Source organism: Notamacropus eugenii, chromosome 3, assembly GCF_028372415.1.
Source record: "Notamacropus eugenii isolate mMacEug1 chromosome 3, mMacEug1.pri_v2, whole genome shotgun sequence".
NCBI classification, from domain to species: domain Eukaryota; kingdom Metazoa; phylum Chordata; class Mammalia; order Diprotodontia; family Macropodidae; genus Notamacropus; species Notamacropus eugenii.
Window position 1 is genome coordinate 382,842,408 of NC_092874.1, and position 72,089 is coordinate 382,914,496.

The following is a 72,089-nucleotide window of genomic DNA, read 5'->3' on the forward strand; positions in this document are numbered from 1 at the left end:
AGGGTCAAAGGGAAGAATAGAATAAATGGGGCATGTGATAGGAAGGAAGGAAATATACTTAGTCTTCCACAACATGACTATTATTGGAAGTGTTTTGCATGACTACACATGTATAACCTATTTTGAATTGCTTCCCTTCTCAATAAGGGCACATGGGAAGGAAGGAAAGGAGAGAATTTGGAACTTAACATTCTAAAAATGAATGTTAAAAATTGTTTTGTAGGTGGAGCAAAGATGGAGGAGTAAAAGAAGGGACTTACTTGAGTTCTCACCCAAACACCTGCAAAAAATGACTCAACAAGTTCTAGAACTACAGAACCCACAAAATGACAGTGAAACAAATCTCCAGTCCAAGACAACCTGGATGGTCAACAGAAAATGTCTATGACACTGGGCTGGGAGATGGGTGCAGTTCAGCATGCACCACATGGCACAGATAGGGCTAGAACTGGCCCCAACAGACTGGATCACTAGCAGCTGTGGTGGGTTCCAGACTTATCTACCAACAAATGCTAAAGACAACATGGAAGTTCAGTGGGAAATGTCTATTTGGACCTGAGTGAGAAAGGAGCACAGTCTGCCCCCAGTACTGGGGCAATAGAGGTGGTAGAAGCAGTGGCAACAAAGGCTTCCTCTAAAGCTCTCTGCCCACAGACAGGAGGTGATCGAGGGGCTGATCAGAGGAGGATTGCAGGGATCTCTCTGCTGACACTAAGACAGGATTTTCTTACCTTGCCTGCTTGGATCTGGGTCACAGTCTTGGGTGGCAGTTCTGAGATGAGGAGGAGCTTGTGGTTGAAGTGGAGCAGGAATTCTCCTCACAATTCCAAGGCAGAGAATAGTGGTTGTGATCACTCACAGAGCAGAATATAGGCTAGGAAAGGAGCAAACACCAACCCATTGATGATATCACTTTGGAAGAACTGCAAAGTTAAAGGCCCCTAGAAGTATCTCTGAAAACAACTTCCCAAAACCCCTGAAGCACACATTCACACTGGAAGCAGAGTTGTACCTTAGCAAAGAGTTAAAAAGTCAAGTCTTTTGGCTGGGAAAATGAGCAACAGTCCAAAAAAAAACTGAGACTATAGAATCTTACTTTGGAGACAAAGAAGATGAAAAGATACAACCAGAAGACAAAAACCTCAAATCTCTTACACCAAAAGCCCCCAAGAAAAGTATGAATTTGTCACAGACCATGGAAGACCTCAAAAAGGATTTTGAAAACCAAGTGAGAGAAGTAAAGGAAAAATTGGAAAGAGAAATGAGAGTGATGCAAGAAAATCATGAAAATGAGTCAAGAGCTTACTAAGAGGCTCCAAAAAATACTGAATAAAATAAAATCTTAAAAATAGAATAACCCAAATAGCAAAAGAGGTCCAAAAAGTCAGTGAGGAGAAGAATGCTTTAAAAATCATAATTGGTCAAATGGAAAAAGGAACTCCAAAAGCTCACCAAAGAAAATCATTCCTTAAAAGTTAGAATAGAGTAAATGGAAGCTAATGACTCTATGAGAAATTAAGAAACTATAAAACAGAACCAAAAGAATGAAAAAATTAAACAAAATGTGAAATATCTCATTGGAAAAACAACTGACATGAAAAATAGATCCAGAAGAGAAAATTTAAAAAGAAGTACCTGAAAGTTTGGGTAAAAAAAAGACCTTAGATGTCACCTTTGAAGAAGTCATCGAGAAAATCTGCCCTGATATTCTAGAACCAGAGGATAAAAGAGAAATTTAAAGACTCAACCAATCATCTCCTTAAAGAGATCTTGAAAGGAATATTATAGCCAATATAATATTATAGCCAAATTCCAGAGTTCCCAGGTAAAGGAGAAAATATTGCAAGCAGCCAGAAAGAAACAATTCTAGTATTGTGCAAAGATGCTTAAGATAATGCAAGATTTAGCAGCTTCTACAGTAAGGCTATGAAGGACTGGAATAAGAAATTCCAGAAGTCAAAGCAGCTAAAATTAAAAAGGAGTATCATTTACTTAGAAAAACTGAGTATAATCCTTCATCGCAAAACGTGGGCATTAAATGAAATTGAGAACTTTGAAGCATTCTTGATAAAAAGACTAGAGGTAAATGGAACAACTGAGTTTCAAATACAGAAATCAAGAGTAACATGAAAAGCTAAAGCAAAAGAAAAGTCATAAGGGAATTATTAAAGTTGAACTGTTTACATTCGTACATGGAAAGATAATATTTGTAACTCATGAGACTTCCTTTCTCGGTATTAGGGTAGATAGAGGGAATATACATACACACATAGAGATACATACACATATACATATATGCACATATATTTACATATACGTATATATGTATACACACACATATGCACACAGATTCATAGACAGAGGGCCTAGGATGAATTGAACATGAATGGATGATATCTAAACAAACAAAATTAAAGGTTGAGAGAGGAATATACTGGGAGAAGGAGAAATGAAGAGCGAGAATGGGGTAAATTATGTCACATAAAAGAGGGAAGAAAAAAGCTTTTACATTGGAGGGAAATAGGGGAAAGGTGAGAGTAAATAAGTGAACCTTACTCTCATTGGATGTGACTTAAGGAGGGAATAACATAAACTCTCAATTGGGTATGGAGATCTATCTTACCATGCAGAAATGTATGGGGGAAAGGCATACAAAATGGGGGTAATAATAGAAGGGAGGGCAAATTGGGGGAGAGCATAATCAGAAGCAAACACTTTTGAAAAGGTCAAGGGTGACAGGAGAAAACATAATAAATTGGGACAGGATGGAGGGAAATATAGTTCTCTTTCACAACATGAATATTATTAAAATGTTTTGCATTGCTACATCTGTATTACCTATACTGAATTGCTTGTCTTCTCAATGTGAGTTGGTGGGGAGAGAAGAAGGGAGAGAATTTGGAAGACAAATTTTTAAAAATGAATGTTAAAAATTATTTTTGCATGACTGGGAAATAAGAAATACAGGCAATGGGGTATAGAAATCAATCTTGCCCTATGAGAAAGTAGGGGGAAAGGAGGTAAGAGAGGGGTGGGGGCAGACTAGGGGAAAGATTAATCAGAATGCATGCCATCTTGAAGCTGGAAGCAGGGAGAGATGGGGTGAAAATTTGTAACTCACTGTCTTTTGGAAATGAATGTTGAAACTAAAAATAAATCAGTTTTAATAATTGCTTTTACATGCAACCGGGAAATAAAATATACAGAGAGTGGGGTATAGAAAGCTATGCTGCCTAGAGGAAAATAGAAAGCAAGGGTGGAAGAGACAGGGGCATTGACAGAAAGAAGGTCAGATTTGGGGCAGGAGTAATCAGAATGCATGCTGTCTTAGGGGACAGGAGAGTTGGAGAAAAACATTTGGAACTCAAAATCTTGTGGAAATGAATGTTGAATATTACAAATAAATTAATTAATGAAGTTCAATTTAATTTGATAAATATTAATTAAAACATTACTTTGTGTTGAGAATTAAGCCAACTTCAGTAGAAATAAATAAATAAAACATCTTCCTTCAAAAACCTCACAATCTATTTGAGGAATACAATAGACAAAAGGAAGGTGAAAGCAGAAGTCATTGAAAGTGGGAGAGAATGTACCCAGAATAGAATCATAAGAATGGTTGAGTCTGCATCACCAAGGCAACATTCACAGCACCGTTGGTGACTAAATATGTCAGTGTAATTCTCAATCACAAAATATAAAAGATTCTCCTCATAGAAGGTAAAAGAAAACCATGTATTTAAACACCAGAAATCCAAATCCCAGAATGAGAAAACAAGATCCATCATGGTGACCAAGAAGTAAATAAACATGATCACAGCAGAGAGCAAAGCCATTCTCAAACCTCCTCTCCCTCAGCCAGGGCCTTCTCACTATCAGCTGTCACAATGTGTCAGTTGGCTTGTGTCAGTTGCCCTGTGTTCTTTCTCCTCTGAGCTGACCTCCCTCACTCCCTCCTGGTTCTGCTCCACCCTTCCTGTTCTACCTCTTCAGCAAGCTCCTCCCACCACATGTGACCCAGGCTTCCAGGCCATTTAAGTAGATCATATGGGCCTATTAATTAATGAGAAAGATCTTTCTATTTTAAATAACTATTATAGAGGCAAATTGATGGCATAAAGAAGAAGTCAATAATATTAAACAATCAATGAAAAAAAGTGGAAAGAAAAGGAGCTTATCCTGATTTTAAACCATACTACTACAAAATCATACTTGTAAAAATAAACAAAAAAATTAAGACAAAAAAATCTTAGTATTGGGGAACAAAAAGACAATTTGAGTGGTGAAAAAATTAGGGACACAATATAGAGAAACAACTAAGCATAGTAACCAGTTATTGATAAAAATGAAGATACTAGATTTGGGGGAAATAATTCAGTATTCACCAAAACTGTTGGAAAAAATACTCTAGCAGAAACCAGATATATGCAAATACCTCACGTTATATACTCGGATAAACTCAAAATAAATATGCAATTAAGATAAAAAACAAATTACAGCAGCATGGAAAAATCACTCTTCAGAACTGTAAACAGGGGAGGAGTTCATGACCAAATAAAGGATAGAAGTTCTAAGAGGGCAGAGTGAGAGCAACTAGTCACTTAAGCTCTTAGAAAAACTACTTCAGATACCTCTAAAAAGGGAATCTGGCCAAATTTTGGAGGTGGTGTATCCAATAGGGGACAGACTGTGGCAGATTCACAGACTGGGACAGACTGGAAGGATCGACAGGAAGGATAAGAATTTTTGACTAAAGAAGAGGTGGAAAGGATTATGAAGGGCAAGATGAATAATTTTGGTTACATTACACTGAAAAGCTTTTGCACAATCAAACCCAATGTAACCAAGTTTTGGAGGGATGTAGAAAACTGGGAAAAAATTTTACAACTAATGTCAGGGATTTTTTGTGGAATATATAGAGAACTGAGTCAAATGTACAAATATACAAGTCATTTCCCAATTGATAAATGGTGAAAGGATATGAATGGGCAATTTTCAGGAGAAGAAATTAAAGATATCTATATTCATATGAAAAAACTGCTCTAAATCACTTTTGATTAGAGGGATGCAAATCAAAACAACTCTGATGTACAATATCACACCTATCAGTTTGGCAAACATGACAGAACAGGAAGATGATAAATGTTGGAGAGGATGTGGGAGAATTGGAACACTAATACATTGTTGGTGGAGCTGTGAGCTGATTCACCCATTCCGGAGAGCAGTTTGGAACTATGCCCAAAGGGCTGCAAAAATATGTATACTCTTTGACCCAGCAATATTGCTTCTATGACTGTATCCCGAAGAGATCATAAAAATGGGAAAGGGTCCCACATGTACAAAAATATTTACAGCAGAACTCTTTGTGGTGGCCAAAAACTAGAAATCAAGGAGATGCCTATCAATTGGGAAATGGCTGAATAAATTATGGTATATGAATGTAATGGAATACTATTGCTCTATAAGAAATGATGAACAGGAAGACTTCAGGAAGACCTGCAAATACTTATATGATCTGATGCTGAGCAAAAGGAGGAGAACCAGGAGAACTTTGTGCACAGCAATGACCATAGTGTGTGAGAGTTTTTTTCTGGTAGACGGAACTTCCTAGCAATGTAAGGATTTAAAAAAAGTTCCCAATGGTCTTCTAAAGCAAAATGCCTTCCACATCCAGAGAAAGGACTGTGGAATTCAATCTCAGAATGTAGCAGATCATTTGTGTTTGTATGTGTGTGTGTGTGTGTGTGTGTGTGTATGTGTGTGTGTGTATGTGTATGTGTGTGTGTGTGTATTGTTTTGGTTTGCTATGTGATTTCTGCATTCAGTTTAATCCTTCTACACAGCATGACTATAGTGAAAATGTATTTAATAAAAATGTTTGAGTAGAACCTATATAAAATTGCATGCTGTCTCAAGGAGGGAGGGCAGAAAGAGGGAAGAGGGAGGAGGGAGGGAGGGAATAATAATAATCTAAGTTATTTGGTAGTGTCAGTCCTTGAGGCTGAAGGGCTACCCGAGTCTTTCCTTACCTGTCGCAGGTCTTCGGCTGCTCAAACCAGATAAACATGTTGAGAGAAGAGACTTTCCAGAGTCGAACAAGGGTTAGGCTTTATTCAGGGTCTTGGTTACATGTGCAGGGTGAATTCTTCCTCAGGAGAGAGGAATCCTCCTCCCAAGGAGGCAAAGATCGTACAGTAAGAGAATGGGAGTGGGAGAGGGGAGGGACCCTCTGCCCTCTAAGGGCCCTTCAGCGCTGAAAGCGCCTTCAGGCTTTCCTGACCCTACTTAAGCTCTTCCGCCACATAGTTTGCACCTGAATACCGTGCCTGCTCTCAGACCTTAGCTAGACAACAACAGGTGTGCTCAGATCCCAGGCCAATCTCAAGTGTGGGATGCTCTCCCCAGCACGTATCCCATGGAGAAGAGGTGGAAATGCACGAGATAGCCTGGGTCTCACACCTCAGTTCCCAGCTGTTCCCTGGGGGGCCTCATGAGAACTCTAAGGTTTAGAAGTCCTCACTTTTACCTGCCCAAGACTGTCCACGTGAGAACTGAGCTTATACCCCCAATCTCCCTTTTTGTGTTTTGCACAGAGCACACGTGGCCCTAGGGAGAATAGCAGCTGGAAGCTAAGTGGGTTAGGGAGGCCTTTAACATACGGGTACCCCACAACAAGAACTTCATTTTTACAGAAATCTGCAGCTAGTACAACACCTGACAAAGAGAGGCATCCAACAAAACAAAGATGAAACTAAATGGCTGAATTACACCTATTACAACAAGAGGAAGTGCAATCACTAATTCCAAAGCATATTCTAAGAGAGGTAGCGCAGTGCTGGCGCCTTACACTTCACCACCCCCTCAGTCATGCAAATGGACCTCACGGCCAAGCCTGTGGTGTTCAGGCAAAAAGCTGGTCACCCCCGTGTGTCCTGGATTCGTGATGCCAAAGTCCTCCTTCAGCTGCTGAAAGGAGATGCCTTGATGGAGCGGGCGGCAATGTAGAAGCGCCCAGTGTTATGTCAGCGTGGCAGTGGTTGGGATGAGTGCTGCTTCTTCTCTGGGCAGCAAGGTCAAAGGTGTCAGCAGCAGACTCAGGTGGTGCATGGTCCTTCTCTGGGGTCTCCAGGCTCGTCGCTTCCGGTGTCTCCATCGTCTCCGACACTGGTTTCCACCTACGGATCCTTCTGATGGGAATCCACGTGTCCCCTTTTCCTGTGGAGACACAAACATACCCTGGACCCCATATTAGTATCTTATACGGACCTTGCCATTTCCCTGAGGCCATATCCTTTACCATGGCCCATGTGTCCTTATTTCCAGCCTGGGTATTACTTTCCTTCCGGGGTTGTCGTGGAATAGTCACAAAATGTCTCATAGCTGGAGTAGTATGTGAATTTTTTGAGACAGCTGTATCGAGCTCTGATTGTGTTAGGCGACCTCTTCTCCTTTTTTGTTTAGCAAGGATCGCCTTTATGGTGAAGTTGATAAGGATGCATACTGGCTGTTTACTTTGGTATTGCTCCCTGGGGCTCTCTAATGCTTGATTAACATCTGTAAGGAACCTGAATTTTCCGGATTTTTTCTTTATAAGAAACACAGGAGCATTCCAGGGTGACTGTGATGGTTCTGTATGTCCCTTTTCTAATTGCTCCTTAAGCAGTATTTGTAGTGCCTGGAGTTTTTCTGGAGTCAGGGGCCATTGCTCCACCCAAATCAGGGTGTCTGACTTCCAATTCAAGGGTGGGAACTCCAGGGCAACTGCAATGGCCCTTACTAAAAATTTGATAGCCTCATCCCCAGGAGGCTCATGATGTCTCTGCCCCAGATGTTAAAACTAAGTCCTGGAATCACCAACGGCCATACGGTCCCTTGGGGATCTTCTGCCTCCCACTTTACTGGGTGCATTGTCTCTAAGGTATTTTGGCACCCTCCTGTTCCCCAGACTGGTCTCTGGCTTTCTTTGAGCTTCCAGTGCTGGGGTACTGAGCAACCGCTAAGGCAGGTCCTATCAGCTCCAGTATCAAGGAGGCCAGTCATGGGAATTCCAGTGAGCCAGATTGTACACTCAGGTCTATTCTGTCCTATTTCCTTTAGTAAATGGATTTGAACTGAGTGCTTTAAGGGAAGGGCAATAGCTATGGGAAGCTGATTGTCTATATGAGCTGGCTCGGCTACCACATTGGAGCATGGAAGTGCTGTGGTGCCAGTGGGACAAACTCCTGTATATATAACTACAGGTGCGTGGGAGGGGTTCTGCAATATCAGGGATTCCTCCTGTATGGGGTCTCTCAGGGGAATCATAGTAAACTGATGAGCTGCAAGCTGGCATTTGTCTAAGCTGTAAAGGTGTTGCATTCCTTCCTCTGGCCCCATAATCTCCTGTATTCTCCCTCCAAGGGGCCGGCCCGATTCTCTGCCAAAGAGTACATTTTCGGGGCCCTCGAGGGGCCCCTCACCCTGTTTCCCGACTTCCTACATTGTCTAGCTAGGTGACCTGGCTTTCCACATGAAAAGCAGGGGTCCTGGCCCCTTCCCGTACTTCCTTCTTTCCTACCCTCTTTCTTAAGATGTCCCGGTTTTCCGCAGCGAAAACATTTCCTCTCCAGGGAGATGATATTTAAGGCTGCTGCCAGAAACTTCCCTTGGACCTGTGCCAAGTACACCTGACTCCCTACCCTCTCATATCTCTGTATCATTTCTTCAACGGATGCATTCTTTGGCAGTCCCAGCATTGCCTTTTTGCAGTCATGATTGCAATTCTGCCACAGCAACGTCTTTAACACTATCTCTGTCCCTTGATTCTCCTCTCCCTTGTCTCGACCCACTGCCTCCTGCAGCCTGGCCACAAAGTTAGTAAATGGCTCAGCAGTTCCCTGCATAATCCTAGTCATGGGAAGCTCCCTCTCTTTCTTAGAGGCTATAACCTTCCAGGCGACAATAGCCACTCCCGCTATCAAGACGTAATCAGCGGCAGAGTACTGTAATTGATCTCCTGTAGCCTCAAACTGCCCTGTTCCTGTTAATTGCTGATAAGCCTGGGGGGGCCTGAGCCCCCAGCCCACTGGTAGTGCTCTTCACCTTCTGAGAAAATTCTGACACCCAAATCACATTCTGCCCAGGGGTAAGGCAGGCTCTGGCTAAGCTCTTCCAGTCATTAGGAGTCAGAATGAACTGACCACTGAGAGTCTCAAGCATGGCTATAACAAAGGGTGAATTGGGGCCGTGCTTGGTACAAGCCTCTTTGAGAGTCGCTACTCTCTTCTACTCTATGGGTATGTGGCTCCTCTGAACCCCACCGGGGACACTGGGGTCCGATATTTCTACTACAGGGAATGTCCCTACGTCTTCTCCATTCTCTATGGCCTTTCTTATTCCCTTTTCCAAACTGGACTGTGGCCCTGGACTGTCTGACCAATGGAGCGTGTTATAAGGAGGCACAGAGGGAAGACATGGTATATGCTCTCCTGCATCACCTTTCCCATCCGCTAGATGGAGCTCCGAACCTATTTTTTCTCTATATTCCTTAACTTTCTGTTTGCCAGGGCTCTCCCCTCCCCTCTCTCCACTTCTACTCTCATTCCAATCCCTCCCTGGTCTCTCCGGGCCTTCCAGCAGGCTCTTACCCACACCGAATATCAGGAAATCTAAATCCTCCAGCTCCCCGGGGCATTGTTGTTGGTAAGCGGTCATTTGTTATCCGACCGCTCCCCATCTTTCTCTTGGTATTCCGGTGTGCTAGAGCCAGGGAGAGACCTTCCAAATACTTTTACAAAATTCTCGGAGGTCGTCTAACTCTATAGTGACCCCCGCCTCCCTGCATTCCCTGTAAAGTATCTTAGCCCAGACTTTGTGTTCCTCTGGCTTTATTACTGGCAATTGATTCCCCATCCCTGCCCTTTTCCCATGGGCGTGGGAAGCTACTCACTCTTTCTCTCCTTCCGAATCTAGGATGCGGGACTCGCAGTCTTTCACAGCCCTGTCTGGGTGTCCCACCAACCAGGATCTCCGCGCTTGTCCCTGTTTGGATGCACCAACTGCCGGTCCTTAAGGCCGAAGGGCTACCCAAATCTTTCCTTGCCTGTCGCAGGTCTTGGGCTGGCCAAACCAGATAAACGTGTTGAGAGAAGAGACTTTCCAGAGTCGAACAAGGGTTAGGCTTTATTCAGGGTCTTGGTTACATGTGCAGGGTGAATTCTTCCTCAGGAGAGAGGAATCCTCCTCCCAAGGAGGCAAAGATCGTACAGTAAGAGAATGGGAGTGGGAGAGGGGAGGGACCCTCTGCCCTCTAAGGGCCCTTCAGCTCTAAGAGTGCCTTCAGGCTTTCCTGACCCTACTTAAGCTCTTCCGCCACATAGTTTGCACCTGAATACCGTGCCTGCTCTCAGACCTTAGCTAGACAACAACAGGTGTGCTCAGATCCCAGGCCAATCTCAAGTGTGGGATGCTCTCCCCAGCACACATCCCACGGAGAAGAGGCGGAAATGCATGAGATAGCCCGGGTCTCACACCTCAATTCCCAGCTGTTCCCTGGGGGGCCTCATGAGAACTCTAAGGTTTAGAAGTCCTCATTTTTACCTGCCCGAGACTGTCCACGTGAGAACTGAGCTTACACCCCCAACATGGTAGTAATTGTAGAACACTGAAAATAAATAAAATTAATTAATTAAAAAGATAGACTCACAGAAGTTAAAATATACAATTTTGATTACATAGAGTTAAAAAATTTGCAGAAATAAATGTAATGCAGCTAAACTTAGAGGAAAGAAACTGGGAGAACATGTTTGGAGGAAATTTAACAAAATCTCATTCCTCTTTTATTAATTTAGTTTTGAAAGGAAATATTAAACTTAAATATACAATGAGAAAACAAAAAGAAACAAATTTAAATACTAAAACTTAAATACAATATAAAAAAAGAAAAGAAAGGATTTGTCTTTGATATTTAAGTCAAAATTTCAATTAAATACAGGTTATGTTTGGCAACAATATCCTGAAAGTCTGGCAGTTCACTGAATGTCTATTTGTTTTTCATTCAGGATTATTCTTACTTTTCCTGGGTATGATATTCATGTAAGTCATCCCAGTTCTTTTGATCTTTACTATATAGTTTTCCAAGACCTGCTATCTACTAATATAACTTCTTTTAAGTCTTGTGTGATTCTAATTGTGGTTTGCTGACTTTCCTCTTGGAGTTAGGAGTTTCAGAATTTGCCTATGATATGTGTATAGGTTTTCCTTGCAGAATTTCTTTCATGTGGTGATCAGTGATTTATTATATTTCTGCTTTACCTTCTGGTTCTAATGCTTCAGAACTATTTTTGTCAATTGTTTTTGTGTTATTATCCTTTTTTTTATCATAGAAATCAGGCAGTCCATTTATTCTGGTGTTTTTCTTCTCAATCTGCTCTCTTGATCAGTTGTTTTTCTTATGAGATGTTTCACAATCCCTTCTATTTTTTCCTCTTTGTATTTTGTTTTATTTTTTCTTTGTCTCTTAAGATTGCACTTACTTCTCTTTGCCTGATTTTGATTTTTAAGGAGTCATTTGCTTCGTTTAGATTCTGGATTTCTTTTTCTAATTGATTGGTTTTCTTTTCATAATGTTCTTGATTTTGGGATGTTTTTGTTTAGTTTCTCCTCAATTTCTCTAATTTGATTTTTGAAATGCTTTTAAGTTCTTCTAAGAATTCTTTTTGGGCAAGTGAGCATCTGAAAATACTCTTTCAGGCAGAAGAAGGGTTCTTTGCTGAAACAAACCCTCTGGAGATGAACCCTGGTCTTCCCTATACCTACACTAACTTTCTTTGGTTGGATACTTTCTCCTTTGCATGCTCATTTTTAAATAATTTGCAGCAGTTTATTTTTTTGTAATCCCCACTAGCCATAGGGTATGGGGGCATTGTACCTTTACTTCAGGTCCTCCCTCATTCCTGTCTTCTGGCCTGGAACAGAAACCACAACCTCCAGGCTGCTGTAAGTGCCCACAACTATTGTCATCCCCACCTCACTTGTTCTTTCTCAATCCATGGTCACATGTTTGCAACACAACTGGGCCTGGTTTTCATTATCAGCAGAGGTCTCTCAATTTTCCACTGCTTGGAAGCCCAGTTCACCACAAAATCCAGGATATAAAAATTCCTGTGACTAAGGTTGAGGATATGTCTCAACTCAGCTAGCTAAACGGCTAGCCACTAGGTGTTACAGTGGAACTAGTCTGTAGGTGTCTAGACTTCAAAGGGCCAAAACCTCAGTCCTAGGATGTTGCTTCACATCTTCTCTGATTGAACAAGTCCAGCCACTGTTCTGTTCCAACTTGTGTGTGTGTGTGTGTGTGTGTTTAACTGCTCTAAGTTCACCCTAAGGCACTATTTAGTCTTTTTTGTGGGGGAAATCTAGAGAGTTTGGAATTTTCTGACCTACTACTCTGTCATTTTCCCAGAATTCTATCCAAAATCTCATTTCTGAGACATCTAGGGAATTTAGGCAAATTTATAAGAACAAAGCCATTTGCAAAGGGGTAAATTCCCTATGATGTGAATATGATATGAATAAACAGTTTTCAAAGGAATAAAACCATGACATAACTAGTCATGAAAAATGTTCCAAGTCACTAATAATTAGGGAAATTCAAATTAAAGTAACTCTGAGGTACCATTTTGCACAAATTAGATAGGCTATGTTGACAAAAGGAGGAATGATAAATACTGTAGAGGCTGTGGAAGAACATGTATAATAATGCGCTACTGGTGAATCTGTCATCTGATCTAACCGTTTAGTAAAACAATTTGGAAGTATGCACAAAAAGCCATAAATCTCACCATACACTTATAATTCATCAATACTAGCTCTAGGTGTATAATCCAAAGAAATTAAAGACTGAGAAAAATGATACACATTTACAGAAATATTTATAGGAGTTCTATTTGTTACAGCAAATAATTGGAAACTTAGTATATTCATCAGTTTGGAAATGGCAGAAAAATTTCTGATATAATAGTATGGTGAAATAAATAATGTGTTGTAAGAAAAGATGAACGGTAATTCGTATTTGAACTGATACACAATCGAGTGAGCAGAATTAGGAGAGCAATTCATCCAATCACAGTATTGCAAAAGTAGTCAACTTTAAATCTGTGGAATGCTGTTAAGCAATATGACCAATGATGTCACAAGGACTCACAAAGAAATATTCTACCCAGCTACAGGGCAGAGAGCTAACGTCCTCAGAGTGCATATTTTAGCATATTTTTTAAAATTTCTTTTCCATTTTTGGAATATGGATATGACTAATGTAGGAATTGATTTTTACATCAATATACATAAATGAAAGTAGCTTTTTTCTTACATACCTCATGGGTAGAAGTTAGAGAAGATACAGGGAGAGATTTTGGAGCTGAAAATAAAAGAAAATTGAACTGAAAAAAGAAAAGAGATATATATTGCATGAGTAAGATGTCGGTTACACTGTCCTCCACCATAGTCATATACAATATGAAATACTGTGCCAGTAAGAGCCAACATATTTAAGAAATGATCCTTATAAAAAGAAAATATTTAAAGAAGGACAACAAAGACTGGCAGGGAGCTTTAATCCTTGACATCTGAAATTCAACTGAAGGAAGTGAAGATGCTTTGCTTGGGGCAGAGACAATTCAGGGGAGATTTTCAAGTGCTTTAAGGGTTGCCACATTGATGGGGGATTAGACATGATCTACATGACAGCAGAGCACAGAACTAGGATCAGCCATGGGAATTACAAGGAGATAGATGCTGCCTTGAATGACGTGGAAAATTGCTGAAGATTAAAACTACGCAGAATTGGAATTAGTTTGCCTCAGGAAGTAGAAGTTTTGCCATCTTTGGAAGTCCTCAGACAAAGGTTAGGTGATGCAATGGATAGAGTGCCAGCCCTGGACTAAGGATGACGTAAGTACAAATCCAGCTTTAGATACCTACTAGCTATGTGATTATGTTTCCCTTAATTCCTCATCTGTAAAATGAGATGAAGAAGGAAATAGCAAACCACTTCAGTATCTGCTGAGAAAGCCCTAAATGTGCTCACTAAGGATTAGGTATAACTGAAAAGACTAAGGAACTAAAAAGAGAAAGGTAGAATGACCACTTGGTTGGCCTGCTGCAGCCAAGATGTTTGTTCATATATTTGCTGTAGTAAGAGGGTTTTTCAGATCCCTTCTACACTTAAATCATAGGTTTTATGATTTAGGGAAGAGAATGAACAGAATTTACTTTCCTGTCAGTAGTTGGAAGCTAGCAGTTAATTCATACCTGAGACTTCTAATTTGCTTTGGGATGATGTCTTTAACCCTGGTCAGCATCTGGGATTTGGTCACATTGCGAATCTTCCATAGAGACTTACATCCATGTACGTTTTTCTGTGGATGGCTAGAGAACTCAACGTGGGCATTTCCTCCTCCTCCCAATACATCTGGGAGTTGCATGCTCTAGCTATGTATGATAAAACCTCACTAGAAAAGAACAGTCTTAATAATAGCTGACCATAGGTGGCAGACTTTGCAATCAAACCCATGCCTAATGAATCAGAGTTCACCTCTTTTCTGCGTGGTTCTCTGACTCATGATTTATCTTATGCTCACACAGTTATTAATTGTTACAGAAAGATTTGTCATCGTTATATCCCAAGGACTAAGTGTAGTGCCTGGGACATACAGGAACTTAATATATGCTTATTTACTCCTTCATTTGTACTTTAGACCTCCACAGAACTTTAATACCACTTTTCTTTTGTCAGCACAATTTCTGATAAGGATCAAACATGTTTGTACCATGATTACATATTTAAAATGGCTAAAGCTAATTATTGTTTTCTGAACTTAATTGATTGTCACAGGATTCCATGTACTTATTTGCTACAATATGTCAAGAAAGATAAACTCTGAGACCTCAGAGATGACGATTTGTATAGGACTGTAAAACTTCCCAGCTGAGTCATAGTTTCGATGGCCATCCCTTTATCTCCACCCCTTGTTTTACAGGCTATATAGTCCTTCCAGAATTTGTCAGGGAATTAGAACAGCACCAGCAGTTGAGCTATTAAGAACTAAGGAGCACCAGGAGACAAGGAAAAGAGACAGAAATAAAAAGCTGACTAGAGAGCATGACAATGAACATCATCCCAAGCTTAAGTGCTGGCACCTGGGCACTGCTTGTTCTCTTCCTGACTCTCCTGTTTCTGTAAGTGATAACTTCCTTTTTACTCCCCTTACAATTTAGCAAGGATTAGATGCAGCTCCTTTGTGACTGTGACAGAACATTTCACAATGACTGGTTTCTACTTCCTTCTACTCTGTACATAATGTATATTAGGAGATATATGTATGGATGTATGTATATATATATACATATATATATACATATATATATATGCACACACATATTTTGATTTCTGTAACTAAAAATGCTGATTTCTTTGTCTATATAAATGAGTTGACACAATTTTTGAGAGAAAAGGAAAATTTTAAACTCTTTGATCAAAGGCTGTATTGTCATTTCCTAAAAGAATAGACTTTGAGGATATTCCTGTGGTATTTCTCAAGTAATTTAGAAGTGAAGACAAGTCCTTAAAGAAACATGAATTCATGTCAGTTTTCTTTTTACCTTTCCAGTTTTTCTCCTTATTATTTTAATTTTCATAATTTAAAAGGTATTTCCTTCTGTTCAAAAAATTACATTTTATTTACTAATGCTCATTTTGACCAAATCACCACTCTTTTCTATGATCCACTTTCTAGGGATTCTGTATGATGTGTTTCTACATTCTTTTTTTCAAAGATTTTGGGACTGAGATGTCCCCAAAAGTTGATTGTTGCTCTGTTCCATCTATCTCTTTTAAAGAATCACTGTCCTGGAAAGGTAAGGTACTAGAAAATTGGTTAATGTAATGGATATAAATCAGAGATGGAAGTCTTTCTGTACAAACAATACAATTATATCTATTATTGCAATCTCCACAAGCTGATGAGACCCACGGTCCATATTGGGAAGATAACAGTTAGACACCCAACATTGCAAACTACTAAATCTCAGAGTTTTCTGTCTTTTTTTTATTTTAAATCTCTGAGGACTTTAAGGACTATTATATAATTATGTTCTATAGGATATGAATGCTTTGTGCTTAAATCTTGTTTATTTCTGGGTACACTGGTTTATTTAACACAAAATGTGGGAGCAATCACCACTAAATGTTAGAGGAAAAATCACCTAACTTCATAATTTTTCCTTTTTATTTTTTTCTGTAGACTTTGAATCATACTAATTCATTCAGGTGATAGAAGTTGATTTCATATACCTCTTGTGTAGTAGGATTTTCAAAATTCCCTATAAATGAGTAGAGAGAACTTGGTGGTAATTCTCCACACTGATATAAAAATTTATCAGCTTGGAAAAAATAAAGTTGTGATTGAACTGGGAGATAATTTAGGAACATAATACGCATACAGAGGTTTCTTTCTTAGAGCTATCAGGAAACATTATAAGGTCACAAACCTGGGGAAATATGACCATTAGATGTCATGGGATCCTTCTACATTCATGCTAAAGTCACAGCAACACTGATGGATTAGATTACTAGCACGCTTAAATGACAATGAACTCAGGAGTGAAAGGGCCTAAATTCAGATCCTTCTCTTGAAATTCACTTATCTATGTGACCTTGTCAAGGATGTTAAATTGCTGAGCCTTACTTTCCTCATTCATGTAATAAGAGGATTTTTAAGATGGACATGGAAGCCACCTAACAGTCTAAATTTATGATTCTGTCATCTTGAGTCCCATAATGAAAGTCAGAGCAGCCAATGTGTGCTACTTTGTGCCATTTCTGGAATTATCCTCTACAACTCCTTGATTTTCTCCCTCATTTGACAGATAAAGACCTTGAGGTTGATACAAGAGCAGCAGTTTCAGAAGCTGAGACCTTCATCCCTTATCCCAAAATATGTTGGGTCCCATCTGCTTAAAGGGAGACAGCGTGGGGTGCTTGAGTACATGTACTTGGACCCCAGAATTCAGGCCAGGTAGAAAGGATGAATAGAACCCTGAAAGAATGCATTGCTAAGCTTAAGGCTGAAACTGGCAAGACCAAAACTCCCCTCTTTTCTAAAGCCACATGAGCAATTAAGTTGGATTCTCTGTGTTAGGGTATAAAAATTGTGCTTCAGTTTTTGTAAGTTGCCTCCCTCCACCAGGTGGAGAGACGTCTCTTTCTCGAGAATTGTAATATCACCTATCACCCTCTGAATCATCAAGTTCCTCATACTGGTTAAAGACCTAGCCCCTCCAATGTTGGGACCCTGTGAGGCAGGGTCAGCTCTACGTCCAGTCTCAGCAGGATCACAATAAGTTTCATATATCAGCAAAATCATTAAGACATTTATATAAACTTACTAAGAATGTGGCGGGAGAGCGGGTCAGTGAAGTAACTCTGATTTATTCAAGCAAGCACTCTGATTATATAGTCTCTGCCAGCTAGCCCAGTGAACCATGGTAACACACTTAAACAAACCCGAAACTATAGAAATGAACACAAGCTGGAACTATAGTGACAACAACAAACCAGGGGTGGGGCCGTCCCTTCCAGCGCCATCTTGTTCACCCTTCCCTGCTCCAGACTCAGTTTACCTGATGTCCGTCAGTGTGGTGTCCCAGATGGTGTGGTGGTCAGTGCCCCTTACACATAAGGATTCAATATAATGCAAGATATCACAGATGTAATAAAGTAACATGATATGATATAGCTCATTTTTGAAACATGGCTATTTTGAAGTCATACACAGCAAACAGATATGGTAAGCAAAAAATATGGGAAGTTATACCCTAAATGAGGAAGTAACATCAATGTTAAATATACAGACAATGAGCAGTTCTTTTAAAAAACCAAGGTTCTTTTTTAAAAATTATTTTAAACTCTATTGTGAGGTAAAATCTTAATGAGTTAAGCCTTTGAAACAATAATCATAATCTTACCCCACACTGAAGCCCATATTGAAGTAGAATCACAGCAAGTATCATATAAATAAAAATGAAATAAAATAGCATAGTTTCCATCCAGGAGTTTTACAAATGTTTACCATGTTTCAGGACATATTCCTTTCTTTGTTTCTTTTTTTCTTCTTTTCATTTTTTTTTATGTAGATGAACACATGACATAAGGTTGTAGCCATTGTAGTTTTGTTGATTTTGCTATACTTTATCTCATAAGTGACCTTCCTTATTTCCTTGTATTCATTAACCTTAATTATTGAGGGAACATTTATTATATTTGATTATAAAGTGCCATAATTAGGTTAGCCAACATTGAACATAACATTGGTGTCCAATTTTTGCGTTCCAAAATAAAGAACAAATGAATATATATTTTATATGCATAAGTAATTTTAAAATTTTACCTTTATTTCTGTGATACTCTACTTGTACAGGAATTGCTTGATTAAAAGTAATATTCTGCTTTGTGACTCTTGTAATGTATTGGGACATTGCTCTCCAAAATATTTTCTTGATTCTAAAAGAAGATATTTAGTAAGGAAGGAAAGTAAAAAAGGAAATATGGAAGTAAGACTTCTCCAAGCATGTACTATATTCCAGGTACTGTGGCAAACACTTTAACAATATACTCATTTGGTCTTCAAAAAAAACCAGAAAAGTAACTACCATTATTAATTCCATTCAACAACTGAGAAAACTGAGGGAAATAGAAATTAAGCAACTTGCCAAGGATAGCACATATACTTATTGTTGAAAGCTGTATTTAAACCAAGGGTTTCTTCACTCTAGATCCAGTGTTCTATCCACCAGTCCACCTAGTATTGAAGTAATGGTACAACTATATCCTGAAAGGTGTCACACATCTCCCCACATCCTTGCATAATTACTGAATTTTTATGTGTGAGTGAATACATTTTGTTTGTAATTAGTAGTAAACATGTTAGAGATGTTAAAGAGATAGCTTCCAAGAGGAAGAGGTGGTCCATTTGTGTGAAGGAGGGAGTAGCAATTGTGCTACATGTTGAAGGCAACATAGAAGAGGGAACTGAGGTTTATGAGGAAGTAGAGGTGTTAGACATGGAAGTTGTGGAAACCTAATTGTCACATATGAAGGCAGATGGAACACTCCCAATGTGTTTCTACAGATCCAGCATGTACTGGTTGCACATTTGGGCTTCCACAAATTCATTCACCATAGCCCATAAAACATCTGTAAAAATGACTCTAAACAAATTCTAGAGCAGCACAAGCCACAAAACGACAAAGTGAAAGAGATTTTTAACCCAAGACAGCCTGAAGGCCTACAGCAAAGGTCTATTGCCCCAGGTATGGAGCACAGCCCAGCAGGAAGGCCCAGGTGGTCTGAAGCAGCAGCTGCACTGCAGAATCTCAGGAATATAAGCCCAGGAAAGGAGTCCAGCAGAACCAAGCAAGTGAGAGCCACAGAGCCCCAGGTATCTGCAGAGGCTTCTCCTGAGACTATCAGCCCACAGATTAAATGTCTGGAAGTCACCTACTTGAACTTCCAGGAGCCAAAATGGCATAGTGACAAATATATTCCCTCTCCTCCTCCCCTTGTTGACCTTGAAAGAACCATAAAATGTTTCCGCAGAAAAATCCTGCCACAGTGGGATCAGCAGAAGGGGCAAACAGTCTTGTAGCTTGGAAAATCGCTAAGGAGGATCCCTCTTGCTGTGACAGAAGGACATCAGTGCAGGATCAGAGCTGTCACAGACAGCCCAACCTCAGTCAACTGAGAGGAGATTCGGGGCTTCAAGGGGGTGGAGCCATGCAACCATCAACACCAAGATCCCTGGCATGCTTCAGCACCCTAGAGGAAATGGGAAGACACTAGGACAGCCCAGATCACCGATTGCTCAGCTTGCCTATGCTGTAGCTCAGCAGAGGAGACCAAGGAGACCTGCTGTGGTCAGACCACCCATGTCCCACACTTAACAAGCTAACTCCAGGGTAAATCTGAGGAAATACAAAAAGACATCATCTGGCCTCTGCTTTCCCACACCAGCCAACTCACTACCAAGTAAGCTGCAGCACTTTAGCTGTTACATGAAAGAACAAGAGGCCACAACACGCAAAACCTCATCATCAGGAGTAAGAAGGAAAGAAGGAAAGCAAAGACCATAGAATATTTCTATGGGAACAAGGACCAAAACACTAATACCAAAGAGGTCAGCATTTAGGCTGTACTCTCATGTGAAATTTCAGAACGGACTACGAATTGGTTGCAAGCACAAAGAACACTTTTATAAGAGCTGAAGAAGAATTTTAAAAGCTAAATTAGAGAAATAGAAGAAAAACTGGCCAATGATTTCAAAAGTATGAAAAAAGAATTCACTAAAGAGAACATCTCCTTTGAAAAAAAATTGGACAAATGGAAAAGGAAACACAAAACCTAACTGGGAAAATTGGAGAAATGCAAAAGGAAGTAGAAAAACTAACTGGAAAAAATAACTCCTTAAAAGTAATAATTGGACAGATGGAAAGGATACACAAAAGTTAACTAAAGAAAACAGTTTATAAAAATTAGAATTGTGCAAGCAGAAGTTTATCTCTATGAGACATTAAAAATCAGTCAAACAAAATCTAAAGACCAAAAAGGTAGAAGAAAATGTAAAATATCTGATTGCAGAAACAGCTGACCTGGAAAATAGATTCAGGAGAGAAAATCTAAGAATTATTAGTATTCCAGAAAGCCATGATGAATAAAAGAGCCTGGACAATATCATCGAAGAAATTATCAAGGAAAACTGCTCAGAAGTCCACGATTCAGAGGGAGGAATGTCACCAAAAGAATCCACTGTTCACCACCTGGAAGGATCCCAAACTAAAGACCCCCAGGAATATCACTGCCAAATTCCAGAACTAGCAAGTGAAGGAGAAAATAGTACAGGCAGCCAGAAAGAAACCATTCAAATATTGAGGAGATACAGTCAGAATCACACAGGACCTTGCAACTTCTACATTAAAAGGTCAAAGGAAATGGAATATGATATTCCATAAGGCAAAAGATCACAACCAAGGATCAATTACCCAGCAAACATGAGCATCATATTTCAGGGAAGGAGATGGACATTCAATGAAATAAGGGATTTCCAGACTTTTCTTATAAAAAGGCCAGAACTCAATAGAAAATACGATCTTCAAATGCAGATCTCGAGAGGCAAAAAAGGTAAACAGGGGAAAAGAAAAACTTGTTACTCAATATGGGCAAACTGTTTACATCCCTATAAGGGAAGATGATACTTGTTAATCTTGAGAATTATATATTTATTATGAAATATAAACGGGATATACATAGATAAAGGGAATAGATATAAAGTAAATGATGTCATGATAAAAATGTGATTGAAGGTTGTGAAGGGATTGGAACACATGATGTGAAGACAAGGAAGCATAAAATGGTAAATTACATCACAGGAAGAGTCCCAAAATTATATTGCAGTACAGAGAAAGTGGGGAAGGAGATAGCATTGTTTAATATTTGCTCTGACCTGATTTGGTTCAAGGAGGGAACACCAAACTTAATTAAATATATAAATCTAACTAACTCTCTAGGCAGTAGGAGATGAAGGGAGAAGGAAAGGAGAGGGGAGGTTAAACAAGAGGGAAGAAGCAGTAAGGCTAATGCAGAATAAAAGAAAGAGGGACTGAAAGAAGGCAGGGAAGACTGTGGGAGGTAGTGGTCAAAAATTAAAACAGTATTTTGGAGGGGAGGGGAAAAGGGAGAACTAAAAGCACAAACAATGGGAAAGAAGATGGAGGAAAAAACACAGTTATGAATCATAACTGTGAATTTCAATGGAATGAATTGTCCCATAAAACGGAGACAAATAGGAGAATGGATTACAAACCATGATCTAATAATATGTTGTTTACAAGAAACATATTTGAAATGGGAGGATACACACAGAGTAAAGACAAAAGGCTGGAGCAGAATATATTGTGCTTCAACTGATGTAAAAAAAGCAGGAGTAGCAATCCTAATGTCAGACAAAGCAAAAACGAAAATAGATCTAATCAAAAGAGATAAGGAAGGAAACTATATCCTGATAAAGGTACCACAGACTACAAAGCAATATCATTACTAAACATATGCACTCCAAGTGGTATAGTATCCACATGCTTAGAAGGGAAGTTAAGAGAGTTACAGGAAGCAATAGACAGCAAAACTATACTAGTGGGGGACCTCAACCTCCCCCTCTCTGAAACTGATAAATCTAAACTCAAAATAAACAAGAAAGAAGTTAAGGAGTTGAATAAAACTCTGGATAAGTTAGATATGATAGATTCGATAAAAGTGAATACAGATAGAAAGGATTTAGCTTTTTCTCAGCAGTACATGGCACATATACAAAAACTGACATGTAAGAGGGCATAAAAACTTCACACTTCAGTACAGAAAGGCAGAGATAATCAATGCATCCTTCTCAGATCATAAGGCAATAAAAATTATATGAAACAAAAGGCCATGGAAAGATCGACCAAAAATTAATTGGAAACTAAAAAATCTTAAGGAATGAGTAGGTTAAAGAGCAGATCATAGAAACAATCAACTTCATTCAAGAGAATGAAAATAATGAGATAACCTACCAAATCTTATGGGATACTGCAAAAGCAGTTCTTAGGGGAAGTTTTATATCTTTGAACGTCTACATGAATAAAATAGAGAAAGAGAAGATCAGTGAATTGGGCATGCAGCTGAGAAAAAGTAGAAAAAGAACAAATGGAAAATCCCCAAATAATTACGAAATTAGAAATATTGAAAACTAAAGGAGAGATTTAAAAATTGAAATTATGAAAACTATTAAACTAATAAATAAAACTAAGAGTTGGTTTTATGAAAAAACAAAGAAAACTGATAAACTTGTGGTCAATTTGATTTTAAAAACAGAAGGAAGAAAACCAAATTACCAATATCAAAAACGAAAAGAGTGAACTCACCTCCAATGAGGAGGAAATTACAACAACAATTAGAAATTACTTCATCCAACTGTATGCTCAAAAATTTGACAATCTAAATAAGATGGATGATTATTTTAAAAAATAAAAGTTGCCCAGATTAGCAGAAGATGAAGCTGAATACGTATGTAATCCCATCTCAGAAAAAGAAATTGAACAAGCCAACAATGTACTTCCAAGGAAAAAATCTTCAGGGTCAAATGGATTTATATGTGAATTCTAACAAACATTTAAAGAATAACTAATTCCAACACTATATAGACTATTTGGCAAAAGAGTCCTCCCAAATGCTTTTTATGATACAAATGTGGTTCTGGTATCTAAACCAGGAAAAGCCAAAACAGAGAAAGAAAAATTATATACCAATTTTTCTAGTGAATATCGATGCGATGTTAATAAAAAGAATACAGCAACTTATCACAAGAATAATACATTATGATCAGGTAGGATTGATGCCAGGAATACGAGGTTGGTTCAATATAAGGAAAAGTATTAGTAGTAGTGCTCATATCAACAAAAAATAACAGATATCATATGATTACCTCAATATGTGAGGAAAAAGCTTTTGACAAAATACAACAACTAATTCTATTGAAAACACTGGAAAGCATAGGAATGTACGGAATGTTCCGTAAAATAATAAGCAGTATCTACCTAAAACCTTCAGCAAGCATTAGATGCAATGGGAATAAACTAGACACACTTTGAATAAGACCAGGGGTGAAACAAGGATGTCCATTATCACCACTATTATTCAAAATGGTACTAGAAATGTTAGCTGCAGCAATAGGAGAAGAAAAAAAATTGAAGAAATTAGGATAGGCAATGAAGAAACTAAGTTATCACGCTTTGAAGATGACATGATGATATACTTGAAGAATCCCAGAGATTGAAGTAAAAAAACTACTTGAAATAAGAAACAGCTTTGGCAAAGTTGCAGGTTACAAAGTAAATGTACACAAATCTTCTGCATTTCTATATATTACTAATAAATTCCAACAGCAAGAGATAGAGAAATCCCATTTAAAGCTAGTGAAGACACTATAAAATATTTGGGAGTCTACCTGCCAAAAACAAATGCAGAGACTATATAAACACAATTGCAAAACAGTTTTCACACAAATGAAGTTAGATCTAAGTAAGTGGAAAAATATCAGCTGCTCATGGGTGGGCGGAGCCAAAATAATAAAAATGACAATACTACCTAAAGTAATTTGCTTATTCAGTGCCATACCAATCAAACTACCAGGTAATCATTTTGTAGAGTTAGAAAAATTATATCAAAATTCATCTAGAAGAACAAATGTCCAGAATATCAAGGGATCTAATGAAAAGAAATGTTAGGGAGGATGGCCTAGCTCTACAAGATTGCAGATTTTATTATAAAGCAGCAATTATCAAAACCACTTGTTACTGACTAAGAAACAGAAGGGTAGACAAGTGGAATAAGTTAGGGACTCAAGACACAATAGTCAATGAATATAACAATCTACTGTTTGATAAAATGACCCCAGCTTCTGGGATAAGAACTTACGGTTCTTATCCCAAATTGCTGGGAAAAGTGGATAAAAGTGTGGCAGAAACTAGGCATAGACCAATGCCTGACACCATACACAAGAAAAAAGTCCAAATGGGTACATGATCTAGGTATAAAGCTTGATATTGTAAACAAGTTAGTGGAAGAATGAATAGAGTATTTATCAGATTTATGGAGAAGAGAAGAATTTTTGACTCAACAAGAGATAAAAAGATTTATGAAGTGAAAAATGGACAATGTTGCTTACATTAAGTTGAAAAGTTTTTGCACAACTAAACCCTATGCAACCAAGACTAGGAAGCAAGCAGAAAACTGGGAAAGAATGTGTGCAAGTAGTGCCTGTGAAAAATGTTTCATTTCTAAAATATATAGAGAACTGAGTCAAACGTACAAAAATACAAGTCATTCCCCAATTGAGAAATAGTCAGAGGACATGAACAAGCAGTTTTAAGAGGAAGAAATCAAAGCTATCTATACTCATATTAAAAAATGCTCTAAATCGCTATTGATTAGAGAAATGCACATCAAAACAACTCTGAGGTACCACTTCACACCTATCAGATTGGCTAACATGGGAAAACAGGAAAATGACAAATGTTGGAGAAGATGTGAGAGAGTTGGAACACTAATACATTGTTGGTGGAGCTATGAGCTGATCAAACCATTCAGGATAGCAATTTGGAACTATGCCCAAAGGAGTACAAAAATGTGCATACCCTTTGACCTAGGAATGCTGCTTCTGGGACTGCATCTCCAGGACATCATAAAAATGGAAAGCGTCCCACATGTGCAAAAATATTAAAACATTTCTCTTTGTGGTGGCCAAAAATTGGAAATCAAGGGCATGCCCATCATTTGAGTAATGGCTGAATAAATTGAGGTATATGAAGGTAATGGAATACTATTGTGCTATAAGAAATGATGAGCAGGAGGACTTCAGAGAGGCCTGGAAAAACTTATATGAAGAGATGTTGAGTGAAAGGAGAAGAAGCAGAAAAACTTTGTACATAACAACAACCACAGTGCATGAGGAATTTTTCTGGTAGACTGGGTATTTCATTGCAATGCAAGGACTTAAAGAATTCCCAATGATCTCTTCAGGCAAAATGCCTTCCACATCCAGGGAGAGAACTACGGAATATAACCACAGAATGAAGCAGATCATTTTCTTTTGTATTATGTTTTGGTTTGTTTTATGATTTCTCCCATTCATTTTGATTCTTCTATGCAACATGACTAAGGTGAAAATATATCTCATGGGAATGTATATGTAGAATCTATGTAAAAGTGTATACTGTCTCAGGGAGGGAGTGGGAAGGTGGTAGGGATGGTAAGACAGATATATCTAAGATATTTGGAAGTGATTGTAAAACACTGTAAACAAATAAAATAATAAAAAAAGAGGAAAAAATTAAAAATAACAAAAAATAACATAAGAAAAAACATAAAATGTACCCACAGAAAAGCTGAAGAAAATAACGCTTTTGAAAATGGGCTAACTCAATTGATCAAAGAGGTACAAAAAGCCAAAGAGGAGATAAATGCTTTAAAAAGCAGAATTATTCAAATGGAAAAGGAGGTTCAAAAGGTCACTGAAGAAAAATAGTTCTATAATAATGAGAATGGAGCAGATGGAAGGTAATAGCTTTATGAGAAACCAAGAAATTACAAAACAAAATCAAAAGAATGAAAAAAGAATATGTGAAATATCTCATTAGAAAAAACCTTTGACCTAGAAAATAGATCCAGTAGAGAAAATTTAAAAATTATGGAACTGTCTGAAAGACATGATCAAATAAAGAGCACAAACATCATTTTTCATGAAATTATCAAGGAAAACTGCTCAGATATTCTAGAACCAGAGGGTAAAATAAATATTGAAAGAATCTACCAATATCTTCCTGAAAGAGATCCAAAAGGAGAATCTCCTAGGAATATTGTAGCCAATTTCCATAGTTCCCAGATCAAGAACAAAATATTGCAAGCAGCCAGAAACAATTCAAGTATTGTGGAAATACAATCAGGATACCACAAGATCAAGCAGCTTTTATGTTAAGGGATTGAAATACTTGGAATATGATATTCCAGAAGTCAAAGCCACTAAGATTAAAACCAAGAATCACTTACCCAGCAAAACTGAGTACATTACTTCAGGGGAAAAATGGTCATTCAATGAAATAGAGGACTTTCAAGCATTCTTGATGAAAAGACCAGTGCTGAATAGGAAATTTGACTTTCAAAGACAAGAATCACAAGACGCATGAAAAGATAAACAGGAAAGAGAAATCATAAAGGACTTTCTAGAGTTGAACTGTTTACATTCCTACATGGAAAGATAATATTTGCAACTCTCAAAACTTTTCTTAGTATTTGGGCAGTTGGAAGGATTATACACACACACACCACACATATACATATTTATATATACATACAAACATACATATAAGTATGCATGTGTATATATATGTATGTGTGTGTGTATATACATATACATATATACATACACACACACATACACACACACACACATATATATGTATATGTATATATATATATATATATATATATATGTCCAGAGAGTACAGAGTGAGTTGAGTAGGAAGGAATGATATCTAAAAAAACAAAATTAAGGGGTGATCAAAGAATATATTGCGAGGAGAAAGGGAGAAGTGGAATGAGGTAAATCATCTCTCATAAAAGAGACAATAAAAAGCTTTTTCAGTGGACAAGAAAAGGGGAGAGGTGATAGGAAAAAAATGAAACTTATTCTTCTCACATTTGGCTTAAGGAAGGCATAACATGCGCATTCAATTTGGTATCCTAATCTATCTTACACTACAGGAAAGAAGGGGAGAAGGAAATAAGTGGGGTGGGGTATGATACAAGGGAGAGCAAATGGGAGGAGGAAGCAATTAGAAGCCAACACTCTTGGGGAAAGACAAGGTCAGAAGAGGGAATAGAAGAAATGGGGGGCAGGATAGGATGGAGGGAAATATTGCTAGTCTTTCACAATATGACTATTATGGAAGTCTTTTGCAAATCTACACGTATGTAGCCTATATTGAATTGCTTGCCTTCTCAGAGGGGATGGGTGGGAAGGGAGGAAGGGAGCGAAGTTGGAACTCATAGTTTGAGGAAAGAATGTTGACAATTGTTTTTGAATACAACTGGAAAATAAGAAATACAGGTAATGAGGTATAGAAATCTATCTTTCCCCACAAGAAAAGAGAGAAGATCATTATAACAGAAGGGAGGGGTGAGATAGAAGGGAGGGAAGATTGGGGGAAGTGTTATTCAGAATGCATGGTGTTTTGGGGTGGGGGAGCAGAAAGATGAAGAGAAATTTGGAACTCAAAATTTTGTGAAAATGAATGTTGAAAATTAAAAATAAATATACATAAAATAAGAAAAAGTAAGAAATACTAAAAAGGTGTCTGAGATACTAGAATAGGGTTGGATCTTAAAGAGGATTTCTTCATGTCTGAGATGTTTTCTGAACTTTCTTAGTTGTGTGTAAGGTGCACTGATCCTGGACTCGGTCCTTTCTAGAAACACAGACTTTGTACCATTCACAACACAATAGAGAGGTAGTATATTCCAGCAGCAATCCTGACGATGGTATACTCAAAGCTTGTCAAACATGACCACACCTAATGTGTTGTCTCAAACCTTACTGAGTCTTACCGAAACTTCAAAGTATCTCAGTAGGGTTGTGAGACATCTTAGGATGGTGGTGAGAGCCATGAAATATTTCTGTAAGTGCCCCTTTGGTTCCTGAATCTGAGTGAAAAAAGTCTTACTTCATACATACATTTATAGCACTTGCTCTTCTGTTTACCAACAAGTGAACTGCATGATTCATGTCTTCTCTCTTTGCCTTGACTGCAGTGCTTTAGTGTTTTCCCTTCACTTTATAGATATGGCACCTGGACACACAAACTCTTTAAGAACCTGGGAATTCCTGGACCAGCACCTCTTCCTTTCTTTGGCACTGTTCTTTCTTACCGTAAAGTAAGTTTCAATGAATTGTTTTTTATTCTCTTTGTATGGTGGAAAAAGCATTTCCTTTGGACTCAGGAGACTTGGGCACACAAATGCCAGCTCTGATTGTTACCTAAATGATTTTGGACAAATAAATTATTCTTTGTAGGCCTCAGCCTTCGAATCTGTGCAGTGAGAGCCTTGGATTTTCAGTTTGAGTCTAGGATCTTCTGATTCTTTGTATCATAGCAGATTTCTTAAAAATAAGGTATAATGCATGTGTCCTTCGGTGCTCTAAGATGTAGGGAATAGTAGTATTCAGGCACTCTTTACACTGGAAAGAGGACTTCATTAACAAGTCTTAGATACTGAATGCTTTACATTAAATTCTGCTTGAGTGGTTTCATTATTATTAATACTGTCTGGCAGATTTAGCTCTTGATTCAAAGGGAATTTCCTTTTGAGTCCTGTGCTCTCAATGCTCCAGAGAATAATGACTAGACCTGTAATTTTACTGGGGCAATAATTTCCAGGTGAGGAAATGGCTATCACTACATGACTTTTCCCACAACTTTCAGTCTTAGAGAGTTTCTTACAGTATTGATTAGTTATCTTTTCTAGGATCACCCAACTAGCATTTGTGACAGGCAGAACCTGACCACAGGAATTTTTGAGTTTGAGGCTAAGTTTGAAAGATCTCTATAACTTCCCACTGATTACCAAGCACATTCCACTTAGTTTTTCTCTCCACATGTTGATACATAGATAGGAGACACTCCATGTGAAGCTTTAGGTCAGAGGATGTGTCAAATCTTGGGAAGGGATAGAATCCAAAGGCTCAGACTGATTGGTGAGTAGTTTACTAACTGCCTTATCAGGTTCTTGTGAGAATCAAATGAAACACATTGACTCATGAAATGGATGTGAAATAGCTGAAGAAAGTTGTAAGATACTATTAAATGTAAAGGGGATTTGCCAAAGGTTTTCATAATCATAATTATATTAACAATAATGTTTTAGTGGACTGGAGTCAAGATGCCAAAGAAAAGCCAGGACGTTTCCTGAGCTCTCCCCATTATCCTTCAGAAACAGCATAAAGGCAAGCCTCTAGATGGATTCGGGAGCAACAGACTGTACAAAACAACTGAGTGAAACAACTTTCTAGTTTACAATAACTTACAAAGACTTCTGGAATGGTCATTTGGTTAGACAGGTAGCACAGCCTAGTACAGATAGTGTCCAAGATGGCCAGTGAGAGGCTCTTAGCACAACACAAATAAGCTACTGAGGTTCACTGGTTTTCACTCAGCAGGCCAATGGTGTCTCAGGCCATCTGTGAGGCCCCCAGTTCCAGTGCAGAAGGCAAGCTGCCATCCCAAGAACCCATGGCACAACAGAAGTGACTAAGCCAGGCCACCCCAGCACAGTGGGAGAGTTATTAGTAACTGAGACCCCAGGGCAGAAAGCCAGTGAGCAGGACTCTGGTCTCCAGCACAGGAAGCATGGAACCATGCCCTCTGTGCCTTAGGAACAAAGCTCAATTTAAAAGCCACAAAAGAGGCTAAAAATGAGCAACAAATAGAAAAGATCCCTAACCATAGAAAGCTATTATTATGACTGGGAAGATCAAAACACAAACTTAGAAGAAGACAACTCTGTCAAAACGCCTACATAGGAAACCTCAAAGCAGAATATGCATGACTTTGAAGCCCAAAAAGTCTTCCTGGAAGAGTACAAGAATGAAAAGTTAGGGGAAAGGATGAGACGAATACAGGAGCGTCAAGAGCTTGGAAAAAGGCAAGGCAGAAAGTGCTTGAAGAAAACAATCCCTTAAAAAATACAGTTTGCCAAATCGGAAAAAAGAAATCTGACAAAAGCAAGTCCCTAAAAAGGTGGTGAAATGGAGAAGGAGGTACAAAGCTCACTGAAGAATATAATTCATTAAAAATTAGAATTGGGCAATGGAAGGTAATGACAGTAAGAGATCTCTAGAATCAGTCCAACAAAATAAAATGTAAAAAAAAAAAATAAGAGAATGTAAAATATCTACTGAAACAAAAAACACAAATGACCTAGACGTAGATAGAGAAGAGATAATTTATGAATTATTGGACTACCTGAAAACCATAGTCAAAAAAGAACATAGACAGCATCTTTCAAGAAATTGCCTAGGAAAACTGCCCTGATATATTTGAAGCAGATAATAAAATAGTTTTTAAAGAATCCAACAAGCCTACAATATGTTATTTACAAGAAACACATTTGAATCTGAGAGGTACACACAGAGTACAGGTAAAAGCTTGATGCAGAATACATTATGTTCCAGCTCAATTTAAAAGAAAAGAAAAAAAAACAGGGATAGCAATCCTGATCTCAAACCAAAAAAACAAAAAAAAATTTAATTAAAAGAGGAAAAGAAGGAAACTACATCTTTCCAAAAGGTAGCATAGACAATGAAGTAATATGAAAACTAAGCAAATATGCAACAAATGACATGATATCCATATTCTTAAAGAAAAAGTCAAGTGAAGAAATAGACAGTAAACTATACTGGTGGGAGTCCTCACTGCCCTCCTCTCAGACTAGGTAAATCTAACAGCCACATAATCAGGAAAGAAATTAAGGAGGTGAAGAGAATTCAAAAATCCCTAATTAAATACCAAATGAGAAATTCTGAAAATCAATTGAGAGATTAATAAAAATGAAAGTAAGAAAACTATTGAGTTACTAAATAAAATCAAGAGTTGGTTTTATGTAAAAAAAAAAAACAATGAAATAGATCTTTGATTAATTTGATTTTAAAAAGTAAATAGGAAAACGTCTTACCAGTATCAACAATGAAAAGGGTGTATTCACCAAAACTGTAGAGTAAATTAAAGCAATAATTAAGACCCATTTTGCTGAGCTGTATGCCACTAAATTCAACATGCCATTAAATCTAATAGTTTAAATGAAATAGATGAATATTTAGAAAAATATAAATCACACAGATTAACAAAAGAGGAAGTAAAATACTTATATAACCCAAATTTATGAGAAGAAATTGAACAAGCCATCAATCAACTTGGAAAAAAATCGCCAGGGTCAGATGAATTTACAAATGAATTCTACCAAACATGTTAAAAAAAATTAACCTCACACCTATCAGACTGACTAATTTGACAAAAAAAAAAGGAAAATGATAAATAATGAAGAGGATGTGAGAAATTTGGGACACTAATGCAGTGTTGTTGGAGTTATGGACTGATCCAACTATTTCGGAAAACAGTTTGGAACTATAAAGGGCAACCAAATTGTGCATTTCCTTTGATTCAGGAATACCACTCTTAGATTAATATCATGAAAAGATAATTAAAAAATGGAAAAGGAAATTGGTACACACTCTAGGTATAAAGATTGATACCTTGGACAAACTGGAGGCACAAGGAATAGTGTATTTATCAGATTTATGGAGAAGGGAAGAATTTTTTTACTGAACAAGAGATAGGAAGCATTACAAAATGCAAAATGGATAATTTTGATTACATTAAACTGAAAAGTTTTTGCACAACCAAACCAAATGCAACCAAAATTGGCAGGCATGTAGTAAACAGGGAAAGAATTTTTACAGCTAATCTCGGGAACAAAGGCCTCATTTATAGAATATATAGAGAATTGACTCAAATGTACAACTCTACAAATCATTCCCCAGTGGATAAATGGTCAAAGGATATGAACAGGCAATTTTCAGAGGAAGAAATTAAAGACATTTATAATCATATGAAAAAATACTCTAAATCACTTTTGATTAGAGGGATGTAAATCAAAACAACTCTGAGGTATCACATCACACCTGTAAGACTGGTGAATATGACAGACAGGAAAATGATAAATGCTGGTGAGGATGTGGGAGAGTTGGAACACTAATTCATTGCTGGTGTAGCTGTGAGCTCATCCAACTATTCTGGAGAGCAGTTTGGAACTATGCCCAAAGGGCTACAAAAATGTCCATACCCTTTGACCCAGCAAGGTCTCTACAAGGACTGCATCCTTGAGAGATCATAAAAATGGGAAAGGATACCACATGTACAAAAATATTTGTAGTAGTACTCTTTGTAGTTGCCAAAAACCGGAAATCAAGGAGATGTCCATCAACTGGGGAATGGTTGAGTAAATTATGGTACATGAATGTAATGGAATACTCTTGTGCCATAAGAAATGATGAACAAGAAGACTTGAGGGAAGCCTGGAAGGACTTATATGATCTGATGCTGAATGAAAGGAGCAGAAGCAGGAGAACTTTGTTCACAGCAACGACCACAGTGTGTGAGAGTTTTTTCTGGTAGACTTGGAACTTTGTAATAACACAAGAACTTAAAAAAAAATTCCCAATGGTTTTCTAAGGCAAAATGCCTTCCACACTCAGAGAAGAAACTATGGAATTCCTTCGCAGAATGTAGTAGATCATGTTTGTGTGTGTGTGTGTATGTATGTGTATGTGTATTATGTTTTGATTTGTTATATGATTTCTTCCATTTATTTTAGTTCATCTACATAGCATGACTACAGTGAAAACGTGTTCAATAGGCAAGTACATGTAAATCCTATATAGAATTGTATGCCATCTTGGGGAGCGAGATGGGTGGGGGGGTGTAGGTGTGGGGGGTAAAAATCTAAGTTTTATGGTAGTGATTGTAGAACATTAAAAAAATAAGTAAAATTTAAAAAAAAGAAATGATCTTTAAAAAATGGAAAAGGGCCTACATGTACAACAAAATTTATAAAAGCCCTTTTCATAATAGTAAAATATTGGAAACTGAAGGGATGCCCATCAATTGGGGAAGGTCCAAAGAAGGAATGACATATGAATAAAATGAAATATTACTGTGCAATAAGAAATGATAAACAGGCAGATTTCAGAAGAACTTGGAAGGGATTGTACAGGCTAATGCAAAGTGTACATCAGGAACATTATGTGATGACCAACTCAGCTCTCAGAAACATAATGATCTAAGACAAGTATAAAAAACACAGGAAGGAAAATTCTATTCATATCCAGGCAAAGAACTGGAATCTGAATGCTGAAAGAAGCATTTCTTTTTCACTTACTTTATTTTTTCTCATGGTTTTGATCTGTTTCTTCTTTTACAACTGTGACTAATATGGAAATATTTTTACATGATAGCACATGTATAAATTATATCAAACTTCCTAATACTTTCAGAAGAGGAGAGAGGAGGGAAGAGATAAAAATTTGGAACTCAAAATCTTATAAAAATGAATGTCAAAATTTTTCTTAACCTGTAGCTAGGGGGAAAATATTGTTAAACTTAAAAAACAAAGCAAAACAAGCAATTAATTCCAATATCATATGATCCATTTGGAAATATAGACAAAGACAGGGTCATACCAAATTCTTTTTATGACTGAAATATGGTGCTAATACCTAAACAAGGAGCAGCCAAAACAGAGAAAGTTTCTTCATGAATATTGATGCAAAATTATTGATTAAAAAGTTAGCCAAAAAGTACAGTAATTTAGCAAAAAGAAAATATATTATGACCTGTTGGGATTTATATCAAAAATGCAAGAAAGGATCAGTATTAGGGAAAAAAAATCATCAAAATTGACCAAATTAATAACAAAAGTAAGAAAATCATGATTATCTCAATAGATGCAGAAACATCTTTTGACAAAATACAGTACCCATTCCTATTACAAACACTAGAGAGCATAGAAACAAAGGGAGCTCCCCTTAAAATGATAAATAACGTCTATCTAAAACCATAAGCAAGCATTTTATGTCATGGAGGTAAGCTTGAAGCTTTCCCTCAAGACCAAGAATGAAAGAAGTATGTCCATTATCACCATTATTGGTCAATATTGTGTCTGAAGGAAAAAGAAATGGAAGGAATTGGAATAGGCAATGAGGAAACAAAATTATCACTCTTCACAGAGAATGTGCTTGGCGAATCCTAGAGAAACAACTAAAAAACTACTGGGAATAATAAACAACTATAAGTTGCAGGATATAAAATAAATCCACAAAAATCATCAGCATTTCTTTATATTACCAACAAATCCCTGCAACAAGAAACAGGAAGAGAAATTCCATTTAAAATAACTGTAGGAAATACAAAATATTTTGGAGTCTACCTGCCAAGAAAGACCTGGGAACTACATGAACACAATTACAAAACGCTTTCACACAAATAAAGTCAGGTCTGCACAAATAGAAAAATTGTCAATAGGTCATGGGTAGGCTGACCAAATATAAGAATGTAACAATTCTACCTAAATTTGTTTATTATTGAGGACCATGCCAAAGCAACAAAGAATTATTTTACAGAACTAGGAAAATAGCAAATTTGAACTGGAAGAACAAAAGTTTCAGAATATCAGGATAATTAATAAAAAAAAATGCAAAGAAAGGTGGCCTAGCTGTACCAGATATGGGACTACATAATAAAGTAATCATCAAAACTGTTTAGTACTGCTTAAGAAATAGAGTGATGAATCAGTGAAATGGGTTAGATACATAAGCACAAGACATAATTGTCTCTAGTAATCTAGAATTCTGAGGTAAGCAAATCACACTTATCAGATTTGTTAATGTGACCAAAAAGAAAAATGATAAATGTTGGAGATGTCAGAAAAGTGGAACACTAATTGATTGTTGGCAGAGTTGTGAATTCATCCAGCATTCTGGAGAACAATTTGGAACTACACCCAAACACCTATAAAAATATGCATAGACTTTGACCCAGCAATACCACTACTAGGTGCATATATCAAAGGTGTCATAAAAAAAGGAAAAAATTCCACATGCACAAAAATAGTTCTTTTCATGATGGCAAAGAACTGGAAATGGTGGGGATGCCCATCAATTGGGGAATGACTGAACAAGTTATGGTATGTGAAAGTAATGAAATATTATTCTTCCATAAGAAATGATGAGCAGGATGATCTAAAAAAAACACCATGTGTGCAAACTGATGGTGAATGAAGTGGAGAACATATAGCAACAGCAACATTGTGTGATGACCATTTAATGTATACTTATCTCTTAGCAATACAGTGATCCAAGACAATTCCAAAAGACTCATGTTGGAAAACGCTATCCCCATCCAGAGAAAGAATCATGGAGTCTTGAATGGGATTTATGGGGGCCGTTCACCCCAAGCCGACAGGTTTATCTGACCAGCAAGGCCTGTCGACCCTGAAGGAGCTCGCTGTGAGTAAGGATGAGGCAGGAGGCAAAGATGTAAGGCAACTCTGTTTATTCAAACTAGCTCAGGCACTTATATAGTATCATGTATGCCTTAGTTACGTAAGCAGCACAAGCAAGATTAAACTAGTTTAAGCAAGTTTTGCTACTGCTTTCCAGCCATGTTTCAGGAAGTATCTGGTGGTGAACAGGGGCAGAACCCTTCCTCCCAGCGTCGTCTTGTTCATGCCTTACCAATCTCCCCTCAGATTACCTGAGCCATGATTGGTGTATGCCGTCCAAGAGAGCTGAGGGTTGGCAATTCCCTTACAGAGTCTGAATGCAGATTGAAGCATACTATCTTCACTTCTTTTTTTCTTTTCTTTGTCTTATGTTTCTTCTTTCACAACATGACTAATGTGAAAATATGTTTTATAGGATTATACATATATAACCTATATAAGACTGTTTGCTATCTTGTGAAGGGGGGTGGAGAGAATGGGAGGGAGGGAGAAAAATTTTGAAATCAAAATCTTATAAAAGTGAATATGAATACTGTCTTTACTTTGAATGATACAATGTGATGGGTAAGACATACAAATACAGGATTCTTAACATGGGAAATAAGAAGGTTTTTAATAACTATTTTTAGAAAAAAGTGGTTTATTTTGTGATGCTTTGTGTTTTGCCCATTTTAAAACATCATTTCATAGACTTCTCTAGACCACTATAAAAGTATATGATGCTTAAACTCCCGATATAGAGGAAATACAAAGGAAAAATATCCATGTTACGTAACCTCAAGGAGCCTATTATGCAGTAGAAAGTGACATACATCAAGAAAATTGCAATTTAAATGAGAATAGAGTGAGAGCAGACATTTATAGAGTGTACCAATCTATTAATCATAAAGTTTTTATTAAGTGCCTGCAATGTTCTAGGCACCAGGTTACAATTACAGTCCATAGTAAAAGCTTTATATTAAATAGATTTTCATAGCACAGGAAAAAGGCATTAGAATTAAAATCAAGGGATCAGAAATCCTGGAGAAATCTTTCTGCTGGAGACGTCAGGAAAAGCCTAATGGAAAAGATCACATTTGAGCTGGGTCATATGTCAGCAAGTAAAGATTGGGGTGGGCAACAACCTGCAGGCAAAATGAAGACCATAAACACAATAGTAAAAAATACATTATTCTATATTCAACTTCCTAATATAATGCATTTTGACATAATTCTTCACTAGGAATTTGTGCCAATATCTGATTTGAAAATACCTTTTGCAGGGTCTTGCAGATTTTGACATGACTTGCTTTAAAAAGTATGGGAAAACCTGGGGGTGAGTATTCTAAGTTATCTTTCCATTATATATCCACATTTCAATGGTCAGTCACCCATAGCTTCCCACTCAACCCAATAACATTTGTGAAAATAGAGGTATTAGAGATCTGTTCAATGCCATAGAATTCTTATTCAGGCCAATGGCATCATAACAGATGCCCTAGTATGATATTACCCTGGTCATGGATTTTGGATATATCACCTTGCTTTAGAGTAGTGATATGAGAATGTGAATGTTGATGAAATAAAGAAACATTGAATAAAGTGACAACCACATACAGATCTCCTGAGCAGTACAGATACAAAGACAGAACAAAAAAAGAGTTCGTGTCCTGAAGGAGCTTCTATTCTTTTGTACAATTCAAGTTGTAAAATAGAATAGTAATGAAAAAGATGATCAGAGAAGTAATAATATATGTTGACATGAAGATAAACAATATTTCTTTGAGAATTAATTCTAGTTCAGAAGACTATTCTTCCACCTTCTTCAATTTATTGTCTAAAGTCTTGTTAATTCTGAGGCGTGAATTTAGACCCAACGAATTTGTGATAACTCATATTTAGTAACTATCATTTTTAGTGAGTATCAGGAGATAAACAACAGGTGCATTGTTAGAACTGTTAGAAATATTGTGTGATACATGATTATTTATGCAACTGAAAATTGCATAATATCATATGAACTAATCTCACTTTAATTTCCATGATATAATCATGATATTTTCCATGATACACCAGTGATATGCTGGTTAATATTAGTATAGCACCAGATAACCTGTCAGTCTTGAAGCTCCTATTAGCTACTCCAAATTTTAGAGATTTTGGAAGATGACCAAAATCTTCATATCTTAGCTCTTGGGCACGAACACAAAGATTTTACTTTTGTAAGTCAGCCATACAGCACACACTCCCTAACAGGGACTATAACTAAATACCAATAAAAATTAATGAGCAATATAATATGTTCTCTGTGAGCTAACTCTCTCACAAACACAATAAAATTTAATGAGAAGAAGAGATCTTTTTTGAAGTTATGCTTGGACAACTACACATTGATACACATGTGGGTAGAGTACATGCATGAAGGGATAAGAATATAGGGAGCACGTGAACAAGACACATATGTATAGGGACACCTCACATTGACAAAGCTATATAGAGGTCAGTGGCCTTTTCTGTTATGATTGTGCTACTCTGTTAAACATATTCCCTGCCAGTCATCTTCCACCGCATCTTTCCTTCTTGTGTTGGATCTTAGTTGCTTTGGAACACCAAGATTCTAAATTCTATCTTAAGCTCTCAGGAAGTTAATCTATTTACTGGTTCTGGAAAAGTATGCCATGTACTCTGCTTCTTATATTGTCTTCATAATCATGGTCATCCATTCTCATCAGTTCAGTTGCAATTACCCACAATGCTTCATTCTGAATACTTTTCCTTATTCTAATCACTCCAATTACTTCCCAGGCCCACTCCAACTCAATGTTCCATCACCTATTGCTTCTGTCCTTCAAGGAACTCTCATCTTATCATCTGCCAACTTTCCTACACATCTGCAAATTTCTCGGCCAGCTTGATTTCTGCTTATCTGATCTAATAGAAACCTGACACCCTCCTGAAAATATCATATCCCTTAAAATGCTTTCTGCTTAGTCTCCTAATTCCTCCACCACCTATTCACAGGGTTAGAAAATGGAGAAGGCATATTCTTTAATCATTACTGTTGTTTCCAGATCATTCTTCTTCCACTATTTCCTAAATATTCCCTTTTTTATCTGCTCGCACCCAAGTAACTTTCTCAAGTTTTTCAATGACCTTGTTGCTAGTTCAACATCTTCTCCTCTACTCATCCCCTGATTTTGGCTACAAAATAATATTTCTGTAGATAGCCTGATCATGCTGCTACTCTTCAAACTCTACAATTCTAAAGAGTTTCTGTCCCATATTCGGGTAGCATATTCACACCTTGGAATTAATGTTGCCTATATCAACTTGTAACTCATATCAAAATCTAGAATTAAATCCCACAATTTAACCAGCACCTTTTTTTTCTTTTACCTGCCCTATTCACTCTCACTAAACCTAGTAGGCCTCACTCTTACTGTACATGGCAGTCCTTGACCATTTTCCTGTTCTGCTTGCTCCCCTTGGGTATTATTTGTCTCAATGTTTGGTTTTGACCATATTGTTTGCTACTTTAGTGCTTTCCTACCTGTTAATATCCCTCAAATTCCTCTATTGCATCAATCCTAACTTCCTTTCATATTATTATGGCCTACTGATAGAATTCTTCCTGCCTCCACTCTCCCTTCTAATTGGCCTATTTTTTAAAAAAAATGCTTATTCTTAAAAAGTGCTTATTTACTTCTAATATTCTTTTTAAAATTTTGAGTTCATAATAATCACCCTCTTTCCAGAATCTACATAACCCATTGAGAAGGCAAGTGATATTATATCAGTTATATATGTGAAGTCATGAAAGCATATTTCCATAATCAGTCTATAAAAAAATTAAAATAAAGTAATGAAAAACAATAGTTACATCAGTTCTCCCTTTGCAGGTGGACAGCATTTTTCATCACGAACTGATTCTTTGTAATTCTTAATACAATTGCCAGAATAATCTTTCTTGTCTGTAAATCTGTTTATGGTCATACTTCTGCCCAAACATCCTTCCTGGCTCCTTATTGCCTCCTAAGTAAAATTTAAAAACTACTTTCTCATATTCAAGACTCTTCTTGCATGCTATCACCTCACTTTCCCAGGCTTACTTCCTATTAGTCCCCTCTGTCCCCTTTGTTCTTTATCCAAACTAGAAAACTCTGGCTCACAAATACACTTGCCAGTCTCATGCCACTGTGACTGCTCAGGCTGTTGGCTATCATTGAAATGCTCTCTTCCCTTCCTTTTCCTACTGAGCACTTGACCATTCTTTAAAACTCAATTCAGATATTACCTCCTCAATGAAGCCATTCCATTTTCCCATTGTAACTCAACCACATCATCAACAACAACAAAATCTACTCTTTATATATGTTGTCATAATGGTCCTCACAACAACCCTCTAAGGTTGATGCTCTTCTTTTCCTCATGAGGAACGTGAGACTGAAAGACTTGCATGAGATCACAGAGTAAGTAAAGCCTAAGGCAGGACTCTTACTTAAGCATGCACCAAGTATTTCATAAATATGAGTTTTATTTTAGATTCCTGGTTCACTCCCACATCTCAGATCGTAATAAACATAAGCTGACAGCAAGCTCATGGCCATGAATTTATAATTTCCACTTGCAACATCTGCTTCCAACAATGTAACTTAGTGACTGATGTAATTTCTTCCATTTCGGGGTACAGGATTTTTGATGGCAGACAGCCTATATTGTCCATCATGGACCCAGAAACTATCAAATTGGTGCTGGTAAAAGAGTGCTTTTCTGTCTTCACCAATCGTCGGGTAAGTGACAGTGGAAGACTAAAATTGTCAGCAATAGGGAAGTCATGTTGAGCATGTTAAGGATCACACAGTTTTTAAGCCATCTATAAATACTAGCTTCACTATTAATATTCTTGTAGAAGACAGAGTAGGCAAGACAGCCTAGCTGAGGAAAATGCCTCTTCAACTGGAGACAGAAGACTACTTTTGCTGGGTGATGTAAGCCCTATTCACATCTCTTGGGCCTCCAAAATTTGGGAGTGGCAATGCCTTCACCAGAACTAGACTTAGCCCCCAGGGCTATTAAAGGGAAATGTCACTGTGGAAAATGGGCCTGCTCTGCTCATCAGCTGTTGACCAGCTGTCTCCAAAGAACTGATGGTCAAAGGAGATATAGTTTGAAATGTGCCCCCCAAGTCTCTTTTTCTGCTTTTGACTAGGCATTCCTAGTCATAATAGTGGGGGAAAATCCTCTGGAGGAAGGGCTAGTCATACCCACCAACTGTCAATTATCTTGTGTGTTACAGGCCAGTCAGAATAACTGTGAAGAAGAGATAGGAAGTCATGTGTGTCAGGTAGTTCAAATTACCACCACCATCCTCAATCACTACACCTCGGACATGGAGAGAGAGCCTAGGATATGTGACCCAAGATCGTGGGTGATAGTAGTCCTTAGTACAATCAGCTGTCTTCCTGGGAAACAACCTCTCTAGTGATGCAGTCTGAAAACTGCTCGTACAGGTATAATAATTACACCATTTAAGTATCCAGAAAAGAAAACTGTTGCCATCAAAGTCTATGAGCTATAAAGGGTCAGATTAAAAAAAATCTAGATAATTAGAAAGAATTAGCTTTTGTATTGGAAAGTGTAATAGGTCTCAACTTCTGGTTCTACCATTTAAAACAAGAATAGTCTTGTCTTTTACCTATTTCTCCTAGAATCTTGGTCTAGCAGGGATTATAGAGAGTGCTATCTCAATTGCTGAAGATGACCAATGGAAGAGGATTAGAACAATATTGTCACCAACATTTACAAGTGGAAAACTCAAGGAGGTAAAGTAATGAAAATTGGTCGGATTTTAGAAAACTGAGTCCAGGGGAAAGTTAAAAAAAAGTTCCAATGATTTTTAATAGCTAAAACCTAATTAACAGGCCCACAAGTGTGAACTTCCTAAAAGGGAATATTTTCTCTCTTAGTTTGTTGTGCTCCAGTGGAGACAGTACAGTCTATGGAATTAGAGAACCTGATCTGCAATCTCACCTCTGATGCCTATTGCCTGAGTGACCATTGATAGGGCACTTAACCACGTTGGCTGCAGATTCCTCATCTTTAAAATGATGTAGTTTTGCTAAATGGCCCAAATGAACTTTTCTTCCTATAGATATATGATTCTTTACATTTTAAAAGAGAAATGATCTTATGAAATACCATTGTGCTTCTTCAAGCTTGGGAAATTGTATTTGTTTTGGAACTAGGTTTTTCCAATGTAATTATTGTCATTTGACATTTAGATGTTTCCCATCATTACGCAATATGGAGATGTGTTAGTGAAGAACATGGGGAAGGAAGCAGAGAAAAGCAAGCCTATAACTCTGAAAGAGTAAGTATGGGGCAACACCTGGAGGAATCTGAGGAACAACAGGACATAACTGCTCACCTTCTGTCATCTTTCCTCAGAAAGTGAAGCAACCACTTTTAAAGCTATTCTGTTAACTTTTTCATTAAAAAGGGAAATGTAAAGGACAACATGGTGAGATATTCTGAAGCTAAACAATTTGATTAAGCCATTTACAATTGATCACGCGACTCTTGCTCCTTTTTCTTTTTATATTCTGAACTCTATGTAATCTGCCTTGCAAATATATCCTTCCACTAAGACTTTTATAAAACTATTTTAATGTCTCCAAATTACTAATAAACATTTTTATATTTATGAAAATATTTAAACTCTTTTCTTAAATTCTTGCTTTGTCTCTTTCAGAAATTAAATTTGAATTTGTGTCCAAGTTGTTTTTTTTCTTTGAGATTATGCTTGGAGTGCTATTTTCTTCTGGGTTTGTGTGTTGAGTCTCTCTGTCACCATAAAAGCTTTTTTTATGGGATTCTTTTTGTTTGTGCTCTCCCCGCCAAAATTTCCTGACTTTAGAGTTTATGCTACTTCTAAGATCTATACACTTCTAGAGGATATATCTGGGTTGCTTCTGCTGTAGGTTTTTTGGGTTGTTGGTTGTTTTGTTATTCCAGGCTCCAAAGTTCAACTCATTCTGGGAACTTACAACGTTTTGTTGTTCTAAGTAATCTTTTCCAGGGCAAAGTCTGATTGGTTCCTCTGTCCTTCACCCTTCACCAGGGAGATTTGAGCTTTGCAGGCTCCTGACCTATATTTGGATCTGAGTAGTAATAAACTGCTACTAGACTGTGGCATTATCATCCAAGTGGAAAATAGTTTCCCTTTAGTCTGAGATACATTTCATTACTATTCCTCAGTAGGCTTCAGATTTATCTAAGAATTAGAGCTGAAAACAAACTGTTTTCCTGGGGTCTGAAGCACATTTTCTTGCTTGCTTCTGAACTTCCTCCTTGCTTGCTGGGACCTGTAACTGACCCTTACATCTAGGTCCTGGTCCCTTCATAGTCCATGGTACATCTGTGACCCAGAAAGCTATTGGAAGTGACAACCTGCCCCTTGGCACAGTTTTCCCTACCCTACATGAGTTCCCAGTATCCCAGTACTTTTTTTAAAGAATCTTTTATTTCTCTTAGAAATTTGTATAGGCAGGGCAAATATAATCAACATGACAATTTTACCTACATTGATTTATATATTCAATACATAAAATAATTCATATATATATACATATACCTATTCTAATTTAATTACTAAAAATATTTTACCGAAGTACAAACAAATGAGAGAAAATTCATTTGGAAGAACAAAAACTCAAAAAATATCAAAGGAAATAATGAAAAAATGTAAAGGAAGTACTAGATCTTAAACTATATTGGAAGGAAGTAATTATCAAAGCTATCTCTTACTGGTTCCAAAATAGAAAGGTAGATCAATTGAACATAGTAGATATGCAACTTTCAGTCTTAAATGAATATAGTAACCTTTTATTTGAAAAATACAAAGATTCAAGATTTTGAGATGAGCGTATTATTTGGTAAAAATTTCATTGAAAACTAGAAGGCAGGATGGAAGAAACAGGAAATAGATTAATATCTCACACCATTTACTAAGATAAGAGCAAAATGAATATTCCAACTAGATATAAAGAGAGATATTCCAACAGCATTTGAAGAACTTGGAACATATTATTTATCAGACTTATAGACAGGTAAGTAATTTAGCAAAACACAAGAGAGCACAGTGAGGTGTAAAGTGGATAATTTTGATTACGTTAAATTTAAAAATTTTGTAGAAATTGTACTCAAGATCTGAAGGAAAGCAGAGATTTGAAAGAAAAAAACACATTTTTTGAACAGTTTCTCATATAAAGTTCTCATATCACAAGTATATAATGACCTTTGTCAAATCTCTTAGAATATGAGTCATTCTCCAGTCAATAACTCATCAAAGAATATGAACAGTCAGCTTTCTGATAAAGAAATAAAAAATTATGGTCATATGAAAAAGTGCTATAAATCATTTTTTTAATCTCTTCTTTAAATTGTCTTTTATATAAACTGTCAGTACCCTCAGTTTCTTTAACAAACTTTTAATTTTAAATCATTTCACCAAACTAGTCATTGTATACCATTTACCTTCAACTTATTAATGTCCTTCTCCAAATATGATGCCCAGAACTTTGGTCACAGTGCTATAGTTATGATCTGACCATGGCTGAAAGCACCAGAACCATTGCCTCTTTCATTCTGCATACCATGCGTTTCTTCCTACATTCTATGGGCTCATTAAGTTTCTATCATTATTTATTAGAAAATGCAAATTGAAACACCTTTGAGAATTCATTCTGTACCTGTTAGATTGGCTAAAAACATTGAAGAGGAAAGAGTCAAATGTTGAAGGGAATTTGGAAAAACTGCACACTAATTCATCGTGGATGTAATTGTGAAGAGATCCAACAATTTTAGATAGCATACTGGAAATATGTCAGAAGAGTTTTTAAGTTGCTTATATCCTTTGACCCAGAAATAACACAATGAGATCTATTTCCACAAATGATTAGGGAAAAAGAAAAAGAACGTCTATGTTCTAAAGTAGAGAGTATTCACCATGTGGGGAGGAAAATGTACCCCTGGTTAACTTCCTCTAATAGCTTAGGAAAGGGAAGTGATAATGCCAGTAAGCACTGCCATACATTATATCCCATAATTTTCCAAGTATTTCCAAGAATTTTCCATTCATTCATTCCTTCATTCATTCACTTGTTCATTTATAAAATGATTTTTGACTTCTAGGAAGTTGATGAAAAGAATCAACATTTTTCTGAAAATTCTCAGCTAATAAATGCTACTGATCATTTTTAAATATGACTTTGGGCTTGAACCTAGAGTCTTGTTGTTAAACCTGGTCAGAACACACTAAAATACAACAGTGAAATATATAATAATATAAAAAATAGAAAAAAGCAATATTAATATGTGGTTTTTGTAATTTCAATATGTGGCGCTCAAGTATCCTTTGGAATGGTTTAGTGACCCTGGTTTCTATTGAGTTTCACACCAGGGATTTAGAGGCTCATTTCATGTATTTACTTGGAGAGGAAAGAAACAGTGCCTGTTTTGAGCCTTTTTTTGCTTTCTCTCCTCAGCATTTTTGGGGCCTACAGCATGGATGTGATCACCAGTACTTCATTTGGTGTCAAAATTGATTCCTTGAATAACCAAAATGATCCCTTTGTGAGAGAAATCAAGAAGTTAATTAAGTTCAGTTTTCTGGATCCACTTTTACTTACAATAAGTAAGTCGATTCTTCTTTACAGAAAAAAAATAAAATTTCAGTGGTTCTGACATTCCTGAACATAACTCAGTGACTCACCAAGTTGGACCATAGATTTAGAGATGGACAGAAACTTAGGAACCCTTAAGTCTATCCTCTTAATTCAACAGAGATTAAACCAAAGCATAGAGAGATTACAACACAACATCAGGAGTTCTGGAAATTATGTACTTCAATTGCTATCTGTTAGGAAATCAGGGCTTTCAGAGAGCCACTGACCTAAATTCCCAGGGGAATTACTTATTGTTTGGGGTAGTTATAGGTAACTTAGCAGTTAACCTAGAAGATGTGCAGAGAACACCGGATTATGGAGATTTGCTTCACTGTTGGGGTTTTCATTGACCTCCAACAGTTTACAGATAATTGATGATGTTAAAAAGAAAATGAATAAGCCAGATTACAATTTGTCCCTCTGTTGCCATCTCCCCCTCTACACTCCAAATAAAGGTGATAATGTCACTCATAAAATTCTAGTTTCATAAGGATATTTTGTTTTTGTTTTCCTCAGCAATTTTTCCATTCGTTATTCCTTTGTTAAAAAAAATGGATGTAACTATATTTCCAAAGGAAACAATAGATTTCTTAACAAAATCAATTAAAAAAATAAAGGAAGACCGAAAGAAAAATTCACAAAAGGTAAGTAAGTCTCTACGATGTTCAGAATAAGAATATGTGTCCATCAAAAATAGTGGTATTATATCCTCAAGGTAAAGCAAACAAAATTGGTGTCCAATTTTACTTGATATTCATCTTAGTGCACTATAATCTTTATTCAATTCCAGTTGTCACATTTTTGAGGATTTACTGTAACTTGAAGAAGTGTTACTTGGTGACCTCTTGTTTCCAGCTCTAACTCTATGCTCCTCTTATTTAATATTTGCTAGATTGATTGATCTATGTCTATGGGAGTACAAAGAAGAAAAAAAGACACTGTCCCAGCTCTCAAATATTTTACAACCACAGAAGTGCTAAAAGACACATACCCAATATTATATTGTAAATTAGTATGTGATTTAGAGTAAGAACCCAAGAAAGAAGAAAGTGCATTTCTCCTTTATTTATGCACACTCAAAATAGCCTTGCTAACAATACCAAAAGCTGTATAAGAATGGGCACAAAAATTATAATTGTGCCAGTAATGTTGTATTCAAATTCTCTGTGTGGACTCTTGGTCTACATTTGGAACATTTTTCATCTCACAATACTTCTACTGTGAGCCTCTTTTCTGGAAAAGCTATGACTCTTAATTCTTGAAGGCCAGATCAGAAAACTACAACCTATTAAGTTAACCCTTGCAAGCTACACAGTCTTGAAGCTTGGACATGTTGGTTCATTATATCTCTGCTTACCCAGGACCGATCTAGCTCCCACTTTGTCTATTTGTTGACCAAAATGAGATCAGTTTCTTTGCCTATAATGATCCTGAGAAATCATCCATCAAGTTATTGTAAGATTGTGATCAATGGTGTCCACATCAATGATATTATAAACTATTGAAGCATTATTTGTCTATCCTTTCTGTCAGAATTAAGAGAATTTTCTGGAATACTTAATATTTTCTCTTAGGTTCTTCAGGGTATGTTTCCCTTCAAAAACCCTGATTTGATGATTGGGGCATCATCTTTTAAAATTTGGGAATGAGATTTTAAGCTCTTATATCATTCACTTGACACTCAGACTCGAACCGTCCAGGGTCGTTGATGCAAGTGCCTTGGATGGAACTTCAACTCTACTACCGAGCTGAAGTCACAATGTTTCTAATCTTTGAGATCTTCATTGGTCTATCATACTGCTGGCATATTAATTTCCTGTGTGTATAACTAATTTCTGTGTTCCCAAGTACTTTTTCCACATTAGTATTTTCCAACCTTTTTTCCAGAACCGGGTAGATTTCCTTCAGCTTATGATGGATTCTCAGACTTCTAAAAATTCAGAGATGCACTCTCAGAAAGGTAACTTATGAATGAGGGCAATCACGAATTAGAATTCTGAAGCCATTATCTGTGGAAGTATGAAAAATTTTCCAATTTGCTTCTATGATATACTAAATGGCAATAACAACATGAATGATGAGCAGGATGTTACAGGGTTTTAAAATTTGCACAGCACTTTACATGACTTTTTTCCTTTGATCTTCATAAAAATGCTCTGTGCTTGTGTCATCCTTATTTCCTTTTTAGAGATGAGGAAATCAAGGCTCAGAGTGTTTAGGCAACTTCCACAGGATCACAGCTACTAAAACTTTGAAATAGGATTTGAACTGGATCTGGTTTTTGTAGAATGAGCTCAATGGAGAAAATTTTTTAAATCATATTTGAATTTGTGATGGTTATGTTAGTCTGAGGCATGCAGACTAAAGTCCTTTTTTCATCTATACCTAGGACAACAATGTGGCATAGTAAGGTGGGGAAAGCACAATTTTTTCCAGAGGGAAAATGTGTTTTCTTATCCTCATTGTGGTACTACATATGTATGTGACCCTGCATACATTACTTCACTTGTCTGGACTTGCATGTCAGTTGTCTTCTAACTCAAAATGCTATAATTTTACTCTATTCCCTGACCTAGACTGTGAATACTTGTGCTTAGCTAGCTTGACAGATGATGGCACATAGGATAAAGTGTGAGACCTGGAGTCAGGAAGACTCATGTTCCTAAGTTCAAATCTGGTCTCAGACACTTAATAGTTGTGCAACACTGGACAGGTCATTTAACCTCTTTCGCCTCAGTTTCCTCATTTGTAAAATGAACTAGTGAAGGAAATGGAAAAAGCACTCTGATATCTTTGCCCGGAAACCCCAACTGAGGATGACAAGGAGTCAGATATGTTGTTGGTGTGTTCGTCTTTGGTACCAAAGAAGACCATGTCGTTAGAGACATGATGACATGACTTGCACTTCACTTTGTTTTGAGTGAGGGTGGACTGTACAAGGTCACCAGTCTCACTTTTCCTCCAGAGCCATCTGATTCCAGTGACCAGATATTCATCAGAATGACTGGAGATGAACCAGGATGTAGACATGACTGAAACAAGTGAACAGCAGTACAGGAAAGAAAAAAAGAGACTGATTTTAAGATACAAGTTTTCTTGCAATATACAATTTGTGGGCAAATGGCTCAAGTTGTGTTTTAATGTGTCTTAATATGCTGTATTCTCATTTAAACATAAGTAGGATATAGACTCTCCTATGCTTCACAACCTGATAAATGTAGCACTATTAAGTGAAGGTGGAACTGGAGTTGAGAATCAGAAGACTAGATTCTAGTCTCAACTTCAGCCGTTTCCTAGCTCAGCAATGTTGGAACAGTCATCTTATTGCTCTACACCTCATCTGCCTTATTTGAAGAATGGAGAGAAGCTTTCTTGGCATTGGCAATTTCATAGGTTTGTAATGGTGGTCAAATGAAATAATGTGTAAAATCAATCCACAAATATAAGGCACTATGTATAGAAATGCAACCTATTTTTACTGTTATTTTCTGGATATCTTCCCTTCATGGAGCTCATCACAGATAGGATGTAGTGAGGTATTATGGGAAGAAAGTGGAATCTGAAATCTGAAGATCTGGGTTCAAATCCTCAGCTTCTCACCTATGAGACTTTGGGAAAGTCACTTGACCTCTTCAGGTTTCAGGTTACCGATTTCATGGCTTTGTGGTGCCATCGAGCTCTAAATCTGTGATCTCCTTCAAACAACTCTCCTCCATATTTGCTTCACTCTACACACAACCACACGACTTATCCCCTGTCCTCTGGACTATTGCTAGAGCCTTCAGATGTGTCTTTCCCATGACAGAGTGTACTGGAAAAAAAGAGAACAGTCCCTGAAACAAAAAGTTACTTTTACCCCACCCAGAAATAACAAATGAGGATGAGGCAGGTGTGTGGAAAAAAAACGGAACAAACATAGAAAAAATTTGGTTGAGCAATCCCAGTTAGACTGAATCTCTTTCCTGCCTAGTCATGATAGATTTCCGTGTAAAATTCCCATCATATCAGTGAAGGTATTTCAGATCTCCTCTAGGTTTCTGGAGTATCAGGTAGAGGCCTTTCCTAACTTCTAACGATATGACTGGGTAAAATAACAAAAATATGATGACTTTGTCTGAATATTTCCCTTGCCTCTATTTCAGATCTGAGTGATGACGAAATCCTGGCCCAATCCATTATCTTTATTTTTGCTGGCTATGAAACCACCAGCTCTCTCCTTTCTTTTCTCTTTTACTACCTGGCCACCCACCCAGAGATCCAACAGAAACTTCAGGAGGAGATAGATGCCGTTTTGCCCAACAAGGTGAGAGAATGAGAACAGAAGTATTCAGACTCCCTCCCAACTTGTTTCCTATTCACCGATTCTCCTAGTAGAAGTGTTGTCCAAATCAGTTGTATTGACTGAGCGTTTACCCATTATTGACATCTGACCAGAGTTTTAAAAGGCAAAGATATGTTGAAACACCTTAAATTTACGTTAAGTTCTGCTTTCAGAGAAGGAAATATTTAAGAAGCTAGTACCAATTCTTGGCAAAATACTTCAAAAGCACACTTGTCCTCTGATCAGATGCATAATGTAGTTATTATAGACTCATTCTAAGACCAAGTCAGTAAAGATAGATGTGATGTCACCCTAGTACTTAAAACTTATTACTGAGAAATATTTTTTTCTCTTCCCAGGAAGCAGTCACGTACGATGCCCTGGTACAGATGGAGTACCTAGACATGGTGATACATGAAATTCTCAGACTGTTTCCCGTAGGTGGCAGGATCGAAAGGGTTGCTAAGAAAACTGTTGAGATCAATGGAGTGAAGATTCCTAAAGGCACAGTGGTGATGGCCTCACCCTTTGTCCTTCATCGAGACCCAGATTATTGGCCAGAGCCAGAGGAGTTCCACCCTGAAAGGTAAACACTTTTTTTTTTTTAATGAGGAAAAAGGTTATTGAGTGTGGTCAGTTGAGACAGTTTGGAGAAAACACTGAATTGGGAGACAGGATCACTTCTTTGTAGAAGTGTTTAAGCTCTTAGCAGAGATTAAAATTTTAGGACATATAAGACAGAAGGAATGGTATTACATGAAGACTCAGGAAGACCTGAATTCAAAGCCCACCTATGATACCACTTATTTACATGGAATGAATGATTCTATTCTACACAGTGACTGTTTCAAATATTTTATTCCCTCCTCAGACATTTCATTGTTTCTCCCTCTTTCCATTTTCTCAGCTGAGAACCTTCCTTCATATTTTAGCAGAAAAAATTAGGCTACTCACAGTGAACCCCTTCATTTATTCACTTCCCCATGTCCCATCACTCAGATGCTTTCTGCTACTATTCCCTCCTTTATGACTGTATCACGTGATAAAACAATCATATTCCTCCCTAAGGCTAATTACTTTACTCATTCATGTAATTCTATCTCTTCAAAGAGATTTATCACCTGCAATTAATACTCTTGTACTTATTTCTATTCTGTCCTAATGACTATTTTTCTACTGCTTACAAACCTGCCATGAGTCTTCTACCCTGAAAAAGAATCCCTCGCTTGATCTTGTGTTATCCTGATTGTATTTCCACAATACTCGAATTGTTTCTTTCTGGCTGCTTGCAATATTTTCTCATTAACCTGGAGCTCAGCAATTTGGCTACAATATTCCTAGATGTTTTCATTTTGAGATCCCTTTCAGGAGATGATCAGTGGATTCTTTCAATATTTATTTAACCCTCTGGTTCTAGAATATCTGGGCAGTTTTTCTTAATGATTTCTTAAAAGATGTTGTCTAGGATCTTTTGTGATCATGGCTTGCAGGTAGTTCCATATTTTTAAATTTTCTCTCCTGCATGTATTTTTCAGGCCAGTTGTTTTTCCAATGAAATATTTCACATTGCGATTTTTTCATTCCTTTAGTTTGTTTTAAAATTTCTTGACTTTTCATAAAGTCATTAGCTTCCATCTGCTCCATTCTAAGATTTAAGGAAGTATTTTCCTCAGTGGGCTTTTGGACCTCCTTTTCTTTCTGACCAATTCTGCTTTTTAGGGTATTCTTCTTTCATTGGTCTTTTGGATTGCATTTTGTCATTTGGTTTAGTCTATTTTTTACAGTTATTTTCTTCAGCATTTTGGGCGTCTCCTTTATCAAGCAGTTGACTCATTTTTCATAATTTTCTTACATCACTCTCATTTCTCTTCCCAAGTTTTGCTGTACTTCTCTTACTTGATTTTCTAAATCCTTTCTGAGCTCTTCCATGGCCTGAGAACAAATCATGTTTTTCTCGGAGGCTTTGGATGGAGGAGCTTTGACTTTATTGTCTTCTGTTTGTGTGTTTTAGTCTTCCTTGTCAACAAAGTAAGATTCTATAGTCTGATTCTTTCTTCAGTGTTTGCTCATTTCCCCAGCCAACTTACTAGACTTTTGAACTCTTTGTCAAGATAAATCTCTGCTTCCAGTGGGAAATGGGAGATGTACTGTCAGCGGCTCAATTCCCTCACAATCTGTAGTTCTAGAGTTCCAGAAAGAGTCTCTGTCTCTGCCCCTTCTACTGTTGTGACTACTGCAGGTTCCTCTGCCCCCTTTGCTCTCTGCCAGCCTGGGGCTGGGGCCAGATCACTGTACTCTCCCACACTGGTCCCACAGGCTTTTTTCACTGACTTTCCAATTTTTCCTCAGTGTTTTGGGGCCATGAAGTCTGAAAACTGCCACAGGTTCAAGAAATTCAGTCTCCCTAAAGCCTGCTCAGGTCTTGTCTCTTCCTGGGCAGTCAATGCTGTACTGTGTCCTGCCTCAAGCCTGATGTGATAGACACTTCCTGGTAACCTTCCAGGTTGCCTTGGGCTGGAGATTTGCTTTACTTCATTATTCTGTGGGTTCTGCAGCTCTAGAATTTGTTTAGAGATCTTTTTACAGGTATTTGACTGGGCTTGAGGACAGAGCTCTAAAAAGTGAGTGCTGTTACTCCATCATCTTCCACCTTACTTTCCTTCAGAGGAATATAAATTTTTATAACTCGTTGCCGATATCAAATTTCCCAGTTGCATGTAAAAGCGATTTTTAACCTTTTTTAAAATTTGAGTCCCAGATTCTCTTCCTTCCTCCCTCCCCACTCACCCTCTTTGAGAAGACAAGCAATTCAACATAGATTTTACACATGTAATTATGCAAAGCACTTCCATAATAGTACCCTTTTGAAAGACTAACTATATTTCCCTCCCTCCAAATCTCCCCACTTATTCTATTTTGCACTTTCACCTTGTCCCTTTTCAAAAGTGTTTGCTTTTGACTACTCCTTCCTCAATCTGTCCTCCCATCTGTCTTGCCCTCCCTTATGCCTTGCCTCCTTACTTTCCTGTAGAATAAAATACCCAGTTGGATGTGTATGTTATTCCATCCTTAAACCAAATGAATGAGAGTGAGGTTCCCTCATGCCTCTCTGCTCTTCCCATCCATTGTGAAACCATTTTTTTGACACTTTTATGTGAAATCATTTACCCCATTCTATCTATCCCTTTCTCCTTTTCCTAATATATTCCTCTCTCACCCTTTAACTTTATTATTAGATATCATTCCTTCATATTCAACTCACTCTATGCCTCCTTCCCTCCCTCCCTCCCTCCCTCCCTCCCTCCCTCCCTCCCTCTCTCTCTCTCTCTCTCTTTTTCTGTCTGTCTGTCTCTGTCTCTCTTCCAATTACCAAAATACTAAGCAAGGTGTCATGAGGTACAAATGTCATCTTTCTGTGTAGGAATGTGAATGCTTCAACATTAATAACTCCATTATGGCTTCTCTTTCCTGTTTACCCTTCCATGTTTCTCTTGATTCTTGTATTTGAAAGTCATATTTTCTTTTCAGCTCTGGTCTTTCCAAGAAGGGTGTTTGAAAGTTCTCTATTTCATTGAAATTCCATTTTCCCCTTAAGTTTTATAATCAGTTTTGCTGGGTAGGCGATTCTTGGTTTTAATCCTAGCTCCTTTGACCTCTGGAATATCATACTCCAAGTCCTTTGATTCTTTAATGTACAAGCTGCTAGATCTTATGTAATCCTGATTTTATTTCTACAGTACTTGAATTGTTTCTTTCTGACTGCTTGTAACATTTTCTCCTTGAACTGGGAGCTCTGGAATTTGGCTACAATATTTCTAGGAGTTTTTCTTCTGAGATCCCTTCAAGAGGCAATTGGTGGAGTCTTTCAATTCCTATTTCCCCCTCTGGTTCTAGAATATCAGGGCAGTTTTCTTTGATAGTTTCTTGAAAGATGATACCTAGCCTCTTCGTTTGATCCTGGCTTTCAGCTAGTGCGATAATTTTAAAATTGTCTCTCTTGGATCTATTTTCCAGGTCATTTGTTTTTCCAATGAGACATTTCACTTTGCTTTCTATTTTTTTATTCTTTTATTTCTATTTTATAATTTCTTGATTTTTCATGAAGTCATTAGTTTCCCTTTGCTCCATTCTAATTTTGAGAGAATTCTTTTCTTCATCGATCTTTTGGAACTAATTTTCCATTTAACCAGTCCTACTTTTCAAAGTGTCCTTCTCCTCATTGGCTATTTCCACTTCTTTTGCCATTTGTGTTAGTCTATTTTTAAGATGTTATTTTCTTCAGTATTTTGGGGGGTGGTGGTGGTCTTCTTTAGCAAGCTATTAACTCGCTTTCATTATTTTCTTGCATCACTCTCATTTTTCTCTACAATTTTTCCTCTACTTCTCTTACTTGATTTCAAAAATGCTTTTTGAGCCCTTCCATGGTCTGAGACCAGTTCGTATATTTCTTGGAGGCTTTCGATGCAGGAACTTTGACTCTGTTGTCTTCCAGCTGCGTATTTTGATCTTCTTTGTCACCAAAGTAAGATTCTATATTCTGAGTTATTTTATGCTGTTTTCTCATGCTTCCAGAGAAGTACTTGATTTTCTATCTTTGTCAAGGTAGGATTCTGCTTTGGGGGTGGCAGTGAGGGTCAGTGTACTGTCCCAGGCTTCAGGAGTCTTGAATCAGCAGTTGATACCCCATCATCTGTGAGTCCAGATTTCTGTAAGTAGCTGCTGCTGCAGCAGCCACTGGGGCTGCCACAGCTGCTGACTCTCCTTCCTCCTCAGCACACAAGGCTGGGGCCGGCCCCAGTCAGACCAGGTCCCACAAAGTTTTCCCACTGAATGTCTATGCTGAGTTTGATTTTTGTTGTTTGAGAAGTCTGGAAATTGTCACATCTGCCAGTGATTCAGTCCCCTGAGGCCTGCTCTGTGTTTGCACAGTCTATCCCTAACTGTGCTCTTCTCTCAGCCTGCCCCAATAAACACTTTCTGTCAACTCCTGAGGCTATGCATGACTGGGGATTTGCCCTAGCCCATCATTCTTTTGTTTCACACCTCTAGAATTCATTAGAGTCATTTTTTACAGATATTTGGAGGGTTTTGGGAGGGAGATCAAGTAAGTCCCTGTTTTTATTCTACCATCTTGACTCTACCCTGCTACTTCATTTTTGAGCTCATCAATTTCTAAGAATTTATTTGCTATTTGTGCACCCATGTGCTCCCTACCTACCCTGCCCCCAACTCTCTAGTGACTTTTAATCTCTTATCTTCAAATGCCTTTCAGACTCCTTGAACTGGATGGCCAGTTTAACTTAATATAACAATACATAATGATGATAATGTATAATATATTCAATATTCTCCTACCTTCCGTGTTTCTGGCAGCATCATGATACTAGTCACTCAGATTCACTACCTTGGAGTCATACCTGACCACATGCTTTCTCTCTCTGTTGTCTTCCCATCTAATCTAATCTAATCTAATCTAGTCTGTTACTAAGATCTGTCAATCTGACCTATGCAATAGTTTCCAAAAATATTTTCATCTCTACTTACATGCTGCTCCAACTCTAATGCAAGGCCCCATGATGTCATGTTTGGATTATTATAATAGCCTACTGGTGGGTCTACCTACCTCAAGTCTGTCCCTATGTCAATTCATTCTCCATTTAGCCATGAAAATGATGTTGCCAAAGTGCAGGTATGATCATATAACCCCCATCTTTAATAAACTCCAGTGGTTACCCAGTGCTTCCAGAAGCAAATACCTTAAGCCTCTAATTATTTTTCAGTCTTCTTCCACCTTGTTCCCTTACTTACTTACACTTTGATCCATTTTCACTGACCACTTGGCTGTTCCACAAACAAGACACTCCAGCTCAGCTCCAAACATCTTCTCTGACTGTTCTCCTTGCCTGGAATACACACCCTTTCCTCTTCTGACTTTTGACATCCCTGCCTTCCTTTAATTCCTAATACAAAATCCATCTTCTACAAGAAGTTTTCCTCAATTCCTCTTAATTCCAGTACCTTTCTTCCCTCTGTTAATTATTTGCTATTTATCCTATGTATAGTTTGTTTTATATAGATTTCTTTGCATATTAACTCTCCTATTACATTGTAAGTTCCTTGAAGGCAAAGGATATCATTTGCCTTTTCATATACATAGCAGGCACTAAGTAAATGTTTATTGATTGATTGATTGATGCATTTCTTCTAGTCAGATTCATTGTTCTTCTGACAAGTCTTGGATCTCTTTTTTTTTCTCATCTCATTTCTTTATTCATTTTGGAAATAAAAAAAAACAGGTTCAGCAAGGAAAACAGAGAGAGCATGAACCCTTATGTTTACCTGCCCTTTGGTGCTGGTCCCCGAAACTGCATTGGGATGAGATTTGCACTTATGAGTATGAAAGTTGCAACTAGCCTTGTCCTGCAGGAATTTTCCTTCAGAACTTGTAAAGACACACAGGTGAGGAGTCATGTCTTTTGTTTTGATACTTAGGATAGTTTTTATCAAGATGATTTTTATTTTCAAAGTAGAGAATTGTCCTATGCCACATGGGCAAATGAATTCAACATAATTTGCCTATTCATTGTGAGCATGCTAGTAGGGGTTAACTTACCATTTTTAAGATGGAAGTATAAAGATGGCTACAAGAAAATCAATTAAAGTGTTGTTGGGCATATACTTGATTTTATTTAACTATAATAACAATACCAATAATACATAGTTCTTTGTTGCACACAATATAGACTTTGAAGACCAAAATGTAGCAGCCCCTTTTTAATTCCTTTGTCTTATAAAAAAAAAACATGCAGTGTTAAATGTCATGGGTGTGAAAACAACTCTTAATTTCACTAAGATTCTTGATTTTATCTTACAAGAGACTAGTATTAATAAAACCTAATAAAAATATATAGTTAATGCATATTTATTGATTGTCTATTTTGTGACAGTTTCTGAGGTCAAATCTACATTGAGTCTCAATTACAATCATATCAATCTACCACTCCTTTGTATGATATTCTAACTGGTTTGTCTTCATTTGTATGAGCTTCTTTTCCATAAGATATCATTAATATTTGTAACTGCATCTCTTTCTCTCTATTGTAGGGTAGTGGTCGCTTATTGAACTCTAATTGTTTTTCTTAATTGTTGCAGATTCCTCTAAAACTGAGCAATCAGCCACTCCTTTCACCAACTGTACCCATTGTCCTGCAGGCTGTACGAAGGTTCAAGAAGGGAAATCAACATTAGAAATTCTCCTTCTCATTGTACTCATCCATATCTGCAATCATGCCCCAGATTTCTCTTCTATGGTCTAAAGATATTGAATTCTACAATTACAAATGTAACTTAATTTACCTCATGCATCAAAAAAAATTAAATGATGTTTTTAGCTATAGGAGAGGAGTATTTAGATATTTCAGATCATCTTTTGGACATCTCCTTTTTTGAGGCCTATGTATGATGCTCGATGGTATCAAGTGTCACATAGACAGATCCAGCTGATCATATTCCAAAAGAAATGACCCCTACCATATTAGAACCACTTGATATTACTAAGCTTAGATGATTCAATGGATAGACATAGAGAAAGGCATTAATTGAGTGCATTTTCATTATTTTTTATCAACAAATGTCTTTGACAACTACAATTATATCAATATTGTACTATTGTGGGGAACATATTCCTAATTTTTCACGTTTTGCCTTCAATCAAAGCATACCATGTTTACTTCCTTTTTTCATTTTTTCCTTTGCACCTGGGTCTTCTTTCATAACGCATCTAATATGCTAATATGTTTTGTGTGATTGAATACGTATAACCTATATTCAATTGCTTCATGTCTTTGCAAGAGGGAGGGAGAGAGAGGAAATTTGGAACTCAAAATTTTAAACCAATCTTGAAATTTGTCTTCATGTGTAATTGGAGGACAAAAATAAATATTCTTTACTTAATATTCATTATTTAATTGTTGTGCTGCTATAAACGAATAAAGATATGTCTGGATACTTCTTTCATGTCTAGTATGCCCTAAATTTATTTCAAAGTTATTTGGACGGATGGGCAATGTGTCAGTTTAGATTATGTTATTTTTTTTATTGTCAATCAACTGATAAGAATATTTATGGACAATTCCAGTTTAACACCAAAAACTCTGGCAAGGGGAAAAATAGTTCAGCTGATTCTTTTTCCTTTCACAAACATTTGATTATAAAGTTTGGGAAAAGACTTGGCCTCACATGGACTGATTGAGTTCACTATTAGGAATTTCTCACAACTCATATTCATTTGACTATGTCCCCATTTAGGGTGTCACCCATGAACATCAGCATGTTCTTTGCTCAGTTTCCTCAATATTTATGCTAACCATTTATCAAATGTAGACCCGGCTTTCTTTCAGATGACAAAACTGGTATAAAAAAACAGGGACATTTATACCCAAGCTTTTAAACAGTGAAAACAACGTTTATTACATATATGGTTGGCCTCTATTTTATCCAAGGATATCATGTGGTTGAGGTACAATTAAAACAGGAAAACATTTGGAGCCACTAGAAAGCCACTCCCATCAAAGTTTGTTTCTCTTGGTGTATTCCTTCTGTCCAAGTCAAGTTCAATGGAATTATGATACTTTAAATCATCTCCCAATAAATATTTTGTACTTGGCCTATGTATTAAGGACTCTTGAATGTTTGAAAGAAAAGTCAATGATGGATTATTAAATCGTACTCTTGGAAAGATTAGATGGTCTTTCAACTAGAACTTTCTAAGGTGTTTGATTCTTTTTTCACCATCTCCAATCAGTAATCAATTTTTCTTTTGTAATGTTTCTTGTACTTGTTTAGTCATTACCATTCTATTGGACCATTCTGCTGTAACCCTACATTATCTCACCCTTGCATTGTTGCAGTACTGGAGTAGATTTATAACTGTTGTTCCTTCTTTGAATCTCTCCCTACATGAGTTCATCTTCTGGATGCATACCAGATTATTCTTCCTAAAATGTTACTTTTGGAACTCCACTTCTCTAGTTAAATTTTCCATTTCTGTTCATTGTCTACATGGTTAAGCATAAACTCACAGCATTTTGTATATGTTTCTTTCACCAAAAATAGCCTTAAACAATCTTTTCCAAAGTAAATTTTAACACAGTATAAAGATAAAAATCACATTTGGCAGCTAGGTGACATAAGAGATAGAGGGCTTGCGTTTAATCATGAAGTCTCATTTTGATGAATTCAAATCTGGTCTCAGGCAGTTAGTAGATGTGTGACCCTGGGCAAATCACTTAATCTTGTAGGCCATCGTTCTTAATCTGTAACATGGGCTGTAAAGGAAATGAAAAATCACTCAAAATTACTTTGCCAAGTAAACCTCAAATGGAGTGATGATGATTTGGACAAAACTATAACAAATTAACATCAGCAAAAAAGGTAAAATCAACACTGTTTTCAAATATATGGACCTATATCTTTTGTGACAATTTCATAAGTCATTTAACTACTCTTGACTCTCTTTTACTTTCTATAAAATGGAGATAATATTTGTTTTACCTTCACTCACAGTTATTATTAGCAAAGTTTTTAAGCTTTAAAGTACTAAATAAACATGAGTTACAATGATGATCACAATGCAAGGTTCTTCATGTCCAGGAAGAACAGAATAAAATAAGGGCTGCTATGTTGACAGTCCCTTGATATTCCCGTGTTTGTTTCTGTTTTGACCACATACATACTGTTCTCCTAATTGGGAATGATCATCCATCATTTCTTTGCCTATCCTAATGATGACACAGTTCTAGGTTTACCTTAATTTCTTATTTGTTCACTGAAGCCCAAGTTATCACGGGCTTCATGTAGCACCCATGAAATCTTCCATTCATTTGACCTGCACTGCCTTTTGTTTTTAGTTATTTTTTTGAGCATGTATCTTATTTTACATAAGGAAGCTACAATGCCCTGAAAAGAATAGACAGAGTATTATTCTTCATTTAAATTCTAGAATTTGCTTATCTTGCTATCATATTCTCAGTTGACTTTCAAAAATTGTCATTGGTTCTGGGATCCAACTTGGTAGACTAACCAGTAAATTGCTGTAATTCTTCCATATTAACCTCCAAACAGCCATCAAATAGCACCTCAAACAAATTCTGGAAACAACAGAACCAAAAAAAAAAAAAAGGGGGGGTGAAACGATCTTTTAACCAAGAAACTTGGAAGAGAGACAAGAAAAAGTCAATTTCACTCTGGTAAAACAGGGAGTGCATCAGAGGACAGGATACATCCCAACAAACCAGTAGCAAGCTCCACCTCAGCCAACCCCTGGGAGATCCTGAGCCCCACTGTGGTAGAACAGACTAATGGCAACATCAGGAATCTCCATCTGCCTTAGAATAGCCCAGGGACTACTACATGCCACAGGGCAAACAGGCATCCTCCAATTTCAGGAGAAAGTAGACCACACCTCCATGTGATTCAGCACACCCTTGGGCAAATAGACTTCCACGTGATTTAGTGTAGCTCTGGGGAAATACAGAAATGCCCAACTGAGCCTCAGCACATGCCAGACACTCCTACTAGGACCTCAGCTCAGTACCAAGTAAACTTCCGTAATCCTACAGCTTCCAGCAGTGCTAATAATGAGAGGGAAAGGAGAAAGAAAATATTTGGAACTCAAAATCCTGTAAAAATGAACTAAGGAAAAAGTGTAACTAAGGAAAAAATAAAATTCTCTTAAAATAAACTTAAAACTAGAAGAATTTAATGGTTTGCAAGAAAAGTCACTGATAGGCTCCAAAATAGGGCTGGTTGAAAGATTAAATGTTCATCTATCTTGAAAATTTAAGATGCTTGATTTTCACCTCTCCATATCTTCTGTGTCTAATGACTTATCATATCATCTCAACCTTTATTTTTTAATGTTTCTTTTCTTTGCTCAATCATTGCCATTCTATTTGACTGTTCTAGTGAAAATCCACATCATTTAATCACTGTAGTGCTGCAGTAGCTTTTGAACTGATTACTCTTCCTTGATTCTCTCCCTCTTCTCCACCTACATCAGATTGGCCATATTACAATTCTAGTTTCAGGGGCAGAGCAAAAATGATAGAGTAAAAGCAGGGACTTGCTTAAGCTGTCCCCCAAACCCCTCAAAATACATGGAAAAATGACTCTGTACAAATTCTAGAGCAGCAGAATCCAAAACAATAACAACCTAGAAGGTTAATAGGATAGTTCTCTTACACTGGGCTTAAAGAGTAGCTCAGTCCACTGAGGATTATGCTGAAACAGACAGGGTCAGAGAAGGCCTCATGGGGCTGAATCACTGGCAGGTGTAATGACTTCTGGACTTCTCAACACATAAATGTCAAAGACTACTCAGAAGTTCAGTAGGAAAGGTCTATTGGCCCTTGGTGAGATAGGAGTATAGATTGGAGTATGGTGTGACCACAGCCCTGGCATTCTTGTCCTACATAGGCCGATTAGAGGAGGATTGCAGGGATCTCTTTGCTGGCACTGAGGTAGGATTCTCTTGCTTTGTCGATGCTTAGATCTGGCTTATAGTCCTGGGTGGTGGTCCTGGTGCAATAAGGAGGAGTGATGTGATGGAGTTTGTGGTAGCAATGGAGAAGGATTCCTCCTCCCAGTTCCAAGGCAGAAAAGAGTGTTTGTGGTCACTCATAAACCAGAACACAGGCCAGGAGATGAGTAAATTCCTCTTCTTTGATCATACCATCTTGGAAGAGATGAACATTTTCAGCTCCCTAGAAGTATCTCTGAAAACAGCTGCACAAATTCTGAAACTTGAGGCAGTTTATCCTTCATCGTGCAAGCAGAACCCTCCTTAAGAAAGAGCTAAAAAGTCAGTTAATTAGCTGCGAAAATGAACAAACAGAGGGAAAAACTCAGACTATAGAATCCTACTTTGGTGACAAAAAGATCAAAACATACAATCATAAGAAGACAACAAATGCGAAGTTCCTATATCTAAAGCCTCCACGAAAAATATTAATTGGCTGCAGAATATTTAAGAGCTCAAAAAGGACTTTGAAAATCAAGTAAGGTAAATAGGGGAAAACTGGGAAAAGAAATGAGAGTGATGCAAGAAAATCTTGAAAAAGAAGTTGACAGCTTGTTGATGGAGACCCCCATAATGGGGAAAAAATAGTACCTTAAAAAAAACGGACTAACTCAAATAACAATAGAGGTCTGAAAAGCTAATGAGAAGAAGAATGCCTTAAAGAGCAGAATTGACCAAATGGAAAGTATCGTCCAAAAGCTCACTGAAGAAAAGAATTTCTTAAATATTATAATAGAGCAAATGGGCACTAATGAATTCATGAGAAATCAAGACATTATAAAACAAAACCAAAAAATGAAAAAAAATGAGACATAGTGAATTATGTCTTTGGAAAAAAAATTGAGCTGGAAAATAGATCCAGGAGAAGTAATTTTAAAACTGTTGAACTACCTGAAAGCCACGATCAAGAAAAGGAAGCCTAGACATCATCTACCAAGAAATTGTCAAGGAAAACTGTCCTGATATTCTAGAACCAGACAGTATAATAGAATAGATAAAATAAAATAGGTAAAATAGAAATGGAAAGAATCTACTGATAACCTCCAAAAAGAGATCCCAAAATGAATAATCTAGCCAAATCCCAGAGTTCCCAGATAAAGGAGAAAATATTACAAGGAGCAAGAAAGAAACATTTCAAGTATTGTGGAAGCACAATCAGGATAATATAAGATTTAGCTATTTCTACATTAAAGGGATAGGAGGTCTTGGAATATGGTATTCCAGAGGTCAATGAGCTTGGATTAAAACCAAGAATCACCTACCCAGCAAGACTGAGTATAATCCTTAAGGGCAAAAATTGGACATTAAGAGAAATGGAAGATTTTCAAGCATTCTTTATGAAAAGAGCACAGATGAATAGAAAATCTGACTTTCAAATACAAGAATCAAGAGAAGCATGAAAAGGTAAGCAGGAAGGAGAAATCATAAAGGATTTGTTATAGTTGAACTGTTTACATTCCTACCTTGAAAGATGATATTTATAATTCATGATATCCTTCTCAGTGTTAGGGTAGTTGGAAGGGTGAGTTGATTATGAAAGGATGCTATCAAAAAATAACATTAAGGGGTAAGATAAGAATGTACTTGGAGAAGGAGAAAAGAAGTAGAATGAGGTAAATTATCTCACATAAAAGATGCAAGGAAAAGCTTTTACACTAGAGGAGAAGAGGGAATTGTGAGAGGGAATGAGTGAACTTTACTCTCACCAATTTGTCTTTAAGAGAGAATAACATACAAGCTCCATTGGATATGAAAATCTTTCTTACCCTACAGGAAAGTAGGGGGGAAAGGGATAAGAGAGGGAAGGGATAATAGAAGGGAGGGCAAATGGGAGGAAGGGGTAATCAGAAGCACTTTTTAGGAACCACAGGGTCAAAGGAGAGAATAGACTAAATGGGGGGCAGGATGTGTGTTTGTCCTTTGTTGCCGAAGAAGGCCATTTCATCAGAGAAATTACGACATGACTTGCATTTGACTTTGTTTTGAGTGAAGGAGAGCTGTGCAGGTCACCATCCTCACTTCTCCTCCAGCGTCATCTGAATCCAGTGACCAGATATTCATCACGATGCCTGGAGAAGACCCAGGATGACTCAACTGAGGTTAATCGACTTGTCCAAGATCACACAGCTAGTGAGTGCCAAGTGTCTGAGGTGAAATTTGAACTCAGGTCCTTCTGACTCCTGCACTGGTGCTCTATCCACTGCATCACCTAGCTAAGGGGACAGGATAAGATGGAGAGAAATATACTCTTTCACAAGGTAGACTTCCATGGAAAGGTTTTGCATTCCTAAACATTATTTACTTATTGTAAATTGTTTGCCTTCTCAATAACAATGTGTGAGGAGGGAGGAAGGGAGAGAATTTGGAATTAATAGTTTCAAAATTAAATGTTAAAAATTGTTTTTATGTGCAATTGACAAAGAATATACACAGGCAATGGGGTACAGAAATCTATCTTGCACTATAAGAAAATAGAAGGGAAGGTGATAGGGGTTATAGAAGGGAAAGTGGACTGGGGTAAGGGGTAATCAGAATGCATGTTGGGATGGGAGAGGGGAGAGATGAGTAGAGAGATTGGCAGAGATATTTCATAACTCAAAATCTTGTGGAAGTGAATGGTGAAAACTAAAAATTAACGGGAATAATAAAAAATAAAATATATTACATTTAAAAAATAAAATGAAATCCCACTTTCACGACACTTCACTAATAAAATTCTCCATTGCTTTTTCATTGTCTTACAAAGTCAAATGCAAATTTTTGGCATTTTGTATTCTTTTTCATTACCAAAATAACCTTAAACATTTTGTGTAAAACAAATGCTCATACAGTATAAAAGGAGAATTGAATACAATTGTCAAATACACATGCTTTGGGACCATCAGCAAGCTGTTTGACAACTGTTGGTTCAGTTCTCTCCTCTTTAAAATGGGGGAAATACTTATTATGCCCTCTTAACATTGTTATGAGGAAAGTACATCCAAAACTTAAAGTGCCAAGTAAACCTGACTTGTCATTATTACACTAATAAAAATCTCTCTTTCCCTAGAAAGAATTGAATAAAATCACACTGCTATATACACTATCTTTTGAGATCACCTTCTTGGTTCCTATATTCTTGTTATTCTAATTGAAAATGATCTGACTAATGTATCCAGTGCTACCATTCTTCCAAGTCTGTCTCAAGTCCTTCCACGGTGTTAGGGATCCCTCCAAAATACATGTGAGATCACATGAGAGTCCCTGGCGGTGTTTGACTTTGTATAGCACTCGTTCTATTCCCTGAATTTGTCCTGCATTGCCTTTTGTTAGGTTTGTCCTTTGTTAGGCGTTTTTTGTTAACTTATGAATGTTTATTTCCCCAATGAGACTCTAAGTTCCTGAAGAGAACTACTTCATTTTATTCTTCACTTAAATTCTCTACTATGTCTATTTAGTAAAAATTAGTAAGTTTTCAAAAATCATAGCTAATTGATAGCTATAAATGCACTAGTACTGCTGGAAACATACTAAATTTACATGCCCCATTTATATGGGACAGTGGTTTCAGGGTTGTAAATGAAGGACAATACATTATGTTTCTATGAGTCTGTGTGTTGATGATGCATTTTTGCTTATTGTTAATGTAATTTTGCTTCTTAACTGGAAGATCTTTCCCATACATTAATAGGCTTAAATCACATGGATGCCTGAGTCATATGAGTTAAATCACATGGAACAGAAAGGGGTGGAGCAGGAAGGGTTTAACAGGAAACCGAACTGAGAGGAAGTTAGAGAGCAATGAGAACTGGGAAAGAGAAAGCAAATAACTAACATGAATATAAGAGCATGTCTGTGATTTTTTTTAAGGAAGCCTGTTTGTGATTTGTTTAAGGGAAGTGGTCTGTGGGAAGTCTAACAGAGGGAAGATTTGGGAATGGGAGTGCCCTTTGCATTGTTATTGTGTATAGATTTCTTTGCTGCTATGATGGATTTGGCTGTCTGATTTTGGGATTCAGCTTTATGGTCTTTTGGGTTCTGTCTTCCATGTGGAGAATCTGCTGTCTTTTGTGATTGTGCCAGCATATTCATGGTTGTATATCCTGTGGATATTGTGTTGGTGCTACAAATGATGATGAGGGTGGGATCATGAAATTCCAGACCTCTATTTGGAGACAGAGAGGCTTTAGAGGAAGAAAGAGAAATACCAGGATGGGAGAATTTACCTTATTCCTCCCTAGGAAGAGAATGGTCTAAAACCACTGAGCTCTGTGAAAACGCTGAACTGGGGCTGCAGAAGGGAGGACCCGGAAATTTAGAGAGATGTTTGTAGGAAATACCAGTAGAACCAGGGTAAAAAATGGCAGGAGTATGTAGCACAGACTGGGTCTAGTAAGTTATCACCTTATGTGCAAAAGCAGAGAAAAGCTGCTGGAAGAGAAAACTCAGATAGAAATGGAATTGGTTGGTTTGTATGAGAAGCATTTTATGTTGCAGAATTCAAACTCTGCTTTAGAAGAGCAAGCAAAAAAGTCTCAAGTAGTAGAAGAAAAAAAGCTGTTGTTAGTTTAGCTCACAAAAAAGAAGCTAAAAAGTAACAAGAGGCTTGATTAGGGACCACACACCTGCCCCCAGGATGCTTGTGAGGTCTCCCAGGAAGAAGAAGTACATTTAATACGAAGGTAAAAATGGAGAATCAAGGAGACCATGCAGTGTTTGGATAGGTAATTCAGAATTTTACTCGGCAAGAGGCCACAGATATTTTGAGTCATTTCTCCCAAATGATGGGGGAATTGTTGTTATCTTGGATAGTGAGAATCAGCGAAAAAGATAAATTTCCTCAAGAGAGAAGAGTAAATAGCCAGCAGATTCAAAGTCAGAATGGACTGACAAGAAAAAAAATTGTTTACTGCTCTACTGAGATCTGGCATTGACTAATCTTCTGATACCAATTACAGAACTGACACCTCAAGTGAAATCTCTTGGGGCAGGGACAGCTCTATGTCCAATCTCAACAGAAAGTAGCTACACAAGAAGAGACCTTCAGCCTTTATCCCAAGATTTTGGGCCCCATTCTTTGAAAGGGGATATGATGAGGTGTTTGTGCTCAAGCCCCATGCTAAGATATTGTTTCATGTGTTTAATTTTGTATAATCCCTGTTATATTGTTGTAAAGTTCCATTGATGCCAGTTGCTTAATATATTGTTTTATATGCTTATTTTCTGTTATCTGTGTTAAAGTTCTGTTGATACCAGTTGCCCAATTGACCCATGGAAGGGATAAAATAGATTTGGTGGCTAAATGTACTGATAATGTAATAAAGTAATTGATAAAGTAATAAATTTACTTATTGCTAATGTAATTTTGCTTGTTAATGGGAAGATCTTTCCCATCCATTAATAGCCCCATTGACCTGCTTAAGTCACATGGAAGCCTGAGTCACACGAGTTAAGTCACATACAGGAAGTTGTGGAGCAGGAATTGTGGAACAGGAAGAAGTAGAGCTAGAGCAGAGCTGAGAGGAAGTTAAAGAGCAATCAGAACTGGGAAAGAGAGAGCAGGCAACTAGCAGGAGTGGAAGAGATTGTCTGTGATTATGTTTAATGGTGCCTGCTTGTGAATTATTTAAGGAAACTGGTTTGTGGGAAGCCTAACAGAGGGAAGGCTTGGGGATGGTAGTGCCCTCTGCATTGTTATTGTGTATAGATTTCTTTGCTGCTATGATGGATTTGGCTTTCTGTTGTTGGGATTCAGCTTTCTGGTGTTTGAATAAATCTTTTGATTCTGTCTTCCATGTGAACAGTCTGTTGTATTTTGCATTTCACAACTGTGCCAGCATATTCATGGCTGCCTTAGGCCCTGTGAATATCACGTTGACTCTAGAGTCTCAGTCACCAAGACAAATCATCTTAGTATGGGGATATGCTGTCAGCAGTGTTTCACAAACGGGAATTCCATTTCATGGGTGAAGGGGAAAGTAATAGGAAGAATGGAGTTGGAGATTCAATATTAAGAAAGCAGGTAACATAACTAATCTTATTTTAAAAAGAAAAATAAACCACAAAATTGTACCAATAGGTTTAGGGGGGAAAAACACTTGATAACACGCAAAGTCTCATTTATGTCAAAAATAAACATGCAAACCTAAATAACACCACACCCACCACCCTCAGGCTGGGGCTGGATCTGGCCAGAGGGCATGCTCTTCTTTCATCCAGGTTCCACAGAGTTTTCCAACTAACCATTTTGGCATTTGTAAGTTGAGAATTCTGGAAACAGCCACAGCTGCCAATGTTTCAGTCCCTTGAGATATGCTGTGACCCCTCGGCCCGTGCTGGACTGTGCTCCACTCTCCCCCCAGTGTAATAGACCCTTTCTGCCAACTTTCCATGTTGTCTTTGGCTGGGGAGTTGTTTTACTCTCTCACTTTTTGGGTTGTGTGGCTCTAGAGTATGTTTAAAGTGATTTTTTTATAGATACTCAGAGGGCTTTGGGGGAGAGCTCAGGAAGTCCTCACTTTTACTCCACCATCTTGTCTCCATCCCCCAGAATGAATTGTTTTTAAACGTTTGATTGAGTTCACTTGTAAGTCCATCTGACTCCAGAGATTTTTTTTCCTAGAGAGTTCATTAATGACTTTTTTCAATTTTCTTTTCTGAGATGGAATTTTTAAAAGTATTTTACTTCCACTTCTGTTAATCTGGGCAATTTATATTTTTGTAAATACTCATTCATTTCTCTGTGATTGTCAAATTTATGGATATACAATTGGGCTAAATAATTTCAAATTATTGTTTTAATTTCCTTTTTGTTGGTGTTGAATTCACTCTTTTAATTTTTGGTATCTGGTAATTTGATTTCCTTCTTTCTTTTAAACAAATTAATCAATGCTTTATCAATTTTACTGCTTTCTCCATAAAACCAGCTATTAGTTTTATTTATCAGTTCAGTAGTTATCTTAGTTTTGATTTTATTAATCTTGCCTTTGGTTTTCAGTATTTCTAACTTGGAATTTAGTTGGAAATTTTTAATTTGTTTTTTTTTCTAGCTTTTTCAGTTGCATGCCCAATTCATTGACTCTTTCTCTATTTTATTCATGTAAGCATTCAGAGATATAAAACTTCCCCTAAGAAACGCTTTTGTTGCATCCCATAAGTTTTAATTTGTTGTCTCATTATTGACATTCTCAAAAGATGTTGTCTAGACTCTTTTTTGGTCATAGTTTTCAGGTAGACAAATAATTTTTAAATTCTCTCTCCAAGATCTATTTTCCAAGTCAGTAATGAGACATTTCACGTTGCCTTTTTTTCATTCTTTTGGGTTTATATTATAATTTCTTCATTTCGCATAAAGTTATTAGCTTCCACCTACTCCATTCTAATTTTTAAAGAATTATTTTCTTTTTATAAATTAGTTTATTTGCTTACAGTTGTATACATTTACTTTCATAAGTCTTAGATTTTCTCCCCCCTTTCTTCTCTCTCCTTCCCTGAGATGACCTGCAATCTTATATGGGTTCTGCCCGCACATTCTTATTAATCACATTTTCACGTTAGTCATTTTGTGTAGAAGAATTAAAATGAATGGGAGAAACCATGAGAAAAAAAAGGAATCAAACCAAAACATAACTCAAGAAATAATATTCTGTGTGCCAATTCCGAAGTTCTTTCCCTCGATGTGGATGGCAATTTGTCTCGAGTCCTTTAGGAATATTTTAAGTCTTTGCATTGCTGTGAAGGGCTAAGTCTATTAGAAACAGTTCTCGCACACTGGGTCTGTTACTGTGGACAGTGTTCTCCTTTTTCTGCTGATTTCACTCAACAGCAGTTCATATAAGTCTTTCCAGGCCTCGATGAAGTCCTCCTGTTCATCATTTCTTATAGCACAGTAGTATTTCCTTACATTCATATATGACAAGATGTTCAACCATTCCCCAATTGATGGGCATCTCCTCGATTTCCAATTCTTGGCCAGGACAAAGAGAACTGTTATAAATATTTTTGTACATATAGGGCCTTTTCCGATTATTATGATCTCTTTGGGATACAGCTCTAGAAGCGATGTTGCTGGGTCAAAGGGTATGCACATTTGTGTAGCCCTTTGGGAAGAGTTCCAAATTGCTCTCCATAGTGGTTGGATTAGCTCACAGTTCCACTAGCAATGAATTAGTGTTCCAGCTCTCCCACATCTTCTCCAACATTTATTATCTCCCTCTTTTGTCATGTTATTCAATCTGATAGGTGTGATGTAGTACCTCAGAGTTGTTTTGATTTGCATTTATCTAATCAATAGTGATTTAGAGCATTTTTTCATATGACTAGAAATAGCTTTAGTTTCTTCCTCTGAAAACTGCCTGTTCATATTCTTTGATCATTTATCAACTGGGGAATGACTTGTGTTCATTAAATTTGACTCAGTTCTCTACATATTTTAGAAATGAGGCCTTTATCACAGGCACTAGTTGCAAATATTCTTTCTCAGTTTTCTGCTTCCATCCTAATCTTCATTGTGTTGGGTTTGTTTATGCAAAAATGTAAGAAATGTAATAAAAGTATCCATTTTTCAGTTCATAATGTTCCCAATCTCCTGTTTGTTCATAAATTTCTCCATTTTCCATAAATCTGAGAAATACACTATTCTTTGCTCCCGTAATATTTTTACACTATCAGCCTTTAAACCTACATCATATATTCTTCTGTCCTTTCTTTTTCTGTCACACTGTTATCCAGTTTTCCCAACAGTTTTTGTCAAACAGTGAGTTCTTATCCCAGAAGCTGAGGTTCTTGGGTTTATCAAAGAGTAGACTGTTACATTCATTGACTTGTGTGTCTTGAATACCTAATTTAGTCTGCTGATATACCCCTCTATTTCTTTTGCCAATACCAAGTGCTTTTGATGATTGCTTTTTATAATATGTTTAGAGAACAGGTAGGTCTAGGTCACCTTCCCTATCATTTCTTTTCATTAATTCTCTTGCTGTCCTGGACCTTTTGTTTTTCCAGATGAATTTTCATATTATTTTTTCTCCTTTCTAATTTTGAAGAAATCATTATCTTCAGTGAGCTTTTGGACCTCCTTTTCCACTTGGCCAATTTTGCTTTTTAAGCCATTCTCATGATTGGCGTTTTGGACCTCTTTTTGCCATTTGGATTAGACTACTTTTAAGAAGTCATTTTCTCTGCATTTTTGTGGGTCTCCTTCAGGAAGCTACTTTTCATAATTTTCTTGTATTGTTCTCATTTTTATTCCCAATTTTTCCTCCATCTGTCTTACTTGATTTTCAAAATCCTTTTTGAACTCTTCCATGTCCTGTGACCATTGTTTATTTTTTTGGAGGCTTTGAATGTAATGCAACTTTTCTCTAGAGACCTGTAATTTCTCAGTTCCTCCAAACTGGCACAGTCACAGGAGACATGTTTACTCTTCTCCTATCTTGTGTTCTGTTCTGTGAGCAGCCAAAAGTACTCTTTTCTGCCTTGGAACTGCAAGTTAGATTCCTTTTCCACAGCCACCACCAGCTTCACCACGCCAGTGCTTCTCCTCACCCCAGGGCCACCCTTCAGAACTGAGACCAAGATCAGGTGCTTGATTCCCCCACAGCCTATAGGCTGAGAGTTCCAGATGTGGATGCTTCTTCCATGCACATTGCTGCCACAGTGGCTGCTGATATCTAAGGGGTCTCCCTAGGGTTGGGCTGTGAACATGCTGTTTTCTCTCCTAGGTGAAAGAGCTTTCTCATTGACATTTGAAACTGTCTTTGTGGGTTCAAAATCTAGAAAGGTGCCTGTGTTTGAGCACCCTGAAGCCTGCTCTGACTGTCTGTGCTGGTATGGCCCACACTGGGCTGCACTTGGCTCTGAGCCTGGTGTGATAGACCCTTTCTGTTGGCCTTCCTGCCTGTCTTGGGCGGGAAATCTGTTTAACTCTGTCATTTTGTGACTTCTGCTGCTCTATAATTTGTTTAGAGTCATTTTTTCAGGTATTTTAAGGGATTTGAAGGGAGAGCTCATGCACATCGATTCTTCTACTCCTACATCTTGGCTCTGCCCACCCATTACTGTCATTCTCTTGAGTGAAGTTATTGATGGTTTCTATGATTTGTTGTTTGATTCAATTATAGTTTATGACTAGAATATTTAGGTTCCAATTAATTTTTGGTCTTTCTTTCCATGACCCTTTAATACATATAACTTTTTATTGTATCATGATCTGAAAAGGATGCATTTAATATTTCTGCCTATCTCCACCAGATTATGAGGTTTCTATGCCCTATTACATGGTCAATTTTTGGGTACATGCCGTGTACCACTGATAAAAAGGTATATTCCTTCCTATCCCCACTGACTTTTCTTCAGAGATTTACCATAGCTACCTTTTCAAAAATTCTATTCAGCTTCTGAACTTGTTTCTTCTTTATTTTGAGGTTACATTTATCAAGTTCAGAGAGGGGAAAGTTGAAGTCCCCCAGTAGTGTACTTTTACTGTTCCTTTCTTCCTTCCTATAACTCCCTTAGCTTTTCCTCCATGAATCTGGATGCTATAGCTCTTGGTGTGTATATGTTTGGTAATGCTTTTACTTCATTGTCTATGTTGCCTTTTAGTATAATATATTTACTTCCCTATTTTTTTTATTAGATCTATTTTTGGTTTATATTTGTCTGAGATTAGCATTGATACCACTTCCTTTTTCACTTCATTTGAAGCATAATATATTCTACTCCTACCTTTTACCTTTACCTGGTGTGTATCCCTTGTTTCAAATGTCTGTCTTGTAAATA

At 37.2% G+C, this 72,089-nt stretch overlaps 1 protein-coding gene across 1 annotated transcript; it reads left to right on the forward strand.

The window, feature by feature from the left end:
• Positions 1-15,041: 15,041 nt before the first annotated feature.
• LOC140497114 (cytochrome P450 3A24-like) lies at positions 15,042-57,769 on the forward strand. Its single transcript, XM_072597676.1, has 13 exons — positions 15,042-15,216; positions 28,456-28,549; positions 36,991-37,043; positions 40,398-40,497; positions 41,416-41,529; positions 41,989-42,077; positions 45,253-45,401; positions 45,949-46,076; positions 47,320-47,392; positions 49,575-49,735; positions 50,113-50,339; positions 56,050-56,212; positions 56,906-57,769. The coding sequence occupies exons 1-13, from the start codon at positions 15,140-15,142 to the stop codon at positions 56,999-57,001; spliced, it is 1,524 nt and encodes a 507-aa protein (XP_072453777.1). The 5' UTR covers positions 15,042-15,139; the 3' UTR covers positions 57,002-57,769.
• Positions 57,770-72,089: the final 14,320 nt, after the last annotated feature.

Coding starts and splice junctions, on each gene's coding strand:
- LOC140497114 (XM_072597676.1), top strand. CDS start 15,140: ATGACAATGAACATCATCCCAAGCTTAAGTGCTGGCACCTGGGCACTG. Junction 28,550..36,990: donor CTGTTCTTTCTTACCGTAAA/GTAAGTTTCAAT, acceptor TACCTTTTGCAG/GGTCTTGCAGATTTTGACAT. Junction 56,213..56,905: donor GAACTTGTAAAGACACACAG/GTGAGGAGTCAT, acceptor TAATTGTTGCAG/ATTCCTCTAAAACTGAGCAA.